The sequence below is a fragment of the Manis pentadactyla genome, chromosome 14 (genome assembly GCF_030020395.1).
Source record: "Manis pentadactyla isolate mManPen7 chromosome 14, mManPen7.hap1, whole genome shotgun sequence".
In the NCBI taxonomy this organism is placed as follows: Eukaryota; Metazoa; Chordata; class Mammalia; order Pholidota; family Manidae; genus Manis; species Manis pentadactyla.
In genome coordinates this window covers 65,471,397-65,538,245 of record NC_080032.1, presented here as the reverse complement: position 1 = coordinate 65,538,245, position 66,849 = coordinate 65,471,397, and the positions used below count along the sequence as shown (strand labels likewise).

The 66,849-nt window shown below is 39.9% G+C and overlaps 1 protein-coding gene, 1 non-coding gene and 1 pseudogene across 2 annotated transcripts; 2 read left to right on the top strand and 1 right to left on the bottom strand.

Annotated features, from left to right (window-relative positions):
• Positions 1–1,107: 1,107 nt before the first annotated feature.
• Positions 1,108–13,271, bottom strand: SLC2A3 (solute carrier family 2 member 3). The gene is made up of 10 exons (XM_036909927.2): positions 13,011–13,271; positions 11,334–11,426; positions 10,658–10,818; positions 8,642–8,882; positions 7,872–8,034; positions 7,378–7,565; positions 5,549–5,653; positions 5,090–5,191; positions 4,438–4,641; positions 1,108–3,572 (listed from the first exon to the last, which is right to left on the bottom strand). Exons 1-10 carry the CDS (start codon positions 13,023–13,025, stop codon positions 3,354–3,356), a joined length of 1,491 nt encoding a protein of 496 aa, XP_036765822.1. The 5' UTR covers positions 13,026–13,271; the 3' UTR covers positions 1,108–3,353.
• Positions 13,272–25,244: 11,973 nt separating this feature from the next.
• LOC118924887 (U6 spliceosomal RNA) lies at positions 25,245–25,351 on the top strand. Its single transcript, XR_005029775.1, has one exon. It is a non-coding gene; the product is annotated as a U6 spliceosomal RNA (small nuclear RNA).
• Positions 25,352–36,319: 10,968 nt separating this feature from the next.
• LOC118924769 (60S ribosomal protein L23a-like) lies at positions 36,320–61,374 on the top strand (annotated as a pseudogene).
• The last annotated feature ends 5,475 nt before the right edge of the window (positions 61,375–66,849 follow it).

Here is a 66,849-nt window from a genome sequence, read left to right as displayed (position 1 = left end):
ACTTCATCCTTTTAAAGTGTGCATTCAGTGATCTTTAGCATTTTTACAGAGTTATGAAACCACTACCATAATCTAGTTGTAGCATGTTTCTACCATCCCAAGAATGAATTGTAAGGCAGCCAAGGTGGAAAAAGGGAGCCAAGATCACCTCAACTAATTAAGGGGCATTATAATTAGCACATGCAGTATCGGTAGGTCACGGGGAAGGCAGTATAGCACGGAGGAGACAAGGACTCTGTAGCATCTTATTACGCTGATGGACAGTGACTGTGGTGGAGTGGGGCGGGTACTTCATAACATGGGTGAATGTTGAAACCACAATGTTGCTCATGTGAAAACCTTCATAAGATTGTTTTTCAATACCTTAATTACAAAAAAAAATCACCTCAACCATGGGGAATATGGTGCACTCGGTGAGGTTCTCCTGGCTGTTCAGGGCTGTTTCAATTTTACATTCCAAGTATAAGGGTTACACTGTCAGTAGGAAGGCTTTGTGGACACAAAGTAGCCATTCAAGTTATCTTTAGTAAAGTGAATGGAAACACAGGGGAGTGTCTGAACAATGTCAACAAAGTCAGGGAGACATTGAGTTGTTTGGTGGGTGTGAGATGTTTTCTCATATAAAAAGCTAAGAAATGCCCCATCAAGTGAAAAGGCAGCAGGGACCTTGTCCTTGGAGGGGTTGTGATCCCCTGGAGGGCGTGTTTTTTTTTCTGTAGCTGACTGGAAGCTACTGAAGGATTTTAAGTAGTATATATATATATATATATATATATATATATGTCACACAGCTACCGCGACATCAGCGTAGTGTGGATTTTAGAGAGCAAAGCTTGGAGGAGAAAAAAAGTGTGAAAGAGTGTGAGAGAAAAACAGGATTCTCACTGGGCAACAGAAGCATCGTACATTTATTAAGTAGGCAAAGCAGTGCACTGAGGGCTTTTCATTCATCTGCATATCAAACAAGTATTGCTTTTCATATTCGCAGCTTCTCTCCAAAGAAGCTTACTCAAGGTAACAACAGGTATCTAGTGGCCCAACCAGGACTTAAAGCTGATTTTTGTTGTTACAGGAAGGACAAAAGCAAGACAAAACAAAAACCAAGCCTTTGATGATGTAAGTACATTCAGAATTTTTATTTCAAAACAAAGAACCACAGTTAACAATAATAATAGAAAATCCACTTGGAAATATTCACAATCTGGTCACTGAGAAATGGGAAAACTTCCACACTGCGTGCCTGCCAACCCAGTTCCTGAGGAGCCAGAAGTAGAGGTACAGTCACAGGAAAAGGCACCCCGTTCCAACAAAGCCACCCTGCCCTTTTCACCCAAAGGCTAAATGACCAGAGGTGAGGATTAGCACTAAAATACTGTTATAGGCAAGGCTCTGGGCAAAGGGCTGGAAATGTCTAAGCACCAAGGAGGGAAGGGGGATCAGGCAAGACAGGAAAAGGGGAAGAGAGGAAAAAGTGTCATCGGGTCCCATCGTCTTAACAGAAACACTGGGGAACGAGATGCCTGTGGAGGTGTCTGACCCGCGACAAGCATGAGTCCTTCCATCTCATTCAACTCTCTGAATGGCCCCTGAGCTGGAAGTCTTCAGTGTGTTTCGCATCCCCTTAAGTGTTCTCTCCCCCCGAAGCCGGGTGGCGCCCCCAGGAGGCCACAGCCTCGACCTCACCTTCCTTCCTACTCCCACCATCCGAGTCTAGAGCGAGCAGTCCTCCTCCCCTCACCTCCAGACTAAAGAAGTTCTGCAACAAGGCCGGGAGCCCGGGGGACCCCACCCTGAAGTGCGGAAGGAAACCACAGATGCAAAGCCCGCCCAGCAGAGGCCGTGCTAGTTATACAGTTCTACCGCCTTCTGTCCAAAAGGGGGCTGTAGGAGCATGGAAGAAACAAGTTACCAGGAAACTCCCTCCACCCAGAGCAAAGTGTCAGTGCACAGACATTCATACTCTCTCAAGTGTGGGCTACATGGCAGGTCCTCCTCCTATCCCAAGGGTGGCCTATGGGAAAGATGAAGTCCCCTGAGGGCATTGACAAAACACCACGGAAGGAACCTAGCAAGGGTAACTTCAGACACAAACAAGCATGCAACGACCCTAAAGCAACAACATATTTCAACTAAGTACTAATGGTCAGGAAAAATCCTCTCCCAGAGCTGAGGTTACAAAATCCAAGTTAGCTATGAACATTCTCTTTTAAAGCTATGGCTTAAAATAAAATCAAAAGCTAAAATCTCCTGAAGAACAACATGGAGACATATTGAACCTCTGCCAAGAACCAGTATTTTAGGTTGCTCTTTTAGAGGGCTCTCTCTCTCCAGGTGGGTGGTAGGAATACTTAAAAACAAACAAACAAACAAACAAAAAAACCCCAAACAAGTGAGTCCACTACAAAGGGAAGTGTTTGGTCCAGGGAGGGGAGAGAGGATTTCTAGAAACAACCTTCCCTACTCTGGACTCCACCCAAAATTAGAACCCATCAACCACCAGTAACTACAATTCCATCTTTGTAATAACCATAGTTTTCAAGTAATACTACATATAGGCTTAAACAAAGAAAAAAGTTCCAAAGGAAACCAGTAGCTTCTTTATACAGGCACATAACTTTTCTGAGGAATCACACTTGAGAATTTGCATCTGAAGAACAGAAACTGTTGAGAGGCAACATGCAAACTCCATACATCCTCCAATAACTCGTCATTTCCCCCTAAATTCCTCCCTTATTGCAACTTAGCCTCTCCCCCCACAAACTCTCTTGAGGCGCCTCCCTTTAACCTCGATTTCCTTATGCTTTTGTTATTTGGTAAAATTACTTTACACTTAAAAAAATAAATATTTATGCAATAAAACCAGAAGGTAAAATAAATAAAACTCAAGTTAATTTGCTCTGCAGAAGTGTATGGAAGTGAGGAAGGTGCTTATTGAATTCCTCTCAGCCCCCCACACTCCTGTACGTCTGCTTCCTGGCAAGCGAGGCAGGGGAGCTGCACCCTTACTCTTCCTCCCCATATGCCCTGGCCAGGCGGTACCGGAACCCAAGGGAGGGAGAGCTGGCAAAGCTGTCATCCGCCAAGGGGCCAGTTCCTCCTGAAATGAAGGCGGGCTCACTTGGTCTCTCCTGAACAGAAGAGAATATCCAAGAAAGGAAATGTTTAAAAAGCTGTCGAGGATGTGACTAGCCCCAGCCTTGGGTTCCTCTGAGTGCTTGTGGAGTGTGAGGGATGAGATAGGAAACAAGTAGCAGCATTCAGAGACAGTCCTGGGTTACCACCTGATGAGGCCTCTCCCTCAGGCAGGGAGAGGTTGCTTTTGCCTACGGGGAGGGAGGCGGGATGAGGGGCACCTAGACGGCGGTGGTGCCCTCCTCCTTCACAGGCGGGATGCTGTTCATCTCCACCACGGGGTCTTTCTCGTGGGGCCTCTCATGCGACTGCCCTTCAAAGGCTCGTGTAATTTCCTCGAAAGTCCTGCCACGGGTCTCAGGGACTTTGAAGAAGGTGAAGATCCAGAAGATGACAAGGAAGGCGGAGAAGATAATGAAAACGTAGGGTCCTAAGTAGAACTGGTGAAAGGGTGCAGAAAAGCGTGTCAATATGGAAATCTGATCATGGACAAACTTGTTACCTTTACAGCCATATTTGCAATAGTCGTCAAGCTATAACCCGTCCACATTTAATGAAAACAGGAAGGCTTCCTCAGAGATTCATTCATGGTTCCAATGCTAACTTACACTCTCTGCAATTTCGTGTCATTCTGAATATTCCTATTCATTAAAGTTAGCTGTTTCCAAATACCTAGTGAGTATTTGAGGACTTTGATTATTATTATTTTTTAATTCAAAAATACTTTATTGCTAAAAATGCTATCACTGAGTTTTCAGCAAGTTGTAATCTTTTAATCTTTTTACTGGTGGAGGGTCTTGTCTTGATGCTGGCTGCTGACAGAGATTATTATTTTTAAAATATTGTTTTTAAAGACCAGGGAAATAGGAAATGCATTCTAGATGTACACTTCACGTTCCTTCATTTAAAAAATCAGCTCCAGGGCACTTTATGATAGGATCTACCTCATCCTATGCTCAGTGAACCTTTATCAGCATGAAGAGCATTAATGTGGATTCATGTTATGGATTTCAAGTGCTGGTCTGGAATCCTTTAAGGCTTACCACCGCCATCATTCACTGTTTTTAGGCAAAATTATGCCTATTATCAACCCAGACTAGTGGTCTTTTAAAAGTTCCTAGTTTTGCCTTCTTGCTTTAATCTTTTCTATCAATTCTTCTTTTTCTGTAGGTCACTTAAGTGAGGGAAAGACCTAGTTTAAAGTATTTGACATCTAATCCTTCATGGTGTCAATAACCATATCTTAAACGTTTTGGTGTAGTTGGGTTAATTTAAGACGGGAGAGGTGACTTTTAGTTTACTTACTGTGGCTGAGGGGAACAGCAGTCCGACCAAAAAGTTGGAGGTCCAGTTGGAACAACCAGCCACTGCCATGGCTGTTGGGCGGGGTCCCTGGCTGAAAAGCTCGGCCACAATAAACCAGGGAATGGGGCCTGGGCCAATTTCAAAGAAGGCCACAAAGACCAAGATGGCGGCGATACACACAAAGCTCATCCAAGTATAGTTATCCTATGTGAGGGACAGAAGAGAGTTAACACCTTAGTCAGCATGACCTACTGGACCCACAGGGTGGTACTGACTCATGAAAAGCTCCCCATCCTGTGGTATAATGGAGTCACTGGACTGAGTCAAAGCCTAGAGCTTTTTAATCCTAGCCGTGTGATCACACGCATCATTTTACACTGAGATCATCTCATCATCTGTAAAATGGGAATCATAACCTCAAGATTATTATGTAATGTATTTTACAAGCTCCATATCATACAGGTGTAAGGATTACAGCAGTTTAATTACCTGTCTCTGATGACCCACTTTTCTTAAACCTCTGGGCATGTTGCTTCTCCCAAATCTGACTTCCTCAGTCTCCAATGTCAACTGCCCACCCCTGTCACAGAGTCACCTGTCACCTCTCTCCTTCCCCACCTTCCCTCCTTTCCTTCTCTCAAAGAGCACCCACCTTTAACAACAAAGAAATGGTCATGAGGATGGAACAAAGAGCCATCCCTCCAAGGCCAATCAGGTGAAGGGTCCTTCTCCCTGCCCGTTCCACCAGGAACACCTGGAGGAAGAATACAAGGTGAAGCCTGCCATCCTTCTCAGGAAAGCACCCTCTGAGCTACTGACTCTGCCCCACCAGTAACACAATACTTTAACTGTCACAGGTCCCCTTTTCAGCTTGAAGTTTAAAGCATCCTGTATGGCCTCACACCCCTCTTCCCCATCAATTCCATATTTGCTTAAAGAGGGTGAACACTGCTTATACCCATCATTCAGTCTGTTTCCCCAAAGAGGAATTAAACAAAAAAAGGTTTAAATGATGGTGGTAGATGGAAGGACATGCAGCCCATCTTTGAACATGTGTATCAAGAATTCCTCTCCCCAAGCCCCCCTAAAATCATCAAAGCACCCAACTTACAGAAACTACAGTGAAGACAGTATTGACGACACCTGCACCAATGGTGGCATAGATTGGCTCCTCAACACCTGCATCTTCAAAGATTCCTGTTGAGTAATAGAACACCTAAGAGGAAACAAAAGCAGTTGTGCATAGCAGTTAGAGAGAGAACCCTCAACAAACACACTCAAAACTCCCAGGAGGTAACGTGTCCTTTCTGGAGTTTTTTGTTCAATCACAGTATCTTTTCTGCAAATGAGTTATCCTCTGTATCCTATCTCTGTTCTCCTTGTACTTCTCAATTCTAGCTGCCCATTTCCATGTTTTCATCTAATTATGCTTATTCCTACTGTTTCATTTAGTCTCTTCCTTACATCTACTGTGTCAGCTTTTATAAAAAGTCTATTAGGTTTTTCAATTAGCCTTTTTCAATGGCAAATTCTCCTAACTCTTAAAACTGTGATAGGCATATTGATGTCCTGATTTGATAGTGAAGACAGAGAAGTAACGTCAGCCTGCTCATGTAATTAGTAAGAGCCTGGGCAGGAATTCCTAGCCCTAGATCCTAATACCAGCTACTATTTTAATTTTATATATTATTTTACTATTTGCCAAACACTGTGCTGAAACATAGGGTTGCTACAACTACCGGACTTAGAAAGAAGTCAAAATACTGGACTCAGATTCCGGTAACAAAGGACCGTACACAACACCCAGCGTCAACCAGCCCCTCAGGTTTGGTTCAAGAGTTCACTGTTTAACTCAAGTATTTGTCTTGACAGCAGTATTCATTAGATTTTTTTTTGATGAATATGTGCCTCCACATTGGGATTTACCAACAACGGAACAGATAGAAACTACTAACGTTAGGGTATTTACTATAGTAAGATTAAGGTTGTCATCCTGATTGAAAATTGCTGTTATAGAAGAGAGGGGTGAGCTAATTAAGACCTTTAAAAAATTCTAGTATTTAATGACATAAAGCTTGTAAGGGAAGTTTCAACAGTTAAAACTCCAAAGAATAGTTGTGCCTATTTTCTTCCTTATATAAGGGTAGGTTGGAAAAGTGATTTGCATACACCATTTCTGCAAGTGGGAGGGGTCTGCGCTGCAGAGTGCCCACCTATCACTGGAAACACCCATAGCTACAACGGGCTTTTCCAACCCCACTGCTCTGAAAAACCTTTTCCCCTCCCTAACAACCAGAAGGACACTTGTATTTGAAATAGCACTGCTTCTTGTGAGGGATTAGCGGCTGCTACATCAGAACCTAGGAGGAGAGATGGTTTGAAAGAGGCTTTCAGATGATTTTGATGGATCCTAGTCTCACATTTCATTTGAAAAATCTCCATGATAAAATACACTCTCAAGACTTTTCAGGAAAAAAGATTGTTCCTCCAGGCTTTATACTGATTTGACTGTAAAGTCCTGGAAAAAAGCCAAGGCGTATAAATTCTTGGATCTTCTTTGTTGTATGGCCTCGTTATCACTGATGACCTCATGTAAGGTAGAGCACAGTTAAAGAAGATGAAATAAGAGTGGTCAAAAAAAGAGAATTAATGAAAATTAGATAATGTGTGATGCCCGTATGTCTAGAAGAGAAGTATCAACCATATTCTAAGACTAAGGGTCTTAGAATTTTTCTAGATGAATTTTTCATTTTTTCATTTTCCCCAGAAAACATGTACTATTGATATAATTTTAAAAGAAAAACTAAACCAAATCAAAAGCTGGATAATCAACATTTTCTGAGGGGCTGCTACACGGCAAGCCTTGTAGGACAGTCTCCTGTAAGCAGGTGAGCAACACCCAGAGCGCTGCGCCCCGGTGAGGCGACCCCAAGGACTCACGGCGTTGATTCCGGACAGCTGCTGGGACAGCTGCAGTATGAGGGAGATGATGATCGGCTGGCGGTAGCTGGGCGCCCTGAAGAGCTCCAGCACCGTGACCTGCTTTTCTTGTGCCATCCTCATGCTCTCGTCTTTCATCTCCTGGATGTCCTGAGCCACATCCTGGGTGCCCCACAACCGCTGCAGGACTAGCAAAAAGAACACAGAGGAAAGGGTAAAGCTCTGGAACTGTCCCAAATCCCTTTCTCCCTTAAGACAGCCGGAAGATGCCACACGAGTTGGGCCCAGATATGGCTGATCAATCGGCATCCGTGCCTTCTCATCTCATTCTTTGGGGGTGGAAGTTTCTCACTGAAGAGTAATCAGAAAACTCTCTGCTGGGCTTTGGAGGGGCAGGGAAAGGGGAGGAGAAAACTCAGATCCAATGCCCTTATCCTAAAACAAACCATACCACCTGATAAAACTCCTAGTGTGAAGGTATGATAGATACTCACTCTTCTTCGCGTTGTCCTCTTCCTTTCTGTTAATGAGCAGGAAACGAGGACTTTCAGGGCAGAATGGAAGGGCTGCACTTTGTAGGACTGCTGGAATGATGGTGAAACCCAGCAACACAGGCCAAAGCTCTTCAGTCCCCAAGATAACTTTCAGACCAAAGATCTAGAAACAAGACAAAGGCAATCCCATACTTCATAGGCCTCAAGGAGATTTGAGAAGTTCTGAAAACCATCTGTTCTTTACCACAGGGAAACGTAAATTATGTTTCTTCTCCTTTCTCTAACCTGCCTGTTTCTTTAGCCATACAAAGTACAGTAACAATAAAACCTGAAACTCATATATATAGTTGAGTATGTGCCAGTCTTTTTTTTTAATTGACCATCTTTTAGGTATACTAAGCAATATGTAAAGGCAAATAAAACATGAGTCTGGCCCTTCTTGTGCATGACCCCTGCTGTAGAGGTACATGTGTGCACACACACACACAAGTAACTATAATATATTATGGTAAGTGCTGACTCCCAGGAGAATGAGCCAGCAGGCAAAATGGATTAATTATTCTGGGAAAGTCTGAGGCAATAACATTCCTGCTAAACCTTGAAGGATAAATAGAATTACAGTGCAGAGAGGAGGAAAGGCATTTTAGGTAGAAAGAAAACATGGGAGAGCCTGACCATCCAGACGTTAGGGCAGATAACCTTGAGTATCTACGTTAACTCATTAAGGGGCTATGACAACTAACACACATTAAGTATAAATTCTAGAGTACCTGGGCCACCAGAATCCCAATGACAATTCCCAGCTGATTGAGAGTACCAAAGGCCCCCCGTAGGGCAGTGGGTGATATCTCTCCAATGTACATGGGCACAAAACCTGTGCACAGTCCGCAGAAAAGGCCGATAATCAATCGGCCTATGATCAGCATTTCAACCGACGCCGCTAATTTGCAGAAGCCCAGAAGACACCCACCAGTGATGGCCAATAGGTTGACAATAAGCATTGAATTGCGCCTGAAAGGTTAAACAAAGACAAGTGAAGTTAGCAAAACAGGTTTTTTCCCTGCTTTCCTCATCATTCTACCTGTCTCCACGCTCGTAACACCTTCTCTTTTCATGTAACTTTTCCACTTCCTATTATCAGAACATTGTTAGTGGAAATAACCAGAATCAATGGTTTTTCCATCTCTGTATGCATAAAAGTCACCTAAAGAACTTAGTTTACGATTTTCCTCTCCAAGTCCCAGCTTTAGCTTAGGATTTTAGCAAGTCCTTTCAGGTCAATGGTTCTCAAAGTGGTCCATGAACCAACAGCAACAGCTAGACATTTGCTAGAAACTGAAAGTGTCCACCCAACCCCAGATTTACTAAATCATCAGATCTGACTCTGGGGTGGATCCCAGCAATCTGTGTTCTAATAACACAGGTGATTTGATGCAAACTCAAGTTTGGGAACCACTGCCTGAGGCAATTCTGAGATAGCTGGTCCATGAACCACTTGAGAGGAATTTTTTTGACCAGGGCCTATCTTTTGAATACTTCCTACTGCACTTGTTACAATGTAGTTGTGCTTAGATGTCGACAACATACTAATGATGATAGATTATTTCAGACAAAAGTTTTTCTACATCACAGAAAACTTTGTGCAAAAAGTAGTCAGCTTCAGCTCTCCTTCTCTACACTATATTGTGGTGATACCATTAACAATTAGTATTGATAGCCAGTATCAAATAATGAATTCCTGCATTTATGGCTAAACATAGGAAGCAAAGCCACTGAAACAGACCACTCCAGCAGTGATTCTTGACTTGAGTGGCCCACTGGAATTACCTGGGGAACTTTGAGAAATACAGATACATGAGTCGTATCCCCAGAGATGCCAATTTAATTAACTGGCTTGGGGTGTGGCCTGGCACTGGGACTTTTAAACTCTCCCAGGGGATCCTAAATGTGCAGGCAAGGTAGGAAACTTGCTGCAAAGCGAAAAATATCATCCCTCATCCTTACTTTGACCTCTCTCTGCATTTCCTTTCCTGGTTCCCCCTTCTCTATTAGGTTATTTTGCTAATAAAATAACAATAGGAGGAAAGCCCCATGTTAGTCATGGGAGGCACATGTTAAAATTTTAATGACTTTAGCAGATAAAACGTAGCCTCAAAAATGAAAACAAAACAAAAACCAAACATTATCAAGTAAAATAGGTTGCTTTAATTCTCAAAAATCTTGAATCCATGTTTCCAAAACATCTAAATATAAACTAATGGTTCCTTCACCTCTCATCACTCATAGTGTTCTACCTACCCTATAAGACATCTTATTAAGCCAGCAGTTAGAAGATGTAATTTTCTTTTTGGGGGAAAGAACATTTCAGTTCAGTTAGTTGGCCATTACCCACATTTGCCACAGAGCAAGGATTATAAAATAGCTTCTCTCAATACCGCTGTGTAAAATAATGAAAACACTTAAAAGAAATCCCAAAATATTTAAGAAAAGCAAGCATCTTGTGACTTTGTAAATTATTATATGTATGTTTCTGGGAAACTCCATAGCAGATTTTACTAGAGAATGACTGAGTTAGCTAAGGCTGGACTTCAGGCCAGTCATGCACACGGCCCATCTTCTTGAAGAGTAGCATGGGCAGTCATATTTGGTGCCTGCTGGACTGTTTCCGTTGATCAGAATTGAGGTGCTCTTGTTCAAATGCATCATAACCTCCAGCCCTAACTCTCCACACCAGGCCTCAGTGTAACAAGGACAGCCCTCTTCCGTGCCCAGTTTCTAGTCAGTACCTGCCAAAGCGGTTGACAAAGAGTCCAACGGAAAAGGAGCCAATCATACCACCAACGGAGAAGATGGCCACAGACAAGGACCAGAGGGACGTGAGTAACACCTCAGTGGGAGGCTTTGAGAACTTATCTTCCAAAGTGTAATTGAGAAAGTCCTTTATGATCTGAAAATTAAAACGGTTGCGGGGAGGACAGGCTGTTACGGTTGAGTGAGAGGTTCTTTCCTTCCTAAGAAAACAGCACTACGATTACTTTGTAGGTAGAGAACCAAGGGAATGAACAGCTGGGGGTGGAACAGACAACATGAGATAACGTTACTAGCTCTGAAAAGAACAATTTTTTGTCCTGAAAATCCCAGTAGTAGTAGCACCTATGTTCACTGACTACCCAGAGCTCTCCTAGGAGCCCCCCTTCATTGGTAACTAAGCCCTAAGGGACAATAAGGCAGTCTAACACCTCCACGGGGTGGAGAAGGAACAGAAACGTCTGGGATACGTGAGCCACTGGGCTTTTTTCCCTTGATCAGCGATGCAGCTAGGCTTCCCCACCAAGATTATTCTCCCTCTTAAGTTTCATTCAAGCAAGACACCAAGTTAGTCTGCAATTCCTAATATTTGACACCCCACTTAAAGGAATGATTCCCTATTCCAAATGTGAACTCTGGCTGCCTGGCACTCACCATCTCAGGAGCATTGATGACTCCTGTGTTGTAGCCAAACTGGAAAGACCCTATTGTAGCGATGGTGATGGCAAAGATCAGAGGAGCCGTGACCTGCGGGGAGGGGGGAGAAACAGTCTTTAAAACTCTTGACTGATGATTGTCTCTTACTAATTACGGAGATACATTAGGGAGACATGCCTATGAGTGGTATGAAAAAAACAGTTAATGGGATTTAGGTAATGATCCGGGAATACAAAAGAACAGGTTCTACCTAAGAACTTACCTGGAGATACACATACAGGCACTGGCACGTAGAGTAAACTTGGGAAAGTGTCAAGGAAATTCAGGAAGGAAGGAGTAAGTTAAGAGGAACTGTGTTACTGGGTTTGGAAGCATTCAAAATACTGCCCCGGGTAAAAGCTAGCACAGGATGCGCTCAGAATAGAAGACCTGGGAGCGGGAGGGAACTCCCTTTAGGATTCCTACCCACAGATTACTTTGGAAACCGCTAGACCGAGTGTAGTCTCACTTGCACCCCGACTCCACTGAAGCCGAGTGGTGCTGGCGTGCTTCTTCGCCCCGGGCGGCCCTGACCTCCCTGGATGCTGTCAGCGTCAGTATCTGCCCACTGTGCCCTCCCGGCCGCTGTACCCCGACCCGGTTGAAATTCCTCCCCCACAGTTGATACTGCACTGCCAGCCCCGCCCGGCAGGGGGAGAGCTAAGCTCACTCCCAACCCAACACTAAGGGGGAACCAACCCCGTCATCTCTCACCTGGCTGGGAATATTTCCAGTGGGAGTTATCTTGGATTTCCACCTCAAGACAGCTAAATCTTTATTCCTGAAGCCATCCTCTATGGCTGCCAAGCCTTCCGTATCCTAAACTCCTCGCCTCTCAGGTCAGAGAGTGGCGGGCTAGGAGTTTCAGTTCCCCAAATTGACCTGGTCTCCTAGGCCAGGCCTCGGCAGAGCAATTCCCATTTAATGCATTTCCCTTCAGGAAAACCTCTTCTTTTCCTCCTCATCATTTATCATCCTTGTGGGCCTTTTCCTCTTCCCATTTTTATCCCTTCTCTTATCTTTATTTTCAAACAAATTGCCTTACTGAGAACGCCGTCCTCCCTACTGCATCCTTAACACACAACAGGGTACACCTGCATCTCGAGCACTCAGAGTACCAGCTGCACACGAAGGACGGCTGGGATTCTTTCTCAGGAGAAAGAGGTTAAGGAGCGGGTGCTGGACACTGACCCATGTCCCCAACAAATCCCAGGCCCTTTCAAGGCCTAATGCTTCCAGCGAAATCCTCATGAGGCTCTGTGACCCACACTCTTCATCAACACAGCCCAGCAGCCCCGACCCCTGAATACTCAGCGGTCTCACCCGCACGTCCTCAGTAGCGTGTAACTGTGTGAAGAAACAAACCCAAAAAACAACCCTGGGCAACAACTCAACTTCGCCAGGTGACCCTCCCCACGACAGCAGATGAGTGGAACTGGGAAAAATCCTTTCCAGGACCTGACACACTCAAAGAGAGCTGGTGGATCTGTGCCATTGCAGGCTGGAGGCGAAACGGAAAGGCCTTAAGATGGCCAAGTGACTTAGGATAAAAGAGAGCACAGCAACCAATCAAGGTTCGCCTTTCTCAGTGTCCCCCAAACCAGCAAAAATAACCAGTAGCTTTATCATTCTTACCTTCGGCGTTCCCATGGCCCCAGTTTAATTCTTTCCGATTCTTTGATAAAGGTTAAATTAAGTGGGATTTCAGAGACACCTCTTCCAGCCAACAAAACCTCCAAAATGTCCTTGGGGATACCAAGTTTCTCTTCAGGTTCTCAGTACGGCTGTACGTCCCAACCTCACCGTTAGAGAGCCCCGAGGCACTTATTTATAATCTCTGCAAAGGGTGGAGCCTGGGAGACAAGCCCCCAGCCCCACCCCATACCGCCCCCAGTGATCTCGTGACCTTTCGGAATTTTGTGACATCAAATTCAGTCCCGAACCTAAGCGACGTTTCCCTCCCTCCTCTAAAAACCACATCCTTCACCCTCCCTACTACAGTTTTTTTAAAGGCCGTCCTCCTTCCCTTTAATAATAGCTGCTACAGCCTCTCAGTTTCACAGACAAAATGCTACCAGGAAAGCCTTGAGGGAGGGCAAATACACTTTTATTTTTGTTCTGGCATCTGCTTGGAATTGAATCATTCTACAGACAGATGAGAACCAATGCTCTTTATATAAGGCAAAGTCGAGTGGGTGCTGCTATCTGAGAGTTAAGGTTGTTTGAAGGGAGTATAAGCAGAGAGAATTCATAGTCCTGTGATGTGATCAGCTGCATTTTGATGCAGTCTGGTCTACAGTCTTGGAGGTGAGGGAAGGACAGTCTGAGAGAAGAAAAGCAAGTGAAGAAAGAACTGGGTCAGTTTGGGGCTCTACTTATCTTCTGACTAGCATAATAGCTCCTGGGAGGAGAAAACCTGGATATCTAGGAACCAGACCTTCAGGGCTGCAGGAAGGAGAGAAGCAACTGCCAGTGGGATACAGTCCAAAGTCCTTAATATGACATTTATGGAACCAACCTTTCTGAAACCATTCTGCAATGTTTTGCCTCTAGCCTTAGGTTCCATCTAGAGATGGAACAATTCTCAAATTCAGTTAAACAGGCATTTCCTGACTACATACTATCTACCACCAGGTACTCTCCAAGAAGTGGGGGACTCATCAGTATATACGACAAAAAAGTCCTGGCCCTTCAAGAATTTATAGCATTTCCCTTCTTCCACTAAAAAAAAATGGGACAAAGCCAACTGATTCTCACACAACTGGAGACAATGATCAATATCCTATGAATTATGGAGCGTGCATTTCTTGAAATAAAACATAAATATTTGCTTACCAAGTCATACAAGAAAATTGAGCAAGATGAGTAGTAAAAACAGATAGGAATAATGTGAACAGAAGATGACGAAGGGTAATAGACTGAAGTGGCTCCAGTGTGTGAGAAAACATAGCACAACTATTTTGTTGTGCTTAAAGAGTTGGGTAAGTAAGAGATAACATCAAGGCTCTGCCGGAGGGAAACATCAGTGGTCAAATTCCTAATGCCTGATTAATCTGTAGCCTAGCAACCCCCTGGGGGTTATGGGGAGAGGGTGTGGGGTGACAGAAGCACAGAAATGGATGCATTTTTTTCTAGATGCTACACTTGTGGGTGGGCATCTTTCTTTGGTTGAAGGCCTAGAATTCAATTGACACTAGTGGATCTGAAACAAACCAGATGATTGTCTCCTTTCCTTAAATGATTATATTTCCTAAATCCGACTGTTAACTGAGAGAATTGAGGAGGAGTGAAACACGACATCCAAGAAAACCTTTACTGAAGTCGTACTTCCCCTCCCCCCTCCGCCTTGTTTTCCAGGAAACAGAGGCTTCAGGCCCCTTTAGTTTCCACAGCAACTGAATTAAGCCGCCAAAGGACAAAGAATATCCTGTATGGTAGCAGTCCAAGAAAAAGAAACAGGAGAAATTAATTTTAATAATTACTCTATTGACCTGATATATAAAAAATAATATTTCAACATGTAATCAATATAAACATTATTGATAAGATAGTTTACCTTTTTCCTACTAAGTCTTCAAAATCCAGTGTATGTTTTACATTTATAACACATCTCCATTTTAGATTCTAAGTTTTCTACAGTTGAAGTAATAGTGTCCTATCAAAACAAGAAGCTGTGTTTAATGGGATTTAAAATTTTAAATGGTTTCCACTTAAATTAATTGAAATTAAGAATTCAATTCCTCAGTTGCATTAGCCACGCGTAAGTTTTCAGCCTCTGCAGGAGGCTCACAGCTGTACCTTTCAGCTGAAGAGTAAGAAGACCAAGGGCAGGCTGCCCCCAAATATGCCACAATGGACTATTGATTATTTTGAATTAAAGTGAGTGGAGAAATAGCCGGTGCAGCAGAGATTCTCCGACCCTCCTCTGTCCCTCACTGAAGCCAAGAAATAAATCCCCATGTACCTTCCCTATATCTAAAGGGCTGAAAGACAGCCTTATCACCAAAGACCAGTGAATTTAGAGCCAACGAGCCTATATAAGCAAATCTTGTTCCCTTTTTTTTTACTAATTTACTACCCCAGACAATGCTGTTTCAGCTCCCAAACTTAAGTTTTCTTTGTCCTGTCAATTCTGCAAAGATTTATTGTTTCTTTGTTAAAATGTATAAAAGATGCCTGTCTTGGTCATTTCTTTGGGTCTCAATTTCATTATTGGGTCTCTGTGCACATGTAATTGCACTTTATTTTTTTCTCTTGTTACTCTGTCTCATGTTAATTTGATTCTTAGACCAGCTGGAAGAACCTTGGCAGGTAGAGGAATATTCTTCCTCCCCAAAATCATACTGCCCTGTTTTCCTTCTAGTCTTTTCTCCATTCATTCTTATCTTTGACTATTATTTGTCTCACAATACATTTTTGGCTCTGAAATCACTGTCTTTCCTATCTCCTTCTCCTTAGTCTTAGAATAATTATGCTTTAATGTTTAGCATGAGCAAATGGCACCAGTGAGAGTAAAAAGTGTGTCTGTATCACCCTCTTCACTTACTAAGAGCAGGTTCCGAAGCAGTTCCAGAACACAGTGTTTGTCCCAGTAATTATCTGATCTGTATTTACTGAAAGAATAAATGAAGTAATTGTGAAGGCCCAGGATTACACCTGTCCTCCCAAAATTTGTGGGAAACAGCTATCGAGGAAGATAATACTGAGGGACAAGTTTTAGAACTTTGAAGTCTGTAGGGAATTTTTCTTCTTGGTAAAGGAAGGAGGGTGAGAGGGAGTAAGATCTGAAGCCTGTTTTCTCTGGCTAAACTAAGCCTGAGAAAGTTACCTTTAAAAAAGTGAAGTAGATCAACAGGGAGAGAGTATTCTACTTCTAGCAATATATATATTTTTTGTGCTCTGAGAAGCTGGTTGCACAATAGCAGTATATATTTTTAAAGATTTACAACTGGACTTCAACTGAATTTCAAGAATCTAAGTGTGCTGAACGTATTAAGACAAATGCTTCTTGAGCAAGAGGGACCTAATAAGCTCCTGATGTTCAGGAACTAGTTCTGAGCCGGGCTTGCTTCAGAGTAGAGACATCTGAGTTAGGCAACCCTCACCCTGGGCAGTAGACAATAGTTGCTCAATACAACTGTTTGTTGATATGCTTGGGGAGATTGACTGGTTGTTTGGGGTCTCTGTGCACTTTGGGAGTAGGTCCAAGCTCCACTGCATCAGAAAGTCACTGCTCTGCTGATCTACCTCAAGGGAGCAGGCCAGCCAGGGTAGGTTGGCAAGTTAAATGTCCTAAAACACACATCCTGTGTCATTTCATTCCTGTGAGATGTTTTTCCACATTATCAAAAACAAAGTAGGAAAAAATGTGGTGGATAAATCTCAAAAATGGATTAGGTTGGGATGAATGTTATGGAATTCCCATCTAATAGTTTAATGGACATCTGCTTAGAAGAAACAGATTGAGTGGAATAATGGTCTGAAATCTCAGATGCACATGCAGATATGTGCAGACCCTGAGTCTCAATCCTAGCATCAGACTACTCCGTAAGAGGGTGTTTGCTAATGTGATAACCAAATGGGAAAATAAACAAACCTCAAACCCTAAAATCAGGGAATACAGGGCTTTAAACACATAGAGTTAAAGACAGGGAAAACTGCCCCCTCCCTCACAGAACAACATAAATGGCATTTTAAGGCGCACAGAAAGCTAGTGACGAAAGATTGCCAGTTAATTCTATTCTTTTCCTTGTGTTTGTAATATTGCTCATATGGAACAACTTTCATTACAGCATGTTATTTTTTAATTTTCCTTAGGTTAGGTGTAGTCAGAGCACCTTTTTAATCTGAAAACTCTGTAGAAAATAACCTCTCAGGGTGAAGAAAGAAAAAATTTGAGAAATGTTGATTTTCCTGTCTACACTGAGTTTCAACCATTCATCACTGTAGTTGATCCTGAGGCATCTAATCCCAGCTCCCAGACCCTTATCACCTTCTGAGGGGTCTTCCCTCCTCCAGTTTCCTTCAAATATTAATCCATCACACACCAGTGCTAGATGAATTACCCTAAATCAAAATTCTCATCATATCAATCTTCTGCTCAAATACTCAATGATTATTAAAGTCTAGATTAGTACTATTGAATAGAAATATAATGTGAGCTGCATATGAAATTAAAAAATTTCTAGTAGCCACATTAAAAAAATGAAAAGAGTTGTTAATTTGAATACTCTATTTTGTTTAACTTAACATACACCAAATATTCTCATTTCAACATGTAATATAACAATTATTAACAAGATATTTTACTTTATTTGGTATTAGACCTTCAAAATCCAACCTATATTTTACATCTGCAGCACATCTTAATTAGGACACTAAATTTTTAACAAGGTGAAACATAGCCTTAAAAGTTGTATTTAACAAAACATTTACACTGTTTCAAATTTTTTAAAGTACTACTTCAATTTAAAATACAAACTTAAATGAATTAGAGTGGGATGAAATTACCAATTAAGTTCCTCTGTCACACTAGCCGCATTTCAAATGCTCAGGAGCCACACACTGTAACAAGTGGCTGCCGCACTGTGCCAGTCAGTGCCGATCTTGACTCCTTAGCATGACCTCACTCTCTTATTCCAGTCTTATCTGGGACATAGACTGTACACCCTGGAAGTATTACCTCCCCTTTCCCAAACCAAACGGAATGATTTAGTTTTCAAACAGGCCTTATGTACTTCTTTACCTGTAGCCTTTGTTATATCCTTTATGGTAAACTTAAGTCTAGTAAATGTTTCTCCGAGTTCTGTGAGCCACTCTAGCAAATTAATCAAACCCAGGAAGGGGTCATGGGAACCTCTGATTTATGGCCAGTCAGTCAGAAGCAACCTGACTTTTGACTGGTGGCTAAAGTGGGGACAGCCTTCTGAACCCAAGCTCCTAAACCTGTGGGACCTGATGCTATTTCCAGTAGAATAGAGTCAAATTTTAGCAACAGCTGAAAACTGGAGAATTGCTTGGTGGTATGGAAAAACACATATTAGAGGCTGCCCTGACAACCAAAGACTGGGTGGCTTACACAATGGAGATTATTTTCTCAGAGTTCTGAAGGTTGGAAGTCCAAGATCACGGTGTTGGCTAGTTTAGTGTCTCCCAAGACCTCTCTCCTTGACTTGCAGATGGCTGGCTTCCTGCTGCATCCTCACATGGCCTTTCCTCTGTGTGCATGCATCCCTGGTGTGCCTTTGAGTGTCTAAATTTCCTTTTCTTGGAAGGACATCAGTCAGGCTGGATTAGGGCCCACCCTAATGCTTGTTTTAACTTAATCACCTTTTTAAAGGCTCTATCTCCCAGTATAATCACACTGAGGTACTGAGAGTTAGGACTTCAGTGTGCATTTTTGGGGGCAATTCAGTCCCATAACACCATGTTATTGGAAACTCACTCTTTTGTATTCCTCCATACTTGTACATCTGCCAGCTGGCTAACTCCTGGTCATACTTCAATAACCAGTATCTCTTCCCTTTTGTGAAACATTCTCAGACAAACCTAAGAATATGCAATTTCCTTTGTACCACAATACCTATCTCAAACATACCTAGATTATAGTACTTATTAATCCACAGTGATTGTTTGTTTACATATTTGCTTACCTTTCTAAATTGTAAGCACTTTGAGGGCAGAGACTTTATTTTACCTATCTCTATATCCATCATGCCTAACAAACAGGTGAACAAAAATGTCTGCTAAGTTAGCTGAATAAAACATCTCCAAACTATATCCTTAGGGCTGTTGAGTATCTAGACAGGCTATAACCTAATTAATATATATACAACATGATTATAAAAATGATTCATTAATAAAGATAGTGATTCATAAATGTCTCAAAAAATGTCCCTTAGAAAAGAAAATCCTTTTAGGGATGTGCCTGGATGGGGCTTGATAACCTAAGGTGACCCAGTTTCCTTTACTTCCCAAGAACCAGTCCTTCATGTACTTAAAGATCACAAGTAATGCTAGCATCGCCGAAACTCACTTTTCATTGATAAAGCATAAAGTCAATTAGAAAAAATGTACAATCTTTTTTCTATTTCATTGGCACTGTCCATATCTGAAGCTCGGTCTAATCAGTCACCCAAGCTCTCTGTTTCACATTAAAAACAAAATCAAACCAGAAAAACTTCTAGTAATAGTTAGATTAGTTCACTTAATTGGTGAGCACATACTGTTGAGCACTTGTTATCCTTACTCTTTATTGCTATAAGCTGAAATATGTGCTTTTGGTTAATATCATCTCCCAGAGCATATCATTTTATATATTTAGGTCTGTTATAAATTTTAAAGTGGGTATATTCTAAATGTACATATTATAGACAAATCTATTACCATACCATATTACTATATATATTGCTTATAATAGAAGGGAACTTCCTTAATTGATAAAGAATATCTACAAAAAAAAAAATCTACAGCAAGCAACATATGTAAATGGTAAGAAAGTCAAAGCTTTCAAACTAGGATCAGGAGCCAGGCAAGGATGTTACCTCTCACTACTCCTTTTCAACATTACACTACAAGTACTAGATAATGTAATAAGACAAGAAAAGGAAATAAAAGGTATACAGATTGGGAAGTAAGAAATAAAACTGTCTTTGAACTTGACCTGTCTGTCTATGTAGAAAATCTGACAGAATTGATTTTAAAAATCCTATAACTAATAAATGATTATAGCAAGGTTGCAAGACACAAGGTTAATATACAAAAGTCAATTATGTTCCTATATACCATCAATTAAAAAATGGAATATGAAATTAAAAACACATTACCATTTAACTAGCTTCCAGAAAAGGGAAATATGTCAATAGAAATGTAACAAAATATATATACAATCTAAATGAAGAAAACTACAAAATTGTGGTGATGAAATCATAGAGTAACTAAATAAATGGAGAGGTAGTCCATGTTCATAGGAGGACTCAATATTATCAAGATGTCAGCTCTTCACAACTTGATCTATAGATTCAATGCAAGCCCAATCAATATCCCAGCGAGTTATTTTGTAGGTATCATAAAAGTGACTTTAAAGTTTACATGAAGAGGCAAAAGATCAAAAATAGCTAACACAATATTGAAGAAGAACAAAGTTGGAGGACTGACACTGCCTACCTGACCTCAAGATTTACTATCAATCCCCAGTAATGAAGACATTGTGATACTGGTGAAAGAAAACAAATAGATCAACAGAACACAGCCGAGAGCCCAGGAAGACACACACCAATATAATCAACTGATTTTTGACAAAGGAAAAAAGGCAACACAATGACATAGAGACAGTCTCCTCAACAAATGGTGCTGGAAGAACACATATCACAGCAAAATTAAAAAGGAACTTAGGCCTTATACCCCTACCCCTCACAAAAATGATTTCAAAACAGATCATAGATATAAATGTATAACATAAAGCTACAAAATTCCTAGGAGAAAACATAGATGACCTTGGGTATGGAAATGACTTTTTAGATACAACACCAAAGGCACAATCCATGAAAGCAATATTTGATAATTTGGACTTTATTAGAATTAAGAAATTCTAGGGGTGTACAGGGAAGATAGTATAGCACAGAGAAGATAGGTAGTGACACTATAGCATCTTACTACACTGATGGACAATGACTGTAATGGGGTATATCAGGGGGATTTGATAATATGGGTGAATGTAGTAACCACAATGTTGCTCATGTGAAACCTTCATGAGATTGTATATCAACGATACCTTAATAAAAAAATAATAAATAAATAAAAAAGAAAGAAATTCTGCTCTGCCAAAGACAGTTGAGAGAGAATAATAAGAAAAGTCACAGACTGGGTGAAAATATTTTCAAAAGACACATCTGATAAAGGACCATTATCCAACATATACAAAGACCCCTTAAAATTCAACAGTAAGAAAACAACCTGATTAAAAAATAGGTCAAAGATCTGAACACACACTTCACCAAAGAAGATATACAGATGGCAAACAAGCATGTGAAATGATGTTCATATGTGGTAAGGAAATTCAAATTAAAATGAGATACCACTACACACATATTAGAATGACCAAGACCTGGAACACTGATACTACCAAATACTGGCAAGAATGTGGTGCAACAGGAACTCTCATAAATTGCCAGTGGGAATGCAAAATGGTATGGCCACTTCAGAAGACAGTTTGGTAGTTTCTTACAAAATGAAACATATTCTTACCATGTGATCCAGCAGTCCCACTTGTTCTTTACCTAGAGGAGTTACAAACATGTCCACACAAAAAAAAACTGCACACAGATATTTATAGAAGCTTTATTCATAATTGCTGAGATTTGGAAACAGCCAAGATATCCTTCAATGATGAATGTATAAACAAATTGTGGTGCATCCAGATAATGGATTATTAATGAGCACTAAAAGGAAATGAGTTATCAAGTCATGAAAGACATGGAGGACCCTTAAATGTGTATTACTAAATGAAAGAAACCAATCTGAAAAGGCCACATACTATATGGCTCCCCTTATGTGACATCTGCTAAAGCCAAAACTATGGAGACAGTAAAAAGATCACTGGTTGCCAGGGGTTGGGGTGGGGTTTTGAAGCAGAGATGAATAGGTGGAGAACAGAGGATTTTGGGGGCAGTGAAACTATTCTATTTGATGCTGTAATGATGGATATATGTCATTATACATTTGTTCAAAGCCATAGAATGTATAAAGTCAAGAGTGAGCCCTAACATAAAAGTATCAACTTTGGGTGACTATGCTGTGTCAGTGTAGTTCATCAGTTGTAACAAGTGCACCAGTCTGGTGGGAGGTATGATAATGGAGGAGGAAGTTAGGTATGTGTGGGGGTAGGGGGTATATGGGAAATTTCTGTACCTTCCTCTTAATTTTTACTGTAAACCAAAATTGCTCTAAAAATATAAAATCTTAAATAAAAAAAAAAGACCAGTTCCCTAGACAAGCAATCTTCTCCAATCCTGAATGCAGAGGGGGTGCTCATTTCTTTTCTACGTCTCTTGCTACACCATCACTTTCACCACTCTCTCAATACCTGGTGTAGTACATTATTAGATTACACACTTGATAAGTATTTTGGAGGAATTAAATAATTTCATTTGGAGGCAGACAGTTTTGGAAGGGAGAGAATGTACTGACTGGACATAAACTTTCATTCTTATTGGTAAACCAGAATGCCAATAAAAAATTTACAATCTGTCTCTTGTCAATTTCACTAGAACAACTTGTTGATTAAGTGCTGCCTAATCAATCAACTAGGCTTGCTCACTGTCACCGATTTTATGAAATCCACTTATTAATATCTATTACACAATTAATCAGTTGGTAAGAATACCCTTTGAAAAGAACGTTGAACTTTGCTGTTTAACATCATACCCATAAACTTCTTTGAATTTGTGCCCTTACTTAGTTTTTAGCTCTTTGGAAACTTCATTTCATGCTTTAAAGTCTGTTTGCCAACTCCAGGTAATTTTTTGGGGGGGATCCAGTATTTTTTAATACTTGGCAGAGATTAAACTGTACCATGCCATAACATCATATATATTAAACTTTTTGTTTAAATCATATCTAGAAAGATAGTAGATCATTATAGTCGACAAAGGAAGGTCTGAAGAAAAAGGAAGAACCAGGTTATAAAGAGGGGGAAGTAAGTGATGTATCATACTTCAAACTAAAAAACCGACTGCCTTATACGACAGCTGCCCACAATTCATCTCTAAGCTCTCCCCAATCCCAATACGCCAAACTAATTCTAAAATATAAGCAACACAGAGAAAAATTTTGGGGTTTATATTCAAAGACTCTCTGTATTGTTTTCTTAATTGACCTTCCAGGATTAGAGGAAGTGGCACTCTTCAGAGCATCTTGGTGCTTCCCTGAAATGATCATCTACCACTAAAGCAGAAGCTCCTTCTGCCACACCTCCCCTTACTGATCACAGCTACCTTGGGTGGGGCACAAATACACTCCTCACTGTGCATTCTTTATAACACCCAGCAGAAACTTGGTGTTATTTTGTTATTTATCTCATTATCAGCACTAGGAGGAACAGGTGGGAGAGAGGATAATTACAGCTTAGTGTAATCAACTAAGCAGAGGATTGGAAGTCAAAAGAGCAAAATATGAGTCTCATTTCTGGAACTAGAGTTTAGACATTTGAAAAGGTCATTTAACTTTTATATATCTCAATTTCAGTATTTATACTGGAGGCCATAATACTCAGCTTATGGAATGATTGGGAGAATTAAATGAGATAATGCAAGTGAAAAAAATTGATAACCTCTAAAACCCTAGCAAATATACATTCAGTCATTTATACATTTTTCATCAGCTGTTTACTGAATATCTACTGTATGCTAGGTACAGTTCTAGATGCAGGCACTACAAATGTTGTGAAGACAAAGTTCCCTCAGAGAGCTTAAATTTTAATATAGAATGGTTATATGAAATGGTTTAATATGGAATGGCCTATGGGATCATTAATTTTATATTGGCTGGGCCACAGTGCCTAGATATTTGGTCAATTATTATTCTGGATGTTTCTGAGGGAGTGTTTTTGGATGACATTTACATTTACATTGGTGAACTCTAAGTAAAGCAGATTGCCCTCCATAATATAGGTGGGCCTCACCCAATCAGTTGAAGAACTAAATATAATAAGAGCCTTCCCTCCCTGCAAGCAAGAAGAAATTTTGCAGCAGATGGCCATCAGATGTCAGCTGTAACATCATCTCTTCCTGGGTCTCTAGTTTGACAGCCTTTGTACTTGAACTGCAGCTTGGCGCTTCCTTCCTGAGGCCTATCATGCAGATTTTGGATTTGCCAGCATCCATAATCATGTAAGCAAATCAATTAGAACAAATCTCTTTCTTTATATATACACATCCTATTGGTTCTGTTTCTCTGGAGAACCCTGACTAATACACGTATTAGTATTAACCTGAAATGGGATGCTGCTATAACAATACCTAAAAATGTGAAAGAGGCGCTGGTATATGGGTAGAGGTTGAAAGAGTTTTGAGGCACATGCTGGAAAAAGCCTAGGTTGCCTTGTAGAAATTGTTGGTAGGAATATGAACAGTAAAAGTGATTCTGGTGAGATCTAAGATGGAAATAAGGGACAGGTTGCTGGAAACTGGAAGAAAGTTGATTCTTGTTGTTAAGTGGCAAATAAATTGGCAGAGTATCTGATTCTAGTATTTTGTGCAAAGTAGAACTTTTCATGATGAAATAGGACATTTAGCTGAGGAGATTTCTAAGCTAAGTGTTAAAGGAATGGCCTGGTTTCTCCTTACTGCCTATTGCAAGACACAAGATGAGAGAAATAAATTTAAAGAGTGATTTTTAAGCAAAAAGAAGACATAAATCAAAGATATAGAAAATTCTCAGCCTATCCATATTGCAAAAACAAGAACGTTTGCTCTGGGAAGGACACTAAGGGTGTGGCTGGAAAATCATTTGATAGAGATTATGAATGCAGTTTATGGGTTTAATCGGCCACCTCAACAGAATCTAGGAATAGAGATGGTGTTACACTAGGAGAAATGTGACCAGGGTAGATAAAGGCAACAGAAAGAGACAAAATATCTGGGATTCTATAGGATGGGAAAAGAAAGCTATCAACATGTGAAATCTTTCAATAAAAGGGAAGAATGACCCCAAAGTAGATTCAGAGATAAGCAGAGTCACCATCCCCACCAGAGGTGGGCAGCACACAGGCCAGCAAGGCAAGGCTATCTCCTCCATAGTTTCAGTGCGCCAGGAGGGCAGAACACTGAGCCAATGAAGAGTTTTCTTGAGACTTAAATCTAATGGAACATTGTTCTTGCTTTGGCAGTACACAGACTAAAACTGGAATGGTACAGAGAAGATTAGCATGGCCCCTGCTCAAGGATGACATACGAATTTGTGAAGCATTCGATATTTTAAAAAATAAATGAATGAATGAATAAATAAACAAATCTAATGGAACATTGATTGTTTGGGTATGACACCAAAATCACAAGCAACAAAAGCAAAAAACAGACAGATGGGACTATACCAACTTAAAAACTTGTTCATCAAAGGATACAATCAAGAGTGAAAAGGCAACCTACAGAATGGAAGAAAATACTTGAAAATCATAGGTCTGATAAGGAATTAACGTCCAGAATATATAAAGAACTCGTCAACAACAAAAATAAATAACGTGATTTAAAAATGGGCAAAGGATTTGAGCAGACATTTCTCCAAAGATGATAAACAAATAGCCAGCAAGCATATGAAGAGATGTTCAATGTCATTAATTATCATAGAAATGCAAATCAAAACTACAATGAGATATCTCTTCATACCCAGTAGGATGCCTACTATTAAAAAAAATGAAAAACAAAATAGCAAGTGTTGGTAAGGATGTGGATGAATTGGAACTCGTAGGCACTGTTGGTGGGATTATAAAATAGTGCAACAGCTATTGAAAACAGTATGAAGGCTCCTCAAATAAAAAGAACTGCCACATGATCCAGCAATCTCACTTCTAGTTATAGAGCCAAAAGAATGAAAGTAAGATCTCAAAGAGATATTTGCATACCCATTTTGTACACCCAGCACTATGTACAATAGCCGAAGGTGGGAACAACACAAGTGTCCATTAATGAGGGATAAACTAACTGTGGTATATTCTACAATAGGGTAGTATTCAGCCTTAAAAAGGAAGGAAATCCTGTTATATCCTCAAAAATGAAGCCTGCGGCCATTATGCAAAGTGAAAATAAGGCTGTCACAAAAAGATAAATAATGTATGAATCCACTTATATGAAATATCTAAAGTAGTCAAACTCATTGAGACAAAGCAGAATGGTGGCTACCTGGAGTTGGAGGGAAGGAGAAGAGGGGAATTGTTGTTTAATGCGTATAGAGTTTCAATGATGTAAGATGAAAAGTTCTGGAGATCTGTTTCACAACAGTGTGAATACAGTTAACACTACTGAGCTATGCACTTAAAAATGGCTAAGATGGTAAATTTTATGTGAATAAGGAAACAAGTGAAGAAAAAATTGAATGGAATTTACCTTGCCAGATTTTAGGTTTGTTTGGGACTCATCATTCCTCTCTTCTTTCTGATTTCTCCCTTTTGGTATGGGTCTGTCTGTCCCAGCATTGTATTTTGCAAGCACATAACTAGTCTGGTTTCACAGGTTCACAGCTGGAGACAAATTCTGCCTCAGGATGGATCAAACCCCAGGTCTCATCCATACCTGATTTAGATGATATTTAGATGAGACTTTGGACTTGGAATTGATATTGGAAAGGGATAAGACTTTTGGGACTGTTGCGACTCAGGTGAATGTATTTTGTATGTCATGAATTTTGGGAGCCAGCATGGGGTCTAATAGACTAAACTGTGCCCTCTTATAATTCATATGTTGAAGTCCTGACCTCCAGTACCTTAGAATGTAACTGTATTTGGAGACAGGGTTTTGAAGAGGTTATTAAGTTTAATTAAGGTCATAAGAATGGGGCCTTAATCCAATATTAATTGGTGTCCTTATAAGAAGAGAAAAAGATACCAGAGGCAGAGTAAAGGCCACGTGCGGACACAGCAGGAAGGTGGCCATCTGCGAGGAGGAAGGGCTCAGGAGAGAACAACACTACTGACACCTTGATCTGGGACTTCCAGCCTCCAGCACTGTGAGAAAGTAAATTTGTTATTGAAACCACCCGTTCTGTGGTATTTTATTATGGAAGCCTGTTAGAAATGGCATAAAACTAAATGTGATTTATTCCCGGAGGCATTAACGTTTCAACAAAAGGGTGTTAACAAGAAGCCTACATGTCAGAACATGTACCAGGGTGTCACTCCAGCTGGGAAGGGGAGGGAGACTGTGAAAAAGCGGACTATGGGTCACTTCAGAAAAAGGCAGAAAAATTTTGAGTGCAGCCAATAAAATTAAGACAAATGTAAAGAAAGCTTAATATGGATATAACTTGCCTAGGCAATGTCCGGGAAAGAACGCGCACCTTGTAGTACTCAGCCAATGAGGAACCAGGGGAGGGTGGTTAAGGAATAAATTGCTTGTAAGCACCCTGAGTGCGCCTGCTCACCAGACACAGAAACCAGACCTTGCAAGGCCGCCATTAAAGCCTCCCTTCACTGGTCTCAGGGTCTACTTATTGAGTTTGGACCAGTCAGCACGTTTCTCACAAGCCCTAGCAGACTTATACAACAGACAATAAACAAACAAATATATATGTAACACCAGGTAGTGATAAGGGAGTGCTTTGAAGAATAACAGAGCAAGATAAGGTAATAACTAATTGGGGGGATCATTTAAGATAGGATGGCTAGGGTTGATCTCAGTAGAGATGACATATGAACAGAAACCTGGATGACATGAGGAATCAAGACTTGGGAGCATTTGTGAGAACATTTAGAACAGAGAGCATTTCAAATACAAAGACACCAAGAGCAGGATGTGTGCTTGGCATGGCACCAAAAGGGTGGTTTACAGGAGTGGAGTGAACAAGGGGCAGAGAAGTAGGAGAAATGATGTGGAAGAGATAAATAGGAGCCTGATCATGCAGGGCCTTGTAAGCAATGGTGAGGATCCTGGATTATATTTTTAAATGTGACAGAAAGCCAGGAAGCTATAAAGCCATATAGGTTGTTGGGCGAAAAAGTGACATTGGTTGATTTATGTTTTTTTTTTTTTTTTTGTAGATAATTATTTTTTATTGAAGGGTAGTTGACACACAGTATTACATTAGTTTCAGGTGTACAACACAGTGATTCAACATTTATATACATGATAATTCTAGGTACCAGCTATCACCATACCAAGTTGTTACACTATTTTGACTATATTCCTTATGCTATACATTACATCCCGGTTACTTATTTATTTTACAATTGGAAGTGTGTACTTTTTTTTTTTTTTTGTGAGGGCATCTCTCATATTTATTGATCAAATGGTTGTTAACAACAATAAAATTCTGTATAGGGGAGTCAATGCTCAATGCACAATCATTAATCCACCCCAAGCCTAATTTTCGTCAGTCTCCAATCTTCTGAAGCATAACAAACAAGTTCTTACATGGAGAACAAATTCTTACATAGTGAATAAGTTACATGGTGAACAGTGCAAGGGCAGTCATCACAGAAACTTTCAGTTTTGCTCATGCATTATGAACTATAAACAGTCAGTTCAAATATGAATATTCATTTGATTTTTATACTTGATTTATATGTGGATACCACATTTCTCTCTTTATTGTTTTTAATAAAATGCTGAAGTGGTAGGTAGATACAAGATAAAGGTAGAAAACATAGTTTAGTGTTGTAAGAGAGCAAATGTAGATGATCAGGTGTGTGCCTGTAGACTATGTGTTAATCCAAGCTAGACAAAGGCAATAAAACATCCACGTATGGAGAAGATTTCTCTCAGAACAGGGGGGGTGAGGTTCTAAGCCTCACCTCTGTTGATCCCCAATTTCTCACCTGATGGCACCCTGATTTATGTTTTTTAAAAAAGTATTGCTGTTGATTGTAGAAGATGCTGGAGGAAGCAAGAATGGAAACATAGAAACCGATTAGGAGGCTCCTTGTCCCGATAAAAATGATGAGGGCTTGGACAAGGGTAGTAGTGGTGGTAGCAGGGACTTGTTGGATGTGAAATATATTTTAAAGACTGAACCAACTGGATTAACTGATAGTCTAGATGTTGGGCGTTAGGGGGAGAAAAAGGAGTCAAGAATGATCCTTAGGGTTCACCTGAGCAAGTGGAGAAGCTGGAGTTGCCATTTACTTCAGTCAGGAAAGTAGAGAGAGGAGCAGGTTTGAGGGCTCAAATCAAGAGTTTTGTTGTGGACGTGTGAAGTCTGAGTTATTGTTAGGACATGAGCTAATAATAATAATAGAACATTCTCCTCTTTCATCCTTAGATTCTGGGAATATAAAGATACAAATGGTATAGCACCTGCCTTTAAGTTCTCATGCAAGGGCATGGAGAGAGACATATAAAAATCAGTGTTTGGATTTTTTTTTTAATTAATAGATTTTATTTGCAGGGAGCAGTTTTAAGTTTAGAGAAAAATTGAGGGAAAAGCATACAGTGCTTCTATATACCCCATCAACTTACCTATTGTTAATGTCTTGCATTGTTGTAATACATTTGTTGACAACTGATGAACTTACATTGACACATCATATTCACCCAAGGGCTCTCTCTTGGTCTTGTACATTTTATGGATTTGGACAAATGTATAATGACATGTACCCATCATTATATCATCATGTTCATTGCCCTAAAAATCCTCTGTTCATCCCACTACCCCTGCCCCCCCAACCAATCCCTGGCAACCAGAGTTTTTATTATTTCCATAGTTCTGCCTTTTGGAATCATACAGCATGTGGCCTTTTCAGATTGGCGTCTTTCACTTAGTAATAGACATTTAAGGGTCATCCATGTTTTTTCATGGTCCAATAGCTCATTCCTTTTTAGGACTGAATAGTATTCCATTGTCTTGATATACCATCATTTATCTATTCACCTACTGGAGGGCACCTTGGTTCCTTCCAAGTTTTTCCAATTATGAATAAAGCTGTTATAAACATTCATGCACAGGTTTTTGTGTGAGCATAGGTTTCTAACTTATTTGGGTAACAAGAGGTGTGATTTTTGGATCATAAACGAGTAGTCTGAATGTGAAATTCTATACAAGTGCTGATAGGGAACACAGACTACTGCTTGCAGGAAGCAAATAATTTTCTTTGTTTTCTTTAAGTTTACTGTAACAATGCTCTAAAACCATAACTGTCTCCGCCTTCTCTGTGTGGCTACTAGCCTAACACTATCACCAGGATACCCCTGCCTAGCTCATTTACAGGAAGACAGCTACTGAACACTGATAACTGAAGTGCTAATGCTGACTCACATCCACCCTTTCAAAAAACCAAAAGCAAGTGCCAATTCGTGGATGAGGTGAGGAGCGAAGCCACTTCTCAGTACACTGTGTCATAATTAAAGGCCTATATTCTTTTAGCAGGGCTCCTCCCTAACTTTGGTCACCCTCTAGTTAAGAGCCCAACTCCTCAAAAGAAATCCAAGTTCTCTAGAAAGAAAAAGGCTGCTGAAGCTCCAGGCTCGAGTTTATTAAGATGAGGTCCTGAGGTGGACTAGGCAGATACACAAACCCCCTGAAAGCGAATGCAGATGGTGTATTTCAGGTACTTTTCTGAGGAGGAGGGGGACCATATGCTCTTATCACAGTCTCAAAAAGGAGTAATGAAACCCAGAAAACAGCCAAAGGACCTGCCAAACACTGGATTGGGTAGGACATGGGAGGAGAAGAATCTGATTTCTCTCCAGTCACCAGAGGAACTATAGCTTGGAAACTGCAGTAGAGTCTGCTTTCACGTCGGTTTACCTCCTGCTCTCAGAGCTGGTCTGCGCTCCTGGTGGAACCACAAAGAGCAAGCTCTTTGCAAGCCAGAGGCTCTAATTCCGTCCTAGCAGTGAGGAGAGAGAGCTCAGCGTGCAGGAGTAGGGAGCTTCAGCAAGGAAGTACAACCAATCCTCAGAACAGGGCATAGTTTGAAGAGACTGTAAATCATCATCTTTCCTCATCCAAGAGGTCACTACATTTTAGCATTTGCCTTGAGCAACTTGAAGATGTGAAGCAGTGGAGGCAAAGATCTTGAGCTGAACTGAGAATCGTGTATTTTTCTTATCAAAATTTATCAACATTTCTTATCAAATGCGATATTCCATGCATTTGACAGATTTTATCATGTGCCTATTATGTATCACACAGGGTACCGGCCACGGTGCTTATAACAATTCTATCTCCTACACAGGCTTCATTTACAACTGCCAAGTGGTCATTCTGTGTAGTGAAAAATCAGCTTTCCTAATTTACACAGCTTTCTCACAAATAGCGGGGGCCACTGGCCTTGTTTTCGGCCTCAAATTCAGGCAGTCACAGAAATATTTGGATGAGGCGGGCCCAGAAACCAAAGAATCTCTTCCCTCCGCGTCTACCCAGGTTAGCCCCGCCCGCCTGCGTTTTTAAGGGGCTGCGTAAGCCAGTGCAGACGTGCGCTGCAGACCGTCTGCCAACTCTCTGAAGCGATGAGTAACATCACTCAAAGCTGTCCTGTCCCTTCCTAGTCTTCTGCTTCCCCCCTCCTCCTACGGAACTTATTTTCGCGCTGATACTTAAACAGGGATGCAGGCAGTATTTTTATCTCCTTCATCAACCCGTTTTTCCCTCGTCCTCTTTGGTTCTCGGTCCCTTATTTGACATGAATCTGCCCAGTCTCATGGGTGTGTAAAACCCTGAGTGCTTCTTGCATGGTTGGAGGAAAATTTATTGAATGTATATGTACCCACTTAATAAATTTGATGGCCTGACCCTATAATTCTGTAACTGTTTTAAGTGCTAAAATGTGGGGAAATTGCTTTGATTATAATCACAATCTAAATGCCTTAAATGATAGGTTCCAGGTGGACTTTCAAAATCAGTGTAATTCCAATTACATGTAAATGGTTGGTTTAAGCTAATTGTAAATAAGTAATGATATAAATATGTAATTATATACAATATATGATAGTATATATTATATACTTTTATACAATAAGTAATTGTATATGTAATTTATACTAATTGGAAGTACGCTTATACAAATTTTTACAAAATTAAGAGGAAAGAGATAATCCATTAAATCTCATACCCTTGCTAAGTGGTCCTTTAAGGTCTTTGGACCTTAGTTTGATATTCTCTGGCCTGCTCCCTCTAAAATATGATTAATGAGCAGTAACAGATCAACATACAGCAAAAGTAAAGAAAGATAAATGAACTGGAAAACATCCACTGGGATACAGAGCTGGGTGTAGGGGCCTAGGGGAGGGCACCCCAAAATGTGCCACTTCGGCATATTGATTGCTTTAAATTAAAGCAAGTGGAGAAACACCTGGTGCAGGAGGGCTATACTGACCTTCATCTGTCTCCACTGAAACCAGGAAATAAATCTCCCACATGAAAGGTACCTTCTCTCTACCAGGAGATAAGAGAGACAGCCTTATCACCAGAGAGGAATTCAGAGCTGAGAAGTTTGTATACAAATCTTGTTACTTTTTTACTAATTTACTATCCTGCCCAAAAGCAGCTTAGAATTCCTTATTATCTAAAGCTCTCAAACAAAAGTTTTCTTTTAATTGAAGAAATTAAATTAAATAACAGGTCCTGCTAATTCCTCACAGATTTATTGTCTCTAACTAAAATGTATAAAAGCTACCTGGCTTGGTCATTTCTTTGGGTCTCAATTTTATTATTGGGCCTCCAGGACTATGTAATTAAACTTTGTTTTTTTTCTCCTGTTAATCTGTCTCAATTTGATCCTAGAACAGCAGAAGACCCTTGAAGGAAAGAGAAAAAATTTTCTTCCCCAACAGGGTGAATTCATTTATCATTTATACAGACCTATGCTGCCAGGCCTAGTTTTAGATCCTGGGGATAGTGTGGTAAGGGTGCTAGAAGAACTCTATCCCCTTCCTGCATGGAGCTTAAATTCAAGTGGGTTGGAATTATGTATATATGTTTTTACTTTTTATTTTTGTGTTTAAAAAAAAAAAATTTTAAAGCCAGACGAAGCTAAGAGCACCTATTCTGGTGCTAGACAGTGTGGGTTTGAATCCTATCTATGCCATTTATGTTGTGTGATCCTGGGAAAGTAATTTAGCCTCTCTGTCCTCCTACTTCACATCTATGAAATTAAGATAATAATAGTCTACTTCATAAGATTGTTGTAAGGATTAAATTAAATCAGTTAATATGTAAAATATTTAGAATAGTGCCCGGTATATATTAACTGCCATGTAAGTGTGGAAAGAAAGAAAGGAAAGAAGAGAAAGAAGTCTATTTAATTTCATGATGAATATATATGTTCAGAGATAAAGAAGTTATTAGTTACTCCAGGTCATGGATTAAAGTCTAGATCCCCATTCTTTTTAAGAACCCAAAAACTTTCCAAAGATTCTCTAATTATAATTGAGAATCTCAAACCATCACAGAAATCTTCTTTGTAGTCATAGCAATAGTAGTTGATAAATTGAAACATTTTTAATAAGTGCCAGGTTCTTATCATGTTACCTCACTTACAATTCACAACAATAGTTTAAATTTAGTACTATCATCCAGATTTACCATGAAAAATCTATAATTTGCTCAATGGACCCATGGTTTGGGGCAGAGCTAGTTGTGTAACTATACTATTATGCTACATTCCTACAGATTAGGAGAAAGATGTAGCAATGCAGGTTTAGAAAAAATATCTCAGATAACCAGTGTTCCCCATCCCCACCTCCCACCCCTTTCCTTCTAGAAATGGGGTCTGTTCTTGCTTCCTTCTCTCATAAGCAGTGGGTCATAAACAGGAAGCATGGCTGAGGTGCAATAAATCTGGAGATGTCCATATGTGGCTATTCAGGAGTTGTAGGAAGAGGAAGCCATCCTTCCCCACTGGTTCAGTAAGGACCGTTATTCTCAGGCTATAAAGAAGGTCCTCATAGGTGGACAGGCAATTCGAAGAAGAGGCAGGGAAGGGGGCTACTGAAAGAAGGAAGACGACTCTTACTACTAATCGGTGTTGTCTCTGCCAACAGGAGACAGCAAAGGGTAAAAAGGAGGTATCTCCAGGAATAATGGATTTAAAGAGCCCAATACCTGTTTTGTACCATCCATAAACTAAGAATAGCTTTTACATTTGTAAATGGTTGGAAAGAAATAAAAATAATATTTCATGACTTGTAAAAATTACATGTAATTCAAATTTAAGTGTACGTGAGTAAAGTTTTAATTGGAAAAAGTCATACTCATTGACTTATATATTGTCAAAGGCTTACTGTTGAGATGTAAATAAATTCCTCTGCTGGGGTATTTAGTATTTGATCTATAGCGGTAAAATTTGCCAACTCCTGAGTTAGACAGTAGATGAATCAAATGAAATCAGGTCGTAAAGTTTGAGAACCCATAGTATAGGGTTATACTAGCCCAAGTCAGCGGAAGAAATAAGGCAATGTAGCAGGAGTAGAGAGAAAGAATGGAATACATTTGGGTCAGATACAGACATCTTGTGCAGTAAAAATCTCTAAGGCGTTTCTTATACGTAATGCAAAACAGAGGGCCTACCAAAATGGAGATGCAAAAGGGCAGAGATTAGGAAATAAAAATCTATCCTCCAAATTTCTCTCACTCCATGTACTAGGGAATGGGAGAAACACCATATGGAGAGTGCCTTCTCAGACTGGCTCCCTAGGCTCACGCGGGCAAATTAGTTCACCTGGTTCTTCTTAAATTATCTAGAAACAGTACAGATATTGTAACACCTAAGTCCCTAGCAGCCACTTTGGACATGGTGTTGTCCTCCAAACTACTGGGGAATGGAAGTGGCTAATGAAAGATGTGCTGATGGCTAATCTCAAATCCAGTCTGTCTTGCCTAATTCCACGTAATTTTCTGTGACCCTCAAGGCGGCGGCGGCAGACCCACTGCATTTTATGTAACTGCCAAAGATGGTACAGGATGATGGCAGTGAGGATGGCTGAAGGGTAGGTACAGTAAAGCACTTTAGACTGCTGCCAGCGAGCTCCCCATCTTCTAATATCCTTTCTTCCGGTTGGAGAAGCGGAAGTCAAAAGTGCTGGGGATGGAAACGAGAGTCAAAATGTTACCACCACCATTGCCCACTGACCCAAATGAAGTGATGGGTGAAGAAATGGGATGTGGAGAATAGCAGAGGAATAAGAACCTTCGTGGAATTAGGTCCCTAAATAAATCATTACAAATAGAATACATCATTAAAGGTCATTAATTTTTTCTACATTTGTCACTACTTGATGTTATGATTGTTCTAATTCTTTTATTGGCAATTCAGATTCTAATGTGTGGTACGATAGGTAAGTGTTTAAAGTAGAATACGTTTGAATTTTCTAATTGTTGACGTTCTACAGTATTTCAGATGTCGCTTTAAAGACACATGTTATATGCTGAATGTTATCTACCCAAAGTCCCAAAAAGTTCATATTAGGTGGCATGAGGGGCACTACCAAGTGTGTAACTGAAATATAATACACAAATAGAATGTCACGATACATAATTCACATTTTTAAAACACGGTATTTTTCTTCATAGTGCAAGAAGGGTGAGAAAGATAAACCCAACAGCGGAATTTATTTGCATCTCAACGGCAAGGACACTGAGGCAGGAAAGGGGGAGTCCTTGATTAGACTTGCCCCTTTTCCTGGCTGGCAGTTGTTGCTTCTCTCAGGCGCCTCTTCTGCCGTTGCAAGCATAGAGCCAACAACTCCCCATTTGTCTGCAAGTTGTTTTTTATACTTTCCCCGGAACAACTTGATTCTCTTCGTTGATGCCTCCATTAATTCGCAACGCGTTTCCGCTCCCAATCTCGCTACATTTCGCTCAGCGTCTTAGTTAAAATAACCTCTTTTCTCCGCACCAACTCCGGCCACCCGGCCTCTCACCGCACTTTCTCCCTCTTCGGCTCTCTATCCGCCTCCCTCCCTCCCTGCACCGCCTCCGTGCACCTTCCCCTTCTCGCGCTCCGCGGTCTTTTATCTGCTAAGCCTCCTCGCCCCCGCCGCTTCCTTTCTTTGCTTCTGCATCTTCCCCTCGCGTCTGCGGGGCCGGGGGCGGGGCGGAGGCCGGATGCGCGCGCCACGGGCGCCCGGCCACCCCGCACGTCCGCCGCCGGCCGGGAAGCGTCGCTCACGCACGGCCCGAGCCACGCCCGCTTCCCGTCCCGCGGGCCAGACGCCTAGAGCGCCGGCCCACTGGCGGCCCACGCCGGCTGTGGGCCAGAGACCGCTGCAGTTTCCAGGAACCTGAGGCATCCCCAGGGAATGCGAAAGGCTACACAGGGTTTTGCCTCAAGGGCAGATGTTCTGTTCCGGGCAGCTGGCTCGTCCTTCGCCGAACCTGACAGCGCTACTCCGCGGGGTCGGTTTGCGACCCCTACTCCCCAGCTTTACCCCAGCCACGCCTGTTCAGCTCAGCTCATACCTCTTAGTCTTCTTCTCTTTCCTCATCCTGTCTTCTCTCTTCTCTTTTCTCTGCACACTCAGATCTTTACAAAATCTTCCCCTGATGTTATTTTTTAAAGTCAATTTTATTTATGTATATATACAAATAAAATGCATACATTTCAGATGCATAGGCCAATGACGTGACAGATAACATCCCTGTAACCACTGCCCCATAGATCAGCATCTTATCTCCCTTAACACAATCCTCTTGCTGCACTTTGTCATTTTTCAGTCACAGCTTATAGTTTTCTTCTCATGCATTCACCTTTTTCATGTATTGGCAAACATTTACTAAGTACCTTCTATGAAACAAACACTGATGTTACAGAAATAAGTAAGAAACTTACGCTATTCAGTTTAAACGGTTAGTCATGTAACGTAAACCAAGCTATCTGCTCTGTCCTCACTTACATACTTCTAATAATTCCCCTTTTTTAGACCCTCATACAGTTCAGTAAGCTGACTAATCCTTCCTAAGAAAGAAATGATTTCTTTTTTCCTATATTTGCATTTTTCCCAGGAAGGCTGAGGGTGAATGTAACACACCAGACCCAGGAGAGCTGCTTAGAAGGCATAGGCAGCCGGGTGGGAAAGTGCTAAAATAGGGAATTCCCTGGAGGCCTGGGAGGGGGCATGCCCTGATGAGACAGGGGATGTCACAGGCACTGCTCAAAAACACTTGAAGTCTGAGAATGCCCCCATAAATAAAGCTGCTGGAAGGCCCCTTGGGCAGGGGGACAGGATGTGAGTCCCTAAAATAGACTCAAAAGAAAATATCAGGATGGACCATTGAGTTTAATGAGACACAATGGAAAAGATGGGAAAGTAGGCTACCAACAGATGGAGAACATTTGAGGCCCTCCCTCCCCCAGGATATGTTATGTTGTATGGGGGACGGTGAAAAACCAATCTAAGAAAAGTAGGCATGAAAACACAAAATGAAATATAAAAAGAAAAGGAAGGAACAACAAAAAATGATTTGTGCAATGTTGCCGTAACCCTGGCCCTTTTCCTGAACCAGTGACACCGGGTTTCCACTTCCCTTTTCTGTCACATGTTGCTCAAGTCTAGGACGGGAGGCATCTCACCAACAGCTATGAATACGAAGATAACCACGTATTAGATATTTAAATCACAAATCAGAGCCTCTTAATAGTGCTGGGGTTGTTAGAGTTAAAACATTTCAAGAAAAAGAATGTCTTCTAGTGGTGTTAGAATTGAGGGTGAGTTCTTTCTTCCTCTTATTTATGCCTTTTTTTTTTAACTGAAGGATAATATACAGGCAGTAAAAGCAGGTAAAAATGCACTCATGTTAAGTGTACAGCCTAGTGAGTATTTACATCTGTATTCACCTGTGTAACGACTACTCAGATCAAGATAATTCTAAATTATAAAAAAAATTATAAATAATAATAATTTCTAAATAAAAACAAATGAGCCATGTCTTTGTCTTAATATGTGTTCGGTATTTCAGTAAAAATTTTTTGTATAAATTGTTTCAATTGATCTTCAAAACATTTTTGTGGAGTAATACTGACATTCTACAGGCATAGAAACAAATGGAGAATTTAAACACCCGCTTCAAAGTCATAAAATTAACAAATTGGGAATCAACAAATTTGGTTCCTAAACAAATCCATTTTTCATTTTATATTCCTCTTAGTTCACCAGCCTTGTGTGGATGGAGAGGTTGCCTAAACTTCCACTTTGCCCTGGACTGTCCCAGTTTTAGCATTGAAAGGCCCTGGGCAAACTGGCATGACTGGTCATGGTACAGAACAAAGGAGTCAAATGGATACCACGGCATGCAAATGGACCAAAGAAAAACAAAACCTGTCTGATTCATGCTCCTCCATTCCCAGAGAAAGAGATATTTTCTAATTAAAGAGCAATGCAATATCCACACATTATGTACTATATATGTCAACTGTATTCCTTGACTTGGCAAATTATCTAGACTCAAACTGTAGTCCACAGAGTAGCAGCCCGAGCACCTCCAGGGAGCCTGTTAGAAGTGCAAATTTATACATCCTACTCCGCCTCCCCCACCCCAACTTCAGACCTACAGAATTGGAATCTCTAAGGGTGGAAAGCTCAGGAATCAGCGTTTAACCAGCTCTCCCAGTTAGGGTCAAGGGAAGCGCTGGGAAAAAGGAGCTAAAGTTTGAGAAGCACTGATTGAACCAACATTCTTCACAGATGTATGGATACCTTATCTGGTTTTAAAGATCTCAGGGCAGAATGATTCTACCTTCTTTATGTAAAACAAACCTCACTGTTGGGGAAATCTTTTTTGCTTATTAAATCTCATATTCTGGTCTTAAATGAGTGTGCACAATACCATTTCATAGTTGATTTTGTATCCTTTTTAAAAGCTATTCCAATTCTTCATTATCACTTAAATTATGATGTATAGAATGAATCCTAGTGAAAAACTAGAGTACATCAAAGACTTAGTGGTTCCAATGAGAATATTCATGAATATCTAAGAAAAATCACTTTTCAAGGTACAATACATCAGAAATCATACATGTATAAGAACCATAAAAGCTAGAAACAGAGAAAGAAAGAATAATTAATCTGGATCACGGGAGAGAGAGAAAATCAGATGACAGACTGGCAATGAAACAGAAGGGATTTGTCGAATGAGTTTTGTTAGCAGGGGCTGGATTTGGGCCCCCAGCTGGTTTTCCCTTAGGATTTTGTGTGATTTGGCTGGCGTCCACCTACACAGTTTGTGTGTGTCTGTTACAAGACTCAATATAAAAGGTTGCCCTCCAACTCCAATCCAGCTTCTCATTGTCCGTCTATTCTAGGCCATCTCTTCCTACTCTTTCCCCTCATCCTTCCCCAGAGAGGGGTTGCTGTGGGGATGGAATCATAGTAAGCCAGGTGGTAAAGAAAAGCCGTGACAGGAGCAGAATGGGAGGAGTGCTAAGAGAAAAAGAAGACAGTCAAAAGGAAAAGGCTCCGACATAAGTGAGACTTGAGATAGTCAAAAGAGGAACTGATAGGATGCCATAAACAACTCATTACATAAATGGATGGAGAAATACCGCCCATGGGTAGAGGTTACAGAGTAGAGGTACTAAGGCAGCAGGAACAAGCAAACCCAGGGACCCGAACAACATGGAATGACACAGGAGGGGAGAGGCGCAGATGCTGAGCCACGTGGGTCCTAGGACAAAGTTCCAAGGAAGTGTTTTTATTTTCTTCTGCTTCCTGAGTCCCTCCTATTTCCAAGGAAGGGACCAGTAGGAGGTTATAAAGAGGACACCCTTACTTCTGTGTTGTTTTCCACTTCCTTTTCTTGTCTGTGGTTTTCTGATGTGCATGGAAAGGAACCTCCCAAAGACAATGAAAGGCCAGGATCTTTCCCTTGGACATACCCTTTTAGTCCTTTGACTATTCCTTCCTCCATCTCTTCAGTATCTGAATATCAAAATTTCTATTAGCCCTTCTCACTCTTTTTCCTTTTCTTCCCGTTTTCCGTGGCCGGGAAGCCTGAATCTTAAAGCTCCCTTTGTCTATCTCATTTTCTTTTCCACTATCTCCCTTTACCTGAAGTCAGACTTATCACCCCATCCTAGACAGAAACTCTTGTTACTTCCAGTTCCATTCTCTATCTTCACCCATTAGTTGCATTCTTACTTGAATTTTCCAATCTTTGGATAAGATGTTTAATAAAAACAGTAAGAAACAAGAGTTTTCTAAATCCAGGAAGATTTTAATGAGTTTTTTAGGCAATGTTGAGAACAATTTACAAACATACACACCTACATATCAAGAGAGCCTCCAAAATGCCCAGCACTCTACTGAACAATGCAGAAGATGCAAAGTCCCTGCCCTTAAATTAACTATAATCTGGCTGTGCAAAGGGACAAGATAAGAAAGTGCTGGAGGAAGCCAAAGATTCAGGAGATTTTACCTATGTAGGAACAATCCAAAAGGCTTCATAAAGTTAGACTTTGGAATAGATGTTGAAAAGGGTAAGGCAAGAGATGGGCGGAGACGAGAGGGCATTTCAGGAAGACGGAACACCCTGGGCAAAGGTATGGTGGTAGGAAGTTTGTGCGGAAGGCTGGAGAATAGTGCTTCATCCAATTTTGCTGAAGAGTAGAGTACTTACAGGAGCCTGGTAAGAGATTATGCTGGAAAAGCAAGTTCAGGCTGTGCTGCAGGAGCAGTCTTTGAATACCAGACACGCTATGAGTATAAGCCCTTAGGTAGGGAATGAGTAAAATCTTACTGCATTTTTTTCTTTTTTATAGTACCGACACACTCCTTGTACACCAGAGATACCAAATGTGCAGTTGTATTTTACATGCTTTGTCTCAACTAAATATGCTTTTGTTCAGTGCCTCTTCTGTTCTCCCCTTTCCACTGCTTCCCTCAACCCCAACCTTGAACCCCAGACTCTGTTGCTTCATTTCACCATCCTATCCATTGTTTCAGTCAGAAGACTTTCTGGATAGAAAACAACTTGGTACAATAGTGAAAAGTGTTTTCTGCAGGCAAACTTCTCTCACATCTGTTTTTAGAACCAAGACAAGGTTGGAGGTTAGAAAACCCAGGTAGCAGCTCAGATTATGGAACTGACTTCTGTGCCACACTCTGTACTAATCAGTCAGGCTAGTCGTTAAGCCTCTGTACAAAATTACATTTCTGTAATTCCAAGAGGTGGTCTTTGCTTTTTTGTTCTTAGCAATCTCAAGGGTCCCACAAATACTTAGTGATTTATGCACGTAAAGCAATCATTATCCCATGGAAGAAAGGTGATGAACTGCATAAATATTTTGACTACTTATTAGCTATTCACTTAAAATTCCTCTTTCAAATACACACTTGAAATTTACAAATTTTTAGAGCTTCCCTGGTTCATTTATGTGCCTGGTACATGCAGACACATTCAATAAACATCTGAATGAATGAATGAATCTCTTCATTTCTTTCATAGCTCTAAACATAAAGGTATAGGGGAATGATTATTTTTGTTACTAGATTCTGAGTGTTAACACAGTTGTAATATGAAAAATTAGAAACATCTGAAAAGAGTTATTTACCTTGTTTCTGGGTAGGGCTCAGGAAAGAATTTATTTCTCCTCTTTCCATCAGCCCTCGCTCCTTCCAGGTACTCTGAGAATGAAGCTATTTACTCCTGTCTCATTATTTCCTCTTTGATCTTGACAGCTAAGGGCAATACCAAGAAATAAAACAGCCCCAGGAAAGACTCATGTTCCCACCACAGAGGACAGAGGGACGTGCAGTGAACAGCATTCTTCTGTGTCCCCCACACCCCTGCCAGTGACAGATAGTGACTTCTGCCTCCACCCCTCTCACTAATAACAAACTAGGGAACGTTATTAGTAGAGCCACAACCCAAAATAGCTGCATGCCTCACTGGGTTACTTGAAAGACAAGGGGAACAGAGCTTTTCTGGTTTAAGTTGTATTGTATTTATCTGAAATTAAGGGATGACAGAAGAAAAACAGGATTATTCCTCTTCTCAAGAAACACGACTTTGAACAAAATGTAGAGAAGAGACACACCAAAGACCAGAAAGGGCAATGAGATGAGTGAGTATAATTTTGCTTTATGTAAAAACATAAAAATAATGCCCAAATATGATCAATGAACATTGTTAATATTCTAAAAATTATGAAGATTGGGAGAGGTGACAGAAAATCGGAGCTACGAAAACATTTTCTTAGGTGAAAAAAAGTAGCGTCTCATTATTTCCCATTAAATTCCAGAAAGGTTATTAACAGACGGTTGGTGTGCAACAAAAGGAGCAGTGATTTTCATTAAGAACCAGAATTATTTCATTGTTTAAATCATGTCAATTCTTTCACATAAGATTTTACTAACCTTTTTTCCAATAAGGTAGGTAAACAAAACAAGGAAAGTACTATAGTTAGGGTTTCTAAATCTAGGTCCTACTGACATTTGGGTCAGATCATTCTGGGGGTGTCCTGTACATTATAGGGTATTTAGCAGCATCGCTGGCCCCTACCCACTAGATGTCAGCAATATATTCTCTTTGCCCCAAGTAACAGCAACCAAACGGCATGCAGAAAAATGCCAAATGTCCCTGGGGAGCAAAATCACTGCTGGCTGATAACCATTGCCTTAGAAAATCTCTAATGAGATCCTTGTGTAAAAGGCTGAAATAGCTCACCATCTGGAACTGAACTACCTGGAAAACTCTGTTACTTTGATTATAGGTTAGAAAAACAAAAGAAAAAATATTTTCTCACCAAAAAGCTTTAATCACAGGAGGGATCCACTGGCCCCTTTCAGAAAGCGTACTCTCTCTTTTTAAATTATTATAAAATATTCCGATCACACAAAGCAAGATGTTAGTATCTAATACAGAGTATAAATTGGTTAATTGATTTCCAAATCGGTAGATTAGAAGAAAATTATAAGAGATTTTATATTTCACAGGCAGGGACACTGAAACAGCAATAAAGAAAACAGACGAATTACAAAACTGAACAGACTTCTGGAAGGATAACAAATCAGAGGGGTAAAAGCCCTACACTTTGGGTGTTTTATTCAGGTCACTTTAGTCCTTGACATCCTACTTTAAAAAGGCTATGACCAGGATGATGAAGTACCTGGAACAAGGTTGAAGAGCAGCTGGGGAATTTGGGGTTATTTAGCTTAGAGAATAAAAGGATCTAAGCCTTTTATTGGGGGATAGAACATGGTAACTTTCTTCAAATATCTGATGTGCTTTCAAAAGTATGCATTTTTTCAATAACCCCAGATGGAAATGGGTGTCACATTTATGATCATCTCATCGAACGAAATAGAATCTTCTGGTAATTAGAGATTTCTCTAATAGGCTGTAGGGTGGTGAGTTTCTCACTGCTGATTTTTCACCTGATTTCCAGAGTCTTATTTATATAGCCTGTCTGCTATATCCACTCGAGTGGCCAAAAGGCATCTGAAACTAGGCATAGCCAAAACAGAAATACCAATTTCTTTTCCAAACCCCCATATCTTTCTCTTCCTTAGTCTGTCCATCACAGTAAACATTATCACTAGTCACCCTTTTGCAAAAGCCAAGATGCTAGGAATAATCCAGGATTTCTCCCTTTTCCACATTCACATTTAATCCAACAGCAAGTACTGTCAGCTTTACCTCCAAAATAAATCCAGATTCCTTACACTCATCATCTCCACTGTACTATCCCTGTCAAAACCATCAGTCACTTGATCGACTACAATAGTCTCTAAGTCAGTCTTACTGATTTCCTTCTTATTCTTCTACAACTCATCAAATGCCTGATTTCTTCTTGACCTTTGGGTCAGAGATCAAAGCCTCTTCTTCAGAAAGGCCTCCTCCAACAGGTTTTCTATGATGCCCTTCTACCCATCCATCATTTCTCACATTTCCGTTTTAATTTTTTTCATAGCTTTTACCATTATCTGAAATTATTTCTTTGGTTATTGTCTATCCCCATTACAACAGGGTTCTTGTCTGTCAATATTATTTGCCCATATACTTACCATCTAGAAGGAGCCTGATACGTCCTAGATGCTCAATTCATATTTGTTGAATAAATGAATAATCAAATAACAAAGCAGATGAACTGAATAATTGTTCCTACATTTGGTAGGAAATTGGATTAGATAATTACAGATTGCTGGGCATTATTAGTAAGCCATGAGATTGGTGACTATGAATTTATGAAGGTACCAATCCTCTGCCTAGTTGTGATTATTTTTTCAGCATCTTTGGTGTAGTATCAAAGAAGGCTTAGCCAATGCAGGTGGGTAGAACAGAAGGATGACTGTGCAAAAGACTCACTCAACAAACAGTTATGTTTGGAGGGCTAAGCACAGGAAATGACGTATCTCTACAAGACACAGTGCTCAAGATTTTTGGGTATGGAGAAAATACTGCATCCAGAGAAACAAACCTTCTCCCAGTCTCTTCAAACTCCAAAGCCACCCCTGTTTTTCCCAGGTACCCAGATGACCAGGCTCCATGCTTTTTCAGGAAATGGATTTTATTAATTTCATTCCTTACCCTTAACCTCCTTAATCATTGTTCTAAAATCCTGACTATCTTAGAAGTTTCTATCCTCCTCTCCATTATTGTATCCTCTCTGCTCTAGAACACTGTTCCATCCATTATTCCCATTTCTGTTTAAATCTCTCACTTTCTGCTTTTCCTTTTCTTATTGCCAGTGGAATTCCAAAGTACCCCCATCTGAAGCACTCTTGTTCTCCCCTAAGGTACTCTTTCCTTCACTGTCAAGTCCCTCCAGAATGATCTATACTTTGTGCTTCTATTTCCTTTCCTTCCCATTCAGCATCAACCTACTTCAGAATATCTTGTGGTCTCCATACAAGTTTAGATTTCTGTATGAAATTACACAACTACAACCAACAATATCTTTGTTATGAATGGAATTCTCAATTATTTTCATGAAATAATGATTATCCTCCTAAGGCTACACACATTTGTGAGAAGGACAGTTGCCCTGAAAATAGTTACACTCCCATATCTGGAGAGAAGAGGTGAATCCACGAAAAAGAAACCAGAAACCTTACACATATGTATAAGGAAACTGAACCTTTTTCCCTTAGACTTTGAGTTTGGATGTGTTTGAGGACCCTCCCAAGAGTTACAGGGTAAAGTTGGCCTCTGACAAATGGAACTAGGTCAGGAACTTCTCAGGAAGAGAGTTCTTCAGTGAACCACTTCACTCAAAGAGAAACATCTATTATCCATAAATTTGTATTTCTTCTTTTATCTCCTGGTCTTTGGAAAGTCTTGCTGCAACATTTCCCCAGGCTTATCTCAGCTGTATTGAGTATTGGAGCCAAAATTAAAAGTAAAAAGAAGCACTCTGCCTCCCTGGTGCTTCTTTCCTTAGGCTACCAGGACAGTAGTTATACTCTTTAGCAATCATTTTCCAAAGGAAACATGTTTTTTGCTTGAAGGTTCATGCATTCTTCCCCACATTCCACTGCAACCTCTCTACGAAGTTTCAGTTGCAAAAAACGTCAATAACTGCAATTGCAAAACCAGTGACCTCCTCAGCTATTATCCAGCTCAACTCTCTTCATCATTTAAATTGTCATGAGCGTTCCCCTAAATGCACCCCCACCCCCCAACCCACCCCCGACTCAATCCCTCTTGGCTTCCATACCCCATACCATACTCTAGGTAATCTTCAACTTCTCCAAATCCTGGTTCTACTTTATCATTGGTTTTTCTTCTTCAATGATTCTTAATGTTGAGTCTATTTTTGAACAAATTTTTAGTGGTCTCAATCTCTCCCCGAGAGAAAGGGAACTTTAAAATTTATATCTTTCACTGCAAACCTTCTTTTGAATTCCAGACCAAACTTACAGTTGCCTACTATGAATCCCCACATGGATAGCCTGTAAATACATAAAGCTCAACATGCCCAATCTGGGCTTCCAAATCCGCTTCTGCTTTTCCTCCTCTAATTGACTTGTCACTTTGGTTAATGGCATTACTAATTATCTAGTTCCTAAACTAAAATTTCTGATTCTTCTATCTTTTCCACTTTCTAGATGTCAAGTTCTTTCAAGTCTGCTTTCATAAAAATCCCTCAATACCAGAGTAGTTGTTGACAAGATCAAATCTTATTTTGAAAATAGTTCTATGACAACTAGATATCCACAGGCATAAGTAAGAATGAGGTGGGACCCCTTCCTCACACAATAGATAAAAATTAAATAAAAATCGTTCACAGCTCTAAATGTAAACCTTGCTGAAGTAAAATTGTCACTATTTGCAGATGATATGATACTATAAATAGAAAACTCTAGACTCCACCAAAACTATTAGAACTAATGAATTCAGTATAGTTGCATGACACAAAAATGGCCATACTACCCAAAGCAATCTATGAATTCAATGCAATCCCTATCAAAATACCAATAGCATTTTTCACAAAACTAGAACAAATAATACTAAAATTTGTATGGAACCATAAAAGACCCTGAATGGCCAAAGTAATCTTGAGAAAGCACAAAGTTGGATGTATCATGCTGCCTGATTTCAAACTATACTATGAGTCTATAGTAATCAAAACAGTATGGTAATGGCACAAGAATAGACACACAACGGAGGAGAACAGAGAGCCAGAAATAAACCCACACTTACATGGTCAATTAATCTATGTCAAAGGAGGCAAGGATATACAATGGAAATGACAGTCTCTTCAATAAATGGTGCTGGAAAAACTGGACAGCTACATGCAAAAGAATGAAACTGCACTACTTTCTCACACCATACACAAAAATGAACTTAAATGTCGTAAGACCTGAAGCCATAAAACTCCTAAAAGAAAACACCAATGGTAAACTTTGGACACTGGCCTTAGAAATTTTTTTCTGGATCCTCTCTTCAGGAAAGGGAAACAAAAGCAAAAATAAACAAGTGGGACCATATCTAACTAACAAGCTTCTGCACAGCAAAGGAAATCATCAACAAAATGAAAAGGCAACTTACTGAATGGAGAATATATTAGCAAATGATATATCTGATAAGGGGTTATTACCCAAAATATATAATAACTCATACAACTCAACACCAAAAAAGCAAAGTCTGATTAAAAAATGGACAGAGGACCTGCATAGACATTTTTCCAAAGAAGATATACAGATGGCTAACAAACACATAAAGAGGCTCAATACTAATAACCATCAGGGAAATGCAAGTCAAACCACAATGAGATACCATCTTCCACCAATCAGAATGACTAGTATCAAAAAGATAAGAAATAACAAGTGTTTGTGAGGATGTGAAGAAAAGGGAATGCTTGTGCTGATGGTTAGAATGTAAACCAGGGCAGGTGCAGCCACTTATCAGTATGGGTATTCCTTAAAATGTTAAAGCAAAAATACCAGATGAGCAAGTAATTTCACTTCTGGGTACTTAGCTGAAGAAAATAAAAATACTAATTCAAAAAGATACATGCACTCCTATGTTTATTGCAGCATTATTTTTATAGCCAAGATATGGAAGCAACCTAAGTGTCCTGATTTACAGATGGATAAAGAAGATGTGGCATTTATATACAATGGACTACTACTCAGCCATAAAAAACAATGAAATCTTGCCATTTGTGACAACATGGATGGACCTAGAAGGTATTATGCTAAGTCAAACACTCAGACAAAGACAAATGCCATATGATTTATCTTATATTGGAATCTAAAAAACAAAATAAATTAAACAAACATAAATAGACTCATGAATTATTATGAGAACAAATTGGTGACTGTCATGGGGGGGGTGCAGGGATGGGTAGAATAAGTGAAGGTGGTAAAGAGGTAAAAACTTCTAATTACTTCCAAATGAATAAGTCACAGGGATGAAAGGTACACCACAGATCATATAGTCAATAATATTATAATAACCTTGTATGGTGAGAGATAGTAACTATACTTACCATGGTGAGCATTTCATAATGTATATAACTGTGGAATCATTATGCTGTACACTGGAAGTAATATAGGATATGTCAACTGTACTTAAAAACAAACAAATAGTGAATGTAAACCTCTCTCACTTGGGTTAGACAAAGTCTTTTGTGATATGAGATCAAAAGTACAAGTAAAAAAAGATAAATTGGACTTCATCAACATGAACACTTTTGTGCTTCAAAGAACACCATGAAGGAAATGAAAAGACAACCTCTACAATATGAGAAAATATAACTCATATATCTCCTAAGGACATAGCCAGAATACATAAAAATTTATAACTCAACAAAAAGACAATCTGCTTAAAAAAAGAGGCAAAGGACTTGAATAGACACATCTCCAAAGAATATATATCAATGGCTTGAAAAGCAAAAACATCCTCACCACCTTTCGTCATTAAGAAAATGCAAGTCAAATCCATAATGAGATACCAAAGAGCACTCATCTATTGTTGCTAGGTATGAACAGTGGTTACTGGGCTTTGGAAAATAGTTTGGCAGTTCCTCATAAAGTTAAACGTAATTATCATATAACCCAGCAATTTCACATATATATATATATATATACACACACACAGTCATGGAAATTGAAAACTTATGTCCACATAAAAACTTGGGACAAAAATGTTCATAATAGCATTACTCATATTATTCATAAGAGCCAAATATGGAAAACACCCAAATGTCCATCACCTGATCAATGGATAAAACAAATGCAGTATAATCAGCATACAATGAAATATTATTTGCCCATGGAAAGGAATGAAGTACTAATACACCCTACCACATAGATGAATCTTGAAACATCATTCTACATGAAGGGGCCAGTCATAAAAGGTCATACAGTTCATAACTCCATTCGTGAAATGTCCAGAAGAGGCAAATCCATAGAGACAGAAAGTAGTTTAGTGGTGGCCAAGGGCTGAGTGGTTAAAAGGAACGCAGAATGTCTGCTAATGGCTGTAAGGGCTTCTTTTTGGAGTGATGAAATGTTCTAAAATAAATTAAGGATTGCACATCAATGATTACTCTAAAAGTCCTTAAATTTTAACACTTTAAGTAGGTGAATTATATAGTATGTGAACTATATACCAATAAAGCTGTTAAATTTAAAAAGTCCCTCAAATCCATCTTCTATTCCCCAAGCTTGCAGCCACTGCCTCAGTTTACAGTGCATAACTAACTGGTTTCATTTTCTTTAATTTCCCTGACCAGCCCCATCCCTATCATAGAGTGCCACAGCACTATAGTTGTCTTTTTAATACAGATCTGTTTTAAACAAAACATGTAACATCTGAATTATAAGGAATAAAATGTATAAATAGGACCACGTAAAACTAAAACTTCCTATTGTGATAAAACGCCATCCAAAATTTTTGAAAAACACCTGGCAAGCACTGGAGTGGGAGAGGACTTGGTAACATGGTTGAATGTTGAACCAGTGTTGAACCACTGTGTTGTGTATTTGAAACCATCATGAGATTGTATATCAATGATACTTTAATTTAAAAAAAAAGAAAGAAAGAATACCTGCAAAAATATGTGGCAATACCTGGCAACTCCTATGACAAAGGCTTACTTTTCATAATATACAGAGGTCTTTCAGAGCAATAAGAACGAGAATAATATAAGACAAAAGTAGGCCAACCACATGAACAAGCATTCATATAGGAAGAATAAATAAATGCCTAAACTTACTAACAATAAAAGAAATGAAAATAAGAAGGTGTTTTGTTTTTTTTTTCCTACAGAGAATGGTAAAAATTATGAAGGACAATACCCAGGTCTGTCTAAAGTTTTAGAGAATAGACACTTGGAATGAGTGTATAATTGGAACCCTTTTTAGAAGCCATCTTGACAGTATCTATTAAAATTTAAATATTCATGCCTTTGACCCATAATTTCTGCTTTGCAGGGATCCTATAAAACACTGTCATAGTATATACAGACAAAAGTACAAGGCTGGCCACTGTCACATTATATCACAGAAAAACTTTTGAAGCAACACAAATGTCTAAGACTATTTGTTTTTAAAAAACTATTATCTACAATCTTACCTTACACTATTACCTCCCCTTATTTACCAGTTATAACCATAGTGATTTTTTTTTTCAATTCCTCAAGAGACACCAAGCTCTTTTGCATCTTAATGAGCTGTGCGTATGTACCCTCTGCCAAGACTGCTCTTTTCTCCCATGGCTAGCATATTCCTGCAGATCCCAGCTTCAGTGTCACGACTGAGGAAGGCCTTCCCTAACCACCTTTCCTAAAGAGGATCCTTCTGTTAATACCCATATTAAATGCTTTTTGTTTCCTTCAATGCCAGCATGGCACCTGCTGTAGAGTGGGCTCTCAATAATGTGAATGAATAAATTTTGTAGCAATCAATGAAAACACTATGTAGATATTGAAAAGAATGAAATGTAACTACATATACTGACTCAAAAACATAACTAGGTATTTTTTATTGTACATTAAAATATATATATATTCATTGTAAAAAATTAACACACAAATGTAAAACATAAAAAATTAAAGACATGCACTACATTCCTATTAAATTCCAAGATTAACTATGGTTAAAAAATTTGGGGGTGTGTATACACATATATGAACACATAAATATATATATATATACACACACACACACATTATTAATGAATACATCCACATATTCTCTGCTTCTTTACTTGCAAAATCTTTTTAAATGGCATTATATAAACATGTATGTCATTTCAGCATTTGGGGATTTTTTTCACTCAATCGTGGACATAATTTTATACCCGCACATTTAGATATGCTATATAGTGGTGTAAAATATGGTAGGGGACACAATAATTTATTGTCCATTTAGGTTGCTTTGCTATTATAAATAATGCTGCAATAAACCTCTTTGTAAATTTATCTTTTGAACTTCTGGGAACATTGGTAGGAAAATTTGTAGATATGGAATTGCTGGTTCAAAGGTACACAGATATTAAATTTTGAAAAGAATTCCTTGATTTCCCACTTCTCAAATATTAATCTATATTCCTGGCATTTGTGTAAAAAAGTGTCCTTATATTCCCACCAAAACTGAATATTGATCACTCTTTTTAACTTGTCCAATCTCATATGTAAGATAGGATATCATTTCAATGTTGATTATTAATGAAGTAGAGTATATTTACATATGCTCATGCTTTTTGTAGTAGTTCATAATGTTTGTGACCTGCCTGATCATAGAAGATACTCATAATTACTTCAAAAAAGGCAGTGGCCAAAAGTGTGGTTAGAATGATCTCATTCTTACAACTAAATGAATTATACATAAACACATATGCACATACACATGAGCAAACAGGAAAAAATATGGAGCATTATATATAACCAACTGGTTAACTCTAGGCACTACAGAGACCTTTCACTTTACCTGACATGTATTTTCTCAAATAAATTTAAAAAATAAAAAAAGAAGCAGTATGCTTTGTTTTATAGCAAAAAAAATAATAGTAAAAAATATTTGAAAACACAGATCTGATTATATCACTGTTGTGCTCAAAGCTCTTCAATGATTTACTGCCTACAGAATAAAATTCATACTGAATATGAAGCACTCAAGGCCTTACAATTTACCTTAATTCCCACCCTCCTCATTCACTTCTATCTAGCTTTACCTTTCGAGCCTGCTTCCAACCTTCAAGGCCCAGCTCAAACGTCAATCACCTTCCAGTCCTCAGAAACAATTTACTATGCTCCCCTGAGTAATTACACGGTGCCTATTTTTTACAGTACTAAGTATTACAGGACTAAGCATAACCTTGTTATGTGTTATAGTTGAGTGGACACATTAATTCCTTCAGTTTCCTTTAGTTTTCTTTCAGCATGCAGTGCAGGCCTAGAATATAAGGCTACAGCTATGTGGGCAGAATGAGAATCAGCCATGTCACTACAGAACATTAGTCTTATGAAAGGCAGAAGCATGGGAGACTTAGGGGCCTCAAAAGGTTGTGACACTGCATAAGACTGTGCAGACTCTGTGCACATCCCAGATTACCATACACGTCAGAGTTTCTGTAGATGGTGTTCCCCCCCAACTCCAAAAGTGCATGACTTCTGGTCTTGCCTGAGGTATTTGGGGGAGATATCAAACTCAGGCAGAAGGAAGGGGTGTGGTAGCATCCGGAAAGGCTTCCTCTTTGAGAAAGTTGAGAAAGACCAGGTCTGCAGCAGTTGCCCTGACAAAATACAAGTGAGAGAGAAAGGACAAGATTATGTTCTAGGAGGAGAGTACAATGCAAGAAGGGTATACCCTTAAAGTATAGGGCATGATGTGTTCATGATCTTGCAACAATGCATGGCTTAAGTGCAGAGGGCCAAGGGATAAGAAGAGGCTGGGAAACAACCAGGGATTATGTCACAAATGGCCTAATATGCTAGGTTAAGGGGTTTGAACTTTACTCTGAGTACCACAGAATAACATGCACATGAATTTTAGAAAGATTACCGATTGTACTAAAACTAGTCAGGAGGCTTTTGTACTAACAGATGATGATGACTTGAATTGAGGGACCACCATGGGCTCAGAATATCAGCTATTAAAGGACTTAAAATATACATCCAATGTAAACCTCTGTTTTCAAGTGAATTTCCTCAAGAGGTAGATCTTATGATTTCTTGTTGGATTTGTTTTTCCTATAGATGGGGAAAATAAGACATAGAAATAGTTGTAACAAGGCAGGAAAAATAATATAGAACCTGATTTTGGAGTATTCACTCAATAAACATTTATTGATTAACTACTATATACTGGGTCCTTGGCACAATTCTCTGTATATCCACAGGGAGACATACTCTCAGGGCTTGTAGAGCTCCTAGGCGTGTGCTATCTGATCACAGAGAAGACCTTTTCTGAGGGCTGGCGGCCCCCCTGCAGGATAGTCTTTTAGAAAATATTTCAGCTAATCTCAGTTTGTTTTTCCAGAACAAAGGCAAGGTTACATATTCATTAGAAGATCAGGAGCCAATGGCACTTGCTCCTCTTCAGCATTCTTGACCTTCATTTCTATTGATTTTGGAAATATTATTTTGCATTTAACCAGGGTGAGAAGCCTGAGTGGTTGACCTTCCCCTGTCTTTCTCCCATGTTGTAAAGAACTAGTCTTCCTCGGGCCTGTCACAGTTGTCACCAAGGCAGTTTCTCCATGTCTGGGGCATGTTTATTTTTATCTCTAATTGTTCCATATCACTCTCTCTCCTACTTGGCTTTTATCACCAGCCCTTTGGAGCCATAGATAACACTTTATAACCTAAGAACAAAAGATATTTGGAATGTTGGGTACTCAGACAAGGAGAGGTGTGTGGGAGCGAGCATAGGAAAGAGAGGGGGAAAGGTGAAGTAGGTGGACACCCCAGGAATTCCATCTATGAAGTCCTGGAGATACCAGTTGTTGCTTCAGATTCAGAGTTGGTCTGGAAGCTCTAAACATCAGGTAATCTCTAAGGTCCCTTTCAGTTTTAAAATGATACACCTCTAATAAGATTTCACCAACATATCAATTCCCAAGGCTGGTTTGTCAAGAGAAAGAAATAATTCCTAATTAAAATTAGGATTGAGGACTTTGGATTTACAGATAAATCTAGGAATACTGGAAGTTAAGTTTCTGGGATTTCCTACAGTTCCTTCAAAAGATTCCTGTAAAAGTTACCCAAAACATTAACAACCTTTTGCCTCTAATTTTTGGCTCCTCTTACAATCCAAATATCACCAGTAAGACAAGAGTACAGGCACACCTTGTCTGATCGTGCTTTGCTTTATTGCACTTCACTGAAACTGCACTTTTTGTAAATTGAAAGTTGGGGCCACTCTGCACTGAGCAAGTCTGTATTAGCTCCATTTTCGAACAGCATCTGCTCACTCCCTGTCTCTCGTGTTACTGCATCTTGGTAGTTCTCGCAATATTTCAAACTTTTTCATAATTATTATATTTGTTATGGTAATCTGTGATCAATGATGTTATTACTTTGTCTGGGGGCAACACGAACCATGCCCACGTGAGACAGCCAACTTGATAAATGTGTGTTCTGACAGCTCCACCCACCATTCCCTTCTCCCTGGGACTCCCTATTCCCTGAGACAAGCAGTACTGACAGTAGGCCAGTTAATACTCTTACAATGGCCTCTAAGTGTTCAAGTGAAAGGAAGAGCCACACATCTCTCACTTTAAATCCAAAGCTGGGAATGATTAGGCTCAGTGAGGAAGGCGTGTTGAGAGCTGAGACAGGCTGAAGGCCAGGCCTCTTGCACCAGACAGCCAAGTTGTGAAGGCAAAGGGAAAATTCTTGAAGGAAATTAAAAGTGCTTTTCCAGTGAACACACGAATGATAAGAAAGCAAAACAGCCTTATTGCTGATATGGCCAAAGTCTGAGTGCTCTGGATAGAAGACCAACCAGCCTTAAGCCAAAGCCTAACCCAGAGCAAGACCTTCACTCTCTTCAGTTTGATGAAGGCTGAGAGAGGTGAGGAAGTTGCAGATGAGAAGCATGAAGCTAGCAGAAGATGGTTCATGAAGTTTAAGGGAAGAAGACATGTGCATAACAAAGTGATAGAAACAGCAGGTGCTGATTGTAAAAGCTGCAGCAAGTTATCTAGAAGATCCAGCTCAGGTAATTCATGAAAGTACTACACTAAACAACAGATTTTCAGTGTAAACTAAACAGCCTTCTATTGGAAGAAGATGCGGTCTAGGACTTTCATAGCTAGAGAGAAGGCAATGCCTGGCTTCAAAGCTTCAAAGGACTGCCTGACCCTCTTGTTAGGGGCTAGTGCAGCTGGTGACTTGAAGTTGAGGCCAGTGCTGACTGACCATTCTGAAAATCCCAGGACCCTTAAGAATTAAGCTAAATCTACTTTGCCTGTGCTCTAGAAATGAAACAACAAAGCCTGGATGACAGTACATCTGTTTACAACATGGTTTATTGAATATTTTAAGCCCACTGTTGAGACCTACTACTCAGAAAAAAAGATTCCTTTCAAAATATCGCAGCTTGTTGACAATGCACCTGGTCGCTCAAGGGCTCTGATGGAGATGAGCAGTGAGATGAATGTTGGTTTCATGCCTGCTCACCCAGCATCCATTCTGCAGCCTGCATCAAGGAGTACTTTTGACTTTCAGGTCTTATTATTTAAGAAATACATTTCTTAAGGCTCTTAGTGCCATTGTCATTTGTCCGATAGATTTGGGCAAAGTCAACTGAAAACCTTGTGGAAAGGACTCACCATTTTAGATGCAATTAAGAACATTTGTGACTCATGGGAAAAGGTCTAAATATCAACATCAACAAGAGTTTGGATAAAGTTGGTTCCAGCCCTCATGGACTCCGAAGGGTTTAAGACTAAAGTATAGGAAATGACTGCAGACGTGGTAGAAATAGCATGAGAACTAGAATTAGACGTTGGAGCCTGGAGATGTGACTGAATTGCTGCATCTCATTATAAAACTTGAAAGGATGAGGAGTTGCTTCTTATGGATGAGCAAAAAAAGTGGTTTCTTGAGATGGGATTTACTCCTGGTGGAGATGATGTGAAGACTGATGAAATGACAACAAAAGATTTAGGGGCTGCTCCCTCTCTCTGGGGGCAGCCATTTTCTCTTTCAGATAATAAAATCTCCTGCATGGGCCTGTGTCTCCTGAGTCATTCTGGGGAACCTGAGCTGCTCTGGGAACCCTCACTGCCCGCTCCTCCTCCAAGGGCTCACCGTCCATTTCCGTGGATGCTCACCTTCTCGCCCAACACGGGCCTTCAATTTTTTACTCCTCCAGGGCTATCAAGGCCTTCTCAGGAAGAATAACGAAACCAGCTAGATGACATCACAAATCATCTCAAGATGCCCGCCCTTCCCCAACTCTACAGCAATGGCCTTGTTAACCTCAGAATCTGCACCCCCTTCCAGCAGGAAGTAGCTAGAGAATGAGATTCTATGCCCAGTTCCCCAGAGGCCCAATTAAGAAAATAAAAGATGGGAATGAAAGCAAATTCTGGCACGCTAAGACCCCCACCCTTTAAGATCCAATCACCAACGCAGAACACACCTACCCCTACTCCTTAAAAATGCACTTCCTCATCCACGAGCTGCTGCTCCCTCTCTCTGGAGGCAGTCATTTTCTCTTTCAGATGATAAAACCTCTTGCGTGGGCCCGTATCTCCTGAGTCGTTCTGGGTAAGGAGGGTTGTGGCGAGATACCCTTTCAATTACCTGTTCCAAAACTCTGCATATAACTCTGGGGGGAAAATCTTGGGGCAAAATGCCTTTGAAACCAAAATCAGTCAAGGGGAGAAATAAAGTTTAAGAAACCCATTTATTTCTTAAAAAAAAAAAAGATTTAGGATATTACATAAACTGAGTTGATAAAGCAGGGGCAGGATTTTAGAGGACTCACTCCAATTTTAAAAGATATTCTACTGTGTGTAGAACGCTATCAAACACCACTGTATACTACAGAGAAATCATTTGTGAAAGGGAGAGTCAATTGATGTGGCAAACTTCATTGTTGTCTTATTTTAAGAAATTGCCACAGCCACGCCAACCCTCAGCAACCACCGCCCTGATCAGCCAGCAGCCATCAACAGAGGCAACACCCTCCACCAGTAAAAGATTAAGACTTGCTAGAAGCTCAGTTGATGGTTTAGCATTTCTTAGCAAGTCTTTTAAAATTAAGATATGCACATTGTTTTTGTAGACATAATGTTATTGTGCACTTACTAGTCCGTAGTATAGTATAGACATAACTTTCATATGCACTGGAAAACCAAAAAATTCATTTGACTTGCTTTATTGAGATACGCACTTTACTGCAGTGATCTGGAACTGAACCTGTGGTATCTCGGAGGTATGCTATGAAGCTAGGGAATTTAAGTTGTGCAATGTGTTTTGAAGAAGAGTAGTTTATTCTTAATAAGGAATGAAACAGGTAGAGTTGCCAGTTTTAGCAAAAACAAATAGACAAAGGCAGTGCCATTAAATTTGAATTTCAGATAAACAATTAATACTTTTTTAGACTAAATATGTCTCATGCAATATTTGGGATATACCTATACCAAAAGCTATCTTATCTGGCAACCCTAAGCAGGTAGCTAAAGTTCTGTTTCATCTCATAAGTTGTTAGGAGGATCAAATCAGATAAAGTGAAGGAAGTGCCTAATACACTATCAATAAATAAAAGTTCTTTTTGCCTTCTCCTTAAGCTGAGGAATATGATATTGATAATTTCCAATTATCCATGTGTAAATTATACATAAGAAAGTTAAATCCCAGTTAGCCCAATATTTTGGTTCGTTTTTCCTTGCTGTCCATTAGCTAATGAAATGAACTAATAATACTTAGCATTGGATGAAACATAGTTAGAAAAAGAAATCTGCTAGGCAATATTGAAAAAGTCGTAAACTGCAGTTTTACTCATCAAATAGCTTCCATTAGCACAAAGGACTGACTTTATATTGGGCAGTGTCAGATGTTAGAAAGAATTTATTACATAAGATAAAAGACCTATTACAAATGACATGACCTTGGCTGAGTTGGGCTTTAAAGTTGTGGGGAGGATTCAATAATATAAAGTTTTTTGGAAATTGCCAAGTACTTAGTTATTCTCGTGCTGATTTCCACACAGTATAGGAACTGAGTATTCTTCGGCACAGAGGTCATCCCACAGGCAGACTTTGCTCTGAGGCATTTCTCTTTGTATGTAGCTTGGAAATCCTAAGAGTGTCATTTGCCCCCTAAAATGACTTCATCACTTCCTAGGGTGATTCCCTGACTCCCACTCTGGACCTTACACAATCCGTCTTTACATCTGCTCAGGATAGTTCATTTAATTTCAATTCCTTTTTGTTTTCTGTTGATTGCCCTCCTCCTTGTTCCCCAAATGGCTGTACCACCAATATTGGGACCCCAATAAGAGATCCACACAGGTCACATAATATGTTCACAGCTGCACATTCTCCTTGATCAAACTGCGATGTCTTCCTTTCCCTAAATATTTACCATTGTTCCCTCCAATCCAGAAATGCTCCTTCTTAAGGCACCAGCCTAAAGAACATGAAGTAGACTTTAAAAAAAAATTGAATTATATTAGCCATACGATTTTGTGCATGATTTTACATTTTTTAGTGTAAATTCTGACTATTTTGCTCATATGTTTTTCAGTCCAGCAGCCTTCAAACTGCGGTATCCTTTCTTAAAAGAGATTTATTAGCAACATCCCCCACCAGAATGGTACATTTGTTACAGCTGAACTTACACTGGCACATCTTAGCACTCGATGCACATAGTTCACACATGGGTTCGCTCTTGGTGTTTTTGTACATTCTGTGTATTTGGAAAAATGCATAATAACTTGTATCCACCATTAAAGTATCATACAGTGTAGTTTCAATGCCTTAAAAATCGTCTGTGCTCCACCCAGTCATTCCTTGCTCCTCCCCACTATTTTTAATGAAATAATTTTCCAGATCTTCAACTTTCACCTGTTTTCTTCCCTAAAAGTTTTTCTTAAGAAGGCACCTGACTTGCTCTTTTTTCTTTCCCAACTTTCTCCTACTTTGGAAAAGAAAAGCTTATCTATAACCAACCTTAAACATTTGACTAAGGTGCAAAAGGCAAAATTTGAGGGTGCATAGCTCCTGAGAGAGTGCTGTGACAGTCAATAGGGCACTGACTGGAAATATTAAGGGGGTGGTGCCTTATTTTATCCCAGTGCTACTCAGAGCACCATCATCCACAGATGGGCAACATCAGCATCTCCTGGGAGACTGTTAGACATGCGAAGTTTCAGCTCCACTCCAGACCTGAATCAGAATTTCTGCAGGTGGAACCAAGAAATATGTATTGACAAGTCTTCCAACTGACTATTAAGCATATTAGAGTTTTAGAAGCATCAATTGGCCAAGAAATCCCAAGTTCCATAGTCTCTGCCTTAGATTAAGAAGGCACAGGGACATAAATTCACATTTTTGTTTGAAATAAAAAAGAAAGTCAGACTTTTTCTGACAGAAAGGAAGTCTGATTCGGCTTACTGGTTTCCCAATGAACAAGGCTTTGCCATTTAGTTTCTATTTGCACAGTTTGAATGAGCTATGTCTGTATTCAAAGATTTTGCGCTCCCACCCCCACCCCACACCCCCACCAAAAATGTCTACAAGGCTTTGTGTGTATGGTTGTACAGTTTAGGAGGCAAGTGGAGGCTGAAATACAGTCTCAACCTACTGGCCAGGCCCTGCTCCTCAGCCTTTTTCTTTGCACAAGGGTACCATCTAGAAACCTGTCCGCTCTGCTTTTTCCCAGAGGGACAACCTTTCCTATTTTGCACAAAGGCACGGGAAAGGCTAGCAAGACGCCTTGAAAGCAGGCATGCAATAGATCATGATGAATCCCTGGAAGCTATTTCAACATCAAAAGAATTTATTTTGGATGTCAACTTGAAAATGTGTGAGAGGGGGTTACATAGTTTTAAAAATTATTTTGTGAGTAAACAAGTAAAAAAAAAAATCGCCTCTGTCTTTTGTCAGTACTGCTCAGGTGTCCACACCCCACCCCACACCGCAAGTCTGCAATCTCTTCCTTTCTCTGCAGTTCCTTTTTTCTGCCTTTACATCTCAGATCTCGTCACACTCCTACCCTGAGACACCTTCCTTTCCTTTTACCTTCTTCCTGATCTTTTTCCTAAATGTTCTGAAGTTTACTTCCTACTCTTGAGGGCTTTGCGGCTTCATGGCTGGGACCATGACAACACTTTCAGGCCTAACTGAATACAACCACCCGCACGCACATCACGGCCTCGCCTCAGCTGTACCTTTGCTAGATGCTCATTTTCAATCCCTGCAAACCCACAGAACCAGGAAGGGTGCCTCAAAGATACACACTGCCCCCTTGTGGCTATTGCTGCAGCGCTCAGGCCACACCTGGACGCGACTAGCCCACAGCAACGGCCCGAAGGCTGATCACAAGATCACCCTTTGTGAGCAGAACCGACTGTTAGCTCCCTCTTTCTTGGCAATAGCAGAGTCTCTGGCTGGAAATATCTTTTCAAGTCTGTTTTTCTCAAAATTCTTTTTATCTTTCAAAGTCCAGTGCAAATGCCACTTTTCCATGATTTCCTTTCTGATCTTCCAAGTTAAGAGTATCTCACTCCTCTAAATGCCCTAGAGTGGGCTCCGTGTTTATCTGTGACTCCTAATCAGCTTCCGCCTTGTCTGTTCCTAACCATCGTCTCGTCCCTCAAAGACACAGATCCCTGAAGTACATGCCATCGGGATATCGTAATTGTCTGCTGATCTCCCGGGTCACTTCCCTCCATTTCCTGGACACCACGCCTGCTGTCATCATTCCTAGAGACTTTGTCATCCATGTATGCTGCCCTCAGTTCTTTGACTACTCATTTCCAATCATCTTTTTTTCAGCCCACCTCAGTCACTTTTCCCCGTGGTGACACCCTAGCTCTGGTCATTAATAATAAATACACTCCTTCCAAACTCTCTTATTTCTTTTATGTCGCACCAACCATCACCTCCTCTCCAACAATGTCCTTATAGAAGCAGGATCCCTAAGCTATTAACACTATCAATTTTTCACTGCCCATCACCCTTCCACATCACCCGGCTTAAATTTTTTGATTCCTCACTCTAAACACTCCTTTGCATACACAGTTCTGGCACTACTTTCCCTGCTGTTATATTCCTTGTATAACCCCAGCCTGGTTAAGCACAACTCTACTTAACACAGCTTGCTTGCACTCACCTCTGTCTTGCTCAAAGCAGAGACAGAAGCCCCTGGGCCTCACCAAGCTGAAGCCAAGGCAAAGGCTGTGAAGGCCAGGAAAGCAGTGCTGGAAGGCGTCCACACACTGTGGCACTGTGGCTCTGCGGTTCTGCAGGCAGCCCAAACGCCCTTGGAAGCGCGCCCCCTGGAGGAGCAAGTTTGACCACTGTGTCATCAAGTATCCCCTGACCACCGAGTCGGCCGTGAAGAAGACAGAAGACAACGTGTATTCCTTGTGGGTGTCAAGGCCAACAAGCACGGGATCAAACAGGCTGTGAGGAGGCTCTGTAACACCAACATGGCTAAAGTCTGTGACACTGACATGATCAGAACTGAGGGAAAGAAGGTATATGTTCAACTGGTTCCTGACTTTGATGTTGTGGATATTGCCAACAAAACTGGGATCAACTAAACTGAATCCACCTGGCTGTAAATATAAATTTTTTTCACCATAAAAAATTCTTATAACACATATATGCCTTCATAGAAATGGAAGAAACAATTCTCTTCTTGATCTTAAGTCTCTTTCAAGATAACACTCCTTATCTGTGCTCCCTATAAAGTTCCTACAATTCCTTAAACCATTCTCTATTAAACCTACTCCAGTTAGGCTTTTGTCCCTCCTGCTCTATCTGAACTACTCCTGTCCAGGTTATCAACAAACTTACCAAATCCAATGGTCAACTGTCTTTCTTACTCAACCACTCAAAAATATCTGACAAAGCAGATCACTTCCTTCTTGTTCAAATAAACTTCTTCCCTTGGCTTCTGATAAACGAACCTGTCCTGGTTTCTGGTTTAACCTACTGTCTTTTCTCAGCATTCCTAAATGCTGGAGTGCCCCCAAGGTTAATCCTTAAAGCTCCTTTCTAGACACACTCGCTTCTTGGTCGTCTCCTCCAGGCATGGCTCCTAATACCACCTGTGCCAAATCTGTCTCCAGTCTGGACCTGGTCTCCAAGCTGCAGACTTAGATGTCTCCACATGAACAGCTAGTGGGAATCTCAGATCCAGGACTGCTCCAGGCTCCTGCTCCCACCTCTACTAACTTGTTCTTCCTCCAGTTTTACTACGTTAATTGCTTAAGCTAAGAACAGAAGAAATAGCATTGATTTCTGGGTCACCCACACCCTAGGCCCAATTCATTAACAAGTCCTACCTGCTGAATCTAATTGCTGTTACTACCCCCATTACTACCACCTCTACCCAAGTCACCATTATCTCTACCAATATGATAGCCAGTAACTAACTTGAGCTCTCTGCTTGCTTCTACATTTGCCCCCACTCAGCTCACTCTCCAACTAACAAATACAGCAATTGGTCAAAACCCTTCTAGTGGCCCTCTGTCATAGTTAGAAAAAAATTTAAACAGGTCGTTATGGACTCCTAGGCCCTACATGAGCTGACTCTGTGCTGCCTCCCCAACCTCATGTCCTACTACTCCCCTCCTTGATGCACCATACTCTCTCTCTGCTATTCATTGAATAATCCATGGGCCAAATGCAGCCTACCATCTATTTCTGTTGCTGTTGTTTGTTTTTTTAACTTTCTGAGATAACTATAGATTTACATGTAGTTTTAATAATAATACAGAGATTCTCAAACACTTGTCATGTAGTTTCCTCTAATGGCTACACCTTGCACAACATAGTACAATATCACAACCAGGAAACTGATATTGATAAACCTATTCACCTTATTCACATTTTACCAGTTTTACACGCATGCATGTGTGTGTGAGTCCTGTGCAATTTTAACATATGCATAGATCCATATAACCACCATAAAACACTTCTATCAGAAGGATGTATCAAAAGAAGAAAGGTCCCTTGTGCTTCCCCTTTCATAGCCTGTCATCTCTCCCCCAATCCCAACCAGGGACCACTATCAATCTGTCCTCCATCTCTATAATTTTGTCATTTTTAAAATGTTATATAAATGGGACCTCTCTTAGTTTGGGATGCTATACAGAGTACTATAGACTGAGTGACCTAACAACAAAATTTATTCTCACAGTTCTGAAGGCTTGAAGTCCAAATTCAGAGTGCAGTGCGGCTGGGTTCTGGTGAAGATCCTCTTCCTGGTTAACAGACAGCCATCTTATTGTGTCCTCACATGGCAGAGAGAAAGTGAGCTAGCTCTCTGGCCTCTCAAGGCACTAATCCCATTCCTAAGGGCTGCACCTTCATGACCTAATTACCACCCAAAGGCCCCACCTCCAAATACCATCACATTGGGAACTGGATTTCAATATATGGATTTTGGAGGGACACAAATAATCAGGCCATAACAAGATCATATAATGTGTAACTTTGGAGATTGGCTTTTTTCACTCAGCATATTCCCTTGAGATCCATCCAAATCGTTGTATGTATCAATTGGTTGTTCCTTTTTATCGCTGAGTAGTATTCTATGGTATGAATGTACCATAGTTTATTTAACCATTCATCTGTTAAAAGACAATTGTGTTGTTTCTAGTTTTTGGATATGACCTTCAAGTATAGATTTTTATAAGATTCTATTTTTATTTCTCTGGGATAAATGCCCAAGAGTACAGCTGCTGAGTCATATGGTAAGTGCATGTTTAGTTTCATAAGTGTCATATTCTTTACAAGAGTGGCTGTACCATTTTACATATTTGCCATTAATGTACGAACAATTCAGTTTCTCTGAATCTTCACCAGCAAATGGTATTATCACTATTTTTCATTTTAGCTATTCTGATAAACATGTAGTTCTATCTCACTGTGGTTTTAATTCTCCATTTCCTTAGTAGCTAATGATGTTGAGCATCTTTTCATGTGCTTATGTTATATGTGTATCTTCTTTAGTGAAATGTCCATTCATGTCTTTTGCCCATTTTTTTAACTTACTGAAGTCTTTTTTAGTAAGTTGAGATAAAACTCATACTATACAATTCACCATTTAAAGTGTACAATTTAGTGGTTTTTAGTATATTCACAGAGTCGTGCAACCACCACCACAATCAACTTTGGGACACTTTCATCACCCCAAAAAGAAACTCCATGCTCATTAGCAGTCATTCTCCAATTTCCTCCAAACTGCCATAGGCAACCACTAATCTACTTTTTATTTTTATGGCTTTGCCTATTCTAGACATTTCATATAAATGGAATCATATTATATGTGGTCTTTTATCATTGGCTTCTTTTATTCAGTATAATGTTTTCAGGGCTCATCCATATTATATCATGAATTGGTACTCTTATTTCTTCTTATTGTTAAATAATATTCCATTGAATGAATATGCCACATTTTATTTATCCAGTCACCAGTTGGATATTTGAGTTGTCTCTGCTATTTTGAATAATGCTACTATGAGGACTCAAATACCAATTTCTTGTGTGAATATATGTTTATGTTTCTTTTGGGTATACACCCAGAAGTGGAATTTCTGGGTCATATGGTAATTCTATGTTTAATTTTCAAGGAACTGCCAGACTATTTTCCAAAGCAGCAGTACTATTTTCCATTCTTAACAGCAGCATATGAGGTTCGTTTCCCTAGATCCTTGCAAACACTTTTCAGTGTCTGTATGCTCAGTTATAGACAACCTAGTAAGTATGAGATAGTATCTCACTGTGGTTGTGATTTGCGTCTACCTAATGGCTAACAATATTGGGTGTCTTCTCATGTGCTTATTGGTCATTTGTATTTCTTCTTCTGAGAAACATGTACTCAGATCCTTTGCCCATTTTTATTTCTATTATTTATTTTTATTGATGTATAGTTGATATACATGTTGGTTTCAAGTATACAATATAGTGTCAGCAATTATCTACATTAAATGCTCACCCCAGCTAGTGTAGTATGTCAACTCAACACAGAAAGATGTTACAGTATTATTTATATTCTCTGTGCTATACTTTCATCCCCATGATTGATTTATATTTTGTGACATTTTAGATTTTGTGGCTCTTTATCCCCTTCACCTACTTCACCACTTACTCCAACCCCCTCCCCCATGGTGACCACCAGTCTCTTCTGTGTGTCTATGAGTCTATTTCTGCTTGGTTCATTTGTTTTGTTTAGATTCCACATATAAGTGAAATTATATGGTATTTGTCTTTCTCTGTCTGGCTTATTTCGCTGAGCATAATACCGTCTAGGTTCATCCATGCTGCTGCAAATGGGAAGATTTCTTTCTTTTTACAGGTGAATAATATTCCATCACATACATGTACATCTTCCTTACCCATTTTCTATTGATGGGCACTCTGGTCGCTTCCTCATCTTGGATATGGTAAATAATGCAGCAATAAACATAGGGGTCCTTTGCTCATTTTTAAATTGGGTTGTCTTTTTATTATTAAGTTGTAATAGTCTTTGTATCTTCTAGATTTGGGTCCTCATTGTGTACATGATTTACCAAAATTATCTCCCATTCTGTGAGTCATCTTTTCACTTTTTTGATGGTGTCCTTTAAAGCACAAAGTTTTAATCTCGACTATGGCCAATGTATCTATTTTTTCATTTGCTTTTAATGCTTTTAGAGTCATATCTAAGAAATCATTGCCTAACTCAACATCACAAAGGTTTACATCTATCTTTTCCTCTAAGTGCTTTATGGTTTTAGCTCTTACATTTAGGTCGTTGGTGCATTTAGAGTTACTTTTTGTACACAGTGGGAAGTAAGGGTCTAACTTCACTCTTTTGCATATGATTACCCAGCTGTCCCAGAACCATTTGTTGAAAGGCTATTCTTTCCCCACGAATAGTCTCGGGGTCCTTGTTGAAAATCAGTTGATGGGGTTTATTTCAAGATTCTCAATCATATTCCACTGACCTGTATGTCTAACCTTATGCTAAAACCACACTGTTTTGATAACTTTGCTGAGTTTTACGAGGGCTTTTGCTTTTCTAGATACAGGTCCTTTGTCAATACGTGATTTGCAAGTATTTTCTTTGTAGCCTGTCTTTTTGCCATCTTCATAGTCTGAGCAAAAACCTTTGCTTTTGATGAGGCCCAATTTATCTATTTTTCTTTTTATGGCTTGAGCTTTTGATGACAAGCCTCTTCCTGTTTTTGTAAATAAGTTTCACTGTAACATGCCCATGCCCATTTGTTTACATAATGCCTGTGGCCATTTTAACTTAAAATAGCAGAGTTGTATAGTTGTAACAGACACCAAATAGCCCACAAAGCCTAAAGTATTTACTATGTGGCTCTTCACTGAAGAGTGTTGACCTCTTGTTCCAATCTGATGAACCTTTAGGGCCTTCAGGAAAGCTGTTCCCTCTGTCTGAAATACTCTTTCCTCAGATCTTCTCTTCGCTGGCTCCTTATTGTCATTTGGCTTCTGCTCAAATTCACCTTAGAGAGACCTTCCCTAACAGCATTATTTAGAATATGGAACCTTTCCCCCCCATTCCAACATCTGTTCCCCTTACCTCACTTTATTTTTCTTCACAGAACTGATCACTTTACTCACTAGACTATAAGCTCTGTGAGGGCAATCCCTGACACCAGTAGTGCCTGTCATGTAACAGCACTCAAGAGTATTTGAATGAATAAATGAGTCATAGAGAATTACAACATTTTTCCAGAAAAAATAATCCTACTTATCAACCCATAAATTACTTTTGTTAGAGGAACAATATTTGACTAAAAGAACAGTATATCTGAATCCCATCATGATTTATATGAGTGATGTTTACGTGTCACTTCACCTCCATGGTACTCCCTAATATATTAAGCTGAGAGGTTCCACAGGGCTAGAGAGCAAGCATGCTTGAAAGTCTTTAGATTTGCTTTCTAACTCTGTACTTCCCCTTGATCTTCCCTTGAACATGAACTGAAATCTACTGGGTGGATAATAATGTAGGTTGTCTTTTCCGCATTATGATTGATTGCTCTTCAATCCTGAACCTCTTGATTTGTCTACTAAGGGAACAAGGTAGAACAGAGCAAAGGAAAGAGGGCTTTGTTGTCAAGACATCGGTCATAGGGCAGAGCATCACTAGTTGTGTAATCTTGAAAACTTATCTCAAGATCTTAAACCTCGATTTCAGATAATATCTGCCTCACAACTCTAAGTAGATAATAATAAA

Coding starts and splice junctions, on each gene's coding strand:
- SLC2A3 (XM_036909927.2), bottom strand. Junction 7,566..7,871: donor AGAGGACAACGCGAAGAAGA/GTGAGTATCTAT, acceptor TCTTTTTGCTAG/TCCTGCAGCGGTTGTGGGGC. Junction 4,642..5,089: donor CCATTTCTTTGTTGTTAAAG/GTGGGTGCTCTT, acceptor TCCCTCACATAG/GATAACTATACTTGGATGAG.